Below are 69,463 nucleotides of genomic sequence, written 5' to 3'. Positions count from 1 at the left end.
GAGGCCACGGTGGGAGATCTGGACCTCACTGCACAGAGGAGCGATGTTCACACGTTCCTTTCCTTCATCGGAAAGCTCAGGAGTACCAGTGATCTCCCCAGGGCAGGGTGGTTGTGCAGTGACCAAAAGAAAAGTGCAGAGATCAGACTGAGCTGGGGGCTTTGACCTGAGAGGCGGAAGACAAGAAAGAAGTGATTTTTGGTGGGAGAAAACCTGAAGCAACAGGTTTTCTTCCTCACCAGGGCAGTAATTAAATCCTCCTCTGTCCCCTTCCAGCACTATTTCAGGCTCAGCCTGCTTTGAGCTAAGCTGGATGGAGAGAAAACCCTAGGTCAGCAGTTCCCAATCTTGGGGTTGAAACCCCATTTGGGGATCACAAGGACAAAAAATGGGGTTGCAAAGACACTCAGCAGTGTCAACCAATTATAATGAAAATTGCAGAAAAAAGCAGGAAATGGTGGGTTCCCCTTGCAGGCTGGCAGGGTTCCAGCCTGCAAGGGGCAGCTTGGGGCTGGGGGAAGTGGGAAGAGGGCAATAAGACAGGGGGGCACCACGTGCATGTACGCATGCACATGTGCATGTGGTGGACAGGCAGCAAGGAGAGCAGTTCCTGCAGCTCCCTCCAGGTAAGTCTACGGGAGTAGCTTGAGGCTCCTATGGTGATGGAGGGAGGAAGGGAGGGAATGGGGCAGAGCTGGGGCACCACCCAGATGGGCCAGTGCATGGGGCCAGGGGCTGTGGCGGGGATGCGGGACCTGGCTGGGGGGAGCAGGATGGAGCCATGGACAGCTCTTCTGGGGGGTGGCAGGGGCAGCTGGCTCTCCGTCGCTGCACCAACTCCTGGGGAGGGAGGCATGGAGATTTGTGTGCGGGGTGGGGGTGGATGCAGGCTGCTTGCTGCAGGCTTGGGGCTCCCTGCCCTGCTGTCCTCCCCTTGGGGCCTCTGCAACCCAGCAGATGGGACCCGGTGCAGGAGGGCAGAGCATGGCAAGGAGGCTCAGTGCTGCTGCCAGGAGCCCCATGCCAGCTGCACCACCATGGCGAGGAGCCTCCTGCCTGCCCGGCAGCAGTGGGTCAGCACAACTCTGCACTGTCACTGCTGCCGGGTGGGCAGGGGACACCTTGCCATGGTGGTGCGGCTGGCGTGGAGCTCCTTTTAGCGGCACCGAGCCTCCCTGCCCTCCCGTGCCAGGTCCTACATCCTGAGCTATGGACATCCCTGGGCGAAGGGCAGTAGGGTGGGGAGCCCTGAGCCCGCGGCGGGCAGCCTGCACCCTCCTTGCTCCATAGGCTCCGCTCTGGCCATGCCACCTGCAGGGGGACAGGTTGTTGATTTTGTCTGCATCATTTTGGGATTGCAAAAGATTTCCAGTGTTTAAATGGGGTCATGCTGAGGAAAAGGTTGGGAAGCACTGCCCTACATACAGGAAGACTCCAGCAGCTAAGGGCTGGGAAGCTCAGCCTTGTTAGTGGGGAGCATGCAAAGGTCTGTCTCTCGAGTCACTACTCAGACAGAAAGGGGAAGGGCACCATACAGCCTGCCTCTGCCAACAGCATTGTTAGTGACCCAAGCTGGCAGTGTTGCCTTTGGAGGAGAGCCTGGTTGCCTTGGGGCTCTGGCACTATCAGCCCAGAGGCCCTGTTGACAGCCATGCACATGGATGTGATGGAGCAGGTGAAGGGAAAAACACAGCAAGGCTGGCATTACTGCATGTGTCCCCTCATCATATAGCCTAGGCAGCACTCCACAGTGGGCCAGGGCTTCCTACTGGTGCAAATCAGTATAGCTACACCCATTGTCTATGTTGGTTTACACCATCTAAGAGTCTGGCCCAGCTGATTGCTTGTTTCCCTTCTGAGTGGGGGTAAGGCATGAACCGGGGAGAGCCTGGTTTCTGATTCAGAGTGAGGTTTGCTGCTCTCTTGTGTTCGCTGGAGTATAAAGAAAGAAACAAGTTTCTAAACCTCTGCTACTGGGCTTCCCTCTCATCTTCATCTAAGGAAATGCAGGTACAGCCAGAGGCAGAGCCCTAGAGTCCTGCTCCTCTGCTGTAATCGTGCTAATCCTTAACCACTGCTTTGCAAGAAGCACCCAGGTGCTGCTAGTGGGTCATTAGCTCCAGGATCGCTGTATGCTTGCTCTTCTGGTGGTCCAGCACTGGCCATTATAGCGGGCTTGTCTACACAAGATGCTTACTGAGCATTAGCCTAATAACACTGCGCAGTAGCATGTCACAGCACAAACTGTGCTCATAGCCTACTGCGCAGTGTTATCAGGCAAGTGTGCAGTAAGCATCACTAAATAACCATGTGCCAGTGCTACTGCGCAGTAACTCTAGGTACTGCACATTTAGTTAGTACTTTATTAAGGAAGAAATAAACTCAATGTGCATTAATGAACGTGTAGATGTGCCCAGTGTGTCCCGTTAATCCATGGCTGAGTTGGGTTGGTTCTGATCTTCTCCACCCACCCCAAAGAAGAGCCTCTGGGCATGTCTTTGTGTTTGAGGGAAGTGGAGGTTGGCAGGCCCCAGTGCCTCAGCAGCCTCTTAAATAACTCAAATCAACGCTAGCCAATTTTCCCCACGATACTTTCTCAAAGATAGGAACTGGTGAAACGCTGCATGTAATCCCTAGAACAGGTTCGTCCAGGGTAGGTGAAAGGCAGTCCCTTAGCTCTTTACATAATCACCGCATGCCAGAGCAAATCAACGTGTTTTAACAGGAGCTAAGTAAACTCAGGAGGTGAAAGGACGTCTGCAAAAGGAAACGTTGTGTGCAATGATCTCGCTCTTGCTCATGGAGCCGCGTCCCTCCCAAATCTGTCTCAGGTCTGCGCCTCACGGGAACTCATGTCATGGGAAAGCAGAGGAGGAACAAGCTCCTCAGCAAGGGGGGCGTAAACAGGAACGCAAGACTTGCCACAAAGATCAGACTCATGTGCCTCGAGACCATTGTTTGCCTCCGACTGTGGCCACGACCAGCTGCTTCAGAAGATGTAAAAATCCTGCCCCCGGGGCTAACCTATTCCCCAAGGGATTTTTCCTTATAGCCCTCGGTCTGGGACAGACATTGCATAAACCAGTTTGACCCAAATCAGTGAAGTCTGATACTACATTCAGCCAGGTTTATCACAAACCCATTTCAGCCATTTTCAAACCAGTTTATATGCACTGAATATCTGTTCTGTTACAGGTTTAAACCAGTTTCTGATCACTTAAACTGGTTTATGTGTAATGTCTATCCCTAGCTAAGTAGTCCAAGGTTGGTTTATGCTCTGAAGGAGGAGAGATTTGAGGCTTCTCAAACTTTTTGCTGTTCAGTTAATCCCTGTATTGTTATCGCTGCCAGCACCCAGGCCTCCCTCTGAAGTCCATTAAGCACCTGGATTCAGTGAGCTTTTGGGGCAATGAGCTCAATGGGCAACATGTTTCCCTGGGTGAGGAAGCAGCTCCAACTGGGATCAAAGAGAAGATCCCAGTCTGGTTGTCGGTACTGACTCACCTTTTCTGCCACAGACTTGCTGGGATCTTTTTGAAGTGCCTCAACTCGTCCTTCACATCGCTGCCCGCTGTGTAGCACAGAGACAGCACTTCTGGGGATGCTGCAGAGCACCCAGCAAGCCATAGCTGTGCTGTGCTTGGGCACTGCAATGATGATGACCATTGCAATTTAACCCCTTCCCCCAGTGGATCTCAAAACCCTTAGCAAAGGAGGTCTGTAGCATTGTTCCCCTTTTACAGGTGGGGAAACTGAGGCACAGAACCAGAACGCATGGGTTTTCTGAGACTCCCTTGAGCGCTCTCTCTCCTGGGCAATGAAGGCCACATGCATTGGGAAGCAGCTTCTAGCACAAGACAGCACTGCTTGCAGGATGTGGTCTGTGGGCAGCAGGAGCCCTTTGCACTTTGGCAGCCTCCTCCTGGTATCTGCAGAACTACTGCCCTCCCCCACCGCTTAATTAATCACCCTTGATGTCACATGCTGGGAAACTGGTGTGCCCTTCATACATAAAACATGGGAGACAGAGACAGCAGAGGGCCCTCATTCTGCCATTGTCTGTAACATTCAAACAGCTCCTGCGACACACCAAGAGTGTGCCCCCCTCCCCCTTTTTTTTAAAATAACATAAAAATCAATGTAACACGTTGCCAGGGCTGCGGCTCCGCGTGATTCCCATATTAATGCCTTGTTCATAACAAAGCCAGGCTCGTACCTGCATCTCCATGGCTTTCCGCCTCTCATCACCTTACACATCTCTCCGCAGGGCATCCAGGTGCTAATTGTACATGAAGGAATTACAGCCTTGTGCTCTGTACAGAAGCGGTGTTGCTTGCTTGGGCTCCCTAGGTTTCTTCCATGCAAAAGTCACAAACTTCTTCTGCTCTAGGGAATCCTTCAGCTTTCTGCCATGGGCATCTAGATTAGAAAGGAAACATGGTCTTGGTTAGCCTGGTGGCATTCACTGCCATGTGATGGTTTAGAGGACAGGAGCCTGACAGGGCTCGCAAGGACTGGGCTAGGTTATGGGTCTACACGTGCATTTACGCTGGCTTAAATTTACTGCATAGTAAGCTACTGTGCAGTAAGCAAGAATAGGGCAGTGTCTACACGTGCAGGTATAAAAACACATTAAAGGTGTACACAGACTGACTTGGGACTAAAGTTACTCCCAAGTCAGTCCACACACACATGGTGTTACTGAGCAGCAGTAAGGCGTCTACACATGCGTTACTGCACAGTAACTAATTGGGCATACATTTGATACCTGCATGATGCAGGTAGCAAATTTAGCCTCAAGCTGGTGGAAGTTACCATATTTACTGCGCAGTGTGGGCATGCACGTGTAGATGCACGCCCGTACTGTGCAGTAATTTCGGCTAATGTGCACATGTAGAAGGGCAAAGATCTAGCAGTGAGGACTGAAAGACTTTGAGAGTTTTGAACAAGATTCTGCTTTGCAGCATAGACCAACCTCTAACCAGCGGGAGTTCAGGACAGAGGTTCTGGGACCAAGTCATCACATCACTATGAGTTACAGGGTCTTTTTTGTCCCCCCTTTTAGTGCCTTCCTTTGCAGGAGCTAGAGTCCACCAATGTCAGAGGCAGGAAGCAGGAACAGAAACACCACAGGGCTGATCCATTATCATATGAATCCTTGTTGTGCCTAGATCAGGGGAGGGCAATTATTAGGGCCTGCAGGCCACATAGGGAGTTTTGCTGAGCTGTCACGGGCTGGGTCAGCAGCCCCCCACCCCCGCCCTCATGCAGCAGCTCACAAAAACTCCCTGTGTGGCCTGTGGGCAGGTGGGGAGTGGTGTTTGGGAGCGGGGAGGCTGGTGAGGCTGGGATCACGGGGCATGGTTGCAGGGCAGTAACAGCATGGGCTGGGGCAAAGCTGCGATCCACTGCCTGCATGCCTCTGCCTGCAGAACTCATGCCCATTGCAGGGGTGTGTGGGGAGCACATTGTGGCTCTGCCCCCGGGCCCACATTGTTACCACCCCACGATCCCAGGGTCTCTACAGCCACTCCTGTTTCACTCCTGGACACTGCTCCCCACCCACCTGCAACCCCATCCCAGCCCCCTGGTTGAGGGTCCTGCCCTCAATGGTTGGTGGACAGGGTAGTGTGCCCAGGTAGCAGGGCTGGGTCCAGCAGTGGTGGCAGCTGGAAGGAGATACTGGTGCCATGGGGCTGCCAGGAAACAGAGTCCAGCTGCTGCGCCGCCCCAATCCTGCTGCATGCCTGGGGGTGGTGGGACTGGCAGCACATGCCATGGGCCAGGCTGCCCCTGGTACCTGGGCTGGGTGAGACTGAGGGACCTGCCATGAGCTGGGCAAAATCCCTTGATGGGCTGGATCTTGCCCATAGGTCATATTTTGCCCACCCCGGCCTAGATGCCCTAGTAGAGACAAGGACCATCGTGCTAGGTACTGTATGTACGTAGTAACAGACAATCCATGCTCCAAAGAGCTCACAGTTTCATGACTAGGCTGGACAGACAGAGGTGGGGGGAAACAGGGGCACAGAGATGGAGGCAACTTTCCCATAGTCACACAGCAACCAGGTCCCTGTTCATCTCTGGGCTTCAGTGGGTTACAGATAGGCCCCACCAGCTCTTTGCTAAATGCCTTTGCTTCCAGTGCTTTCTTTTCTTTTTTTCCAAATTGGAAATTGCTAGCACCTAATCGCTCGCCACATGGTCTTAGAGGGACACAGGCCAAGTGGACCTGGAGCACAGAGAGGGTGAAATTAGAGCGATATGGTTTTCCATTTCAAAGGGCTCAGCCAACCCCTCCCTATTCCAGCATGTGCCCATTGCAAATGCTGGATCTGAACATGATGATAACCTTCAGTCTAAACCAGGCAGCAGCTATTAATTCAGTTCCAAATGCTGATTACAATAAATTCATTCATATTAATGCAGCAGTGACAGTATGCTGGAAACCATCATCATCCTTTTTAAATTGCAATAAAATCTCTGCAGTCTTTAGGTTTTCCAGGTTTCCCTGGTTTTATGCTGTTTGACTCCAGTTATTAAACTGGTCCTCTTGAGGAAATGAAGGGAAATAAGTACCTTTAGAGGAAGCTATCCAGCATTGGAGAGCTCTTTTAATGTAGCAGGCCAAGGCAGAGCAAAATCTCAACTGGAAATGAGATGTATGTTTTCACAGTCAGGGGAATTATCCACCAAGACAGCTGGCCCATGAACATGGTGGGTTCATGCATCTGTTGGACTGTTTAAGTCCATGTTGGATGACTTTCTCAAGTATATGCTCTGATTCCTCTTCAAAATGTTGGAACAGATGCAGGGTTTATGATGGTCTGTGTTATGAAGGAAGTCATTAAAACAGTGCTCCCCCACCCATGTCTTGCGGGAAACATGTCCACAGGGCCCTCTCATGGTGTTCAAGGCCACAATAAATTGAAAAGTTAAACTCTGAGGCTGACAGGGAGAATGAAACCCGATGGTGCTCACAATGTGCAGCAAACATTCATGCTGTACTAGGCATTATAACAGAAGGCAATTTATAAAAGCTGGACATGTACAAGTCCATGGGGCTGGATGTGATGCATCCAGGGGTGCCGAGGGAGTTGGCCAATGTGGTTGCAGAACCGCTAGCCATTATCTTTGAAAACTTGTGGTGGCTGGGAGATGATTGGAGAAGGTCAAATATAGTGCCCATCCTTAAGAAAGGGAAGAAGGAAGATCCAGGGACCTACAGACCGGTCAGCCTCACCTCAGTCCCTGGAAAAATCATGGAGCAGCTCCTCAAGAAATCCATTTCTAAGCACTTAGAGGAAGAGAAGGTGATTAGGAACAGTCAGCATGGAGTCACCAGGGGCAAGTCATGCCTGACCCACCTGTCTTCTTTGACGAGATGACTGGCTCTTTAGATGCAGGGAGAGCAGTGGGCATGATATAACTTGACTTTAGGAAGGATTTTGTTGTGGCCTCCCACAATGTTCTAGTAAGCAAGCTAAGGAAGTACGAGTTGGATGAATGGACTGTAAAGTGGATAGAAAACTAGCTGGATCATCAGGCTCAGAGGGTAGTAATCAATGACACAATGTCTAGCTGGCAGCCAGGATCAAGTGGAGTGCCCCAGGGGTTGGTCCCGGATTGGTTCAATATCTTCATCAGTGACCTGGAAGATGGGATGGAGTGCACCCTCAGCAAGTTTGCAGATAACACCAGGCTGGGGGGAGCAGTAGATATGCTGGAGAGTAGGGCTAGGATTCAGAGAGACCTAGATAAATTGGAGGGTTGGACCAAAAGAAATCTCATGAGGTTCAACAAAGACAAGTACAAAGTCCTGCATTAGGACAGAACAATCCCATGCACCGGGACAGGCTGGGGACCTACTGGCTAAGCAGTAGGTCTGCAGAAAAGGACCTGGGGGTAACAGTGGACAATAAGCTGGATATGAACCAACAGTGTGCCCTTGTTGCACAGAAGATTAAGGGCATATGGGGCTGCATTAGTAGGAGCATTGCAAGCATACTGAGGGAAGTGATTTTCCCCTCTATTCAGCACTGGTGAGGCCACATCTGGAGTTACTGTGTCCAGTTTTGGGTCCCCCACAACAGAAAGGATGTGGAGAAATTGGAGAGAGTCCAGCGGAGGGCAACAAAAATGGTTAGGAAGCTGGAGCTCATGACTTTTGAGGAGAGGCTGAGGGAACTGGGCTTATTTAGTCTGGAGAAGAGAAGACTGAGAGGGGATTTAATAGCAGCCTTTAACTCCCTGACGGGTGGATCCAAAGAGGATGGAGCTGGACTGTTCTCAGCGGTGACAGATGGCAGAAGAAGGAGCAATGGGCTCAAGTTGCAGCAAGGGAAGTTTAGGTTAGATAAGAGGAAAAACTGTCTCACCAGATAGGTAGTAAGGAATTGGAACAGGCTACCCAGAGAGGTTGTGGACTTTCTGTCCTGGGAGGTTTTTAAGACCCAGGGAGACAAAGCCTTGGCTGGGATGATCTAGTTGGGGCTGCTCCTGCTTTGAGCAGGGGGTTGGACTAGGTGTGACCTCCTGAGGTCCCTTCCAACCCTCATTTTCTCCGATTCTCTGATTCCACCCAATACACATGGTGGAACTGGAGCATGAGTTTATGAAGCTTTTCATGAGGCTGCTGAGTTTCACGCATGCTTCAGGAAGGGGGATTCTTGGCGAGATCTAAAACTTGAAGAGTGATAGGAACACCGGCCTGCAGCCAGCGAGTAATGAATTGCAAAATGATTACAAGAAAGACAGCACAAAGGGAGAGAAGAAGTGATCCGTGACAGCTGAGACCAATTTCAACACAGCCCCTGCGGAGAAGAGGCATGTGAAAAGAGATGAGTCATTTTGCAGCGGGAGGTCAATCATCTCCTCTTTGGTCAGCATGGAGACCACCTCCACTCGCTGCTAGCCCCTTTGCCCAGAAAGGGCAGTGTCTCTGCACACATTCACCCTAAAAACCCCTATTGATGCCATCAGTAAGCTCTGAGCACATGTGCAGACCACACTGCAGAGATTAATCCCTGGGAAAGGTAGAATTCTGCCTTGATTTCTTTCTGACTTGCCAGGGCAATATGCCTGCTGCCGCTCAGTTGGTGAAACAACCGCTGGTCCACAGCAAACACTAGTTAACGTGCTGTAAAGAACAATCCTGAATTAGCCAAGAGCTGACCAGAGTGTCCTAACAAGCCTTGTCCATGTCTAGCATTCTCTGGAGACCCATGGCTAATCAATATATTTAGCAGAAACTATGGGATCATAGGCTCAGAAATGGAAGACTCCATTTAGGTCACCCAAAACCCCCCATTCACATGCTCCAGGAGAGAACGTCCCAGCTTCAAATGTGAAATGCTTAGTTAGCTGCATTTGGGCCACGAAGAAGGGGCATGAGCCCTTGAGGGCATTCATAAAGGAAAGAAATCATTGCAGTGCTACAAAATAAAGTCGTAGTTAGCTTGGCTTCATAGACCTCAGTGGTGATGAGCACAGGCGCTCAAATCAGAGCCTGCCCCACACGCCGCTTGCAAGGGAAGGGGGTACTAGAAGCCAGATTCAAATCAAATCCATCTAGAAAACCACTCTTGGCCCAAAGCGGCCCGAGCTAGTGGAATCAATCATCAGAACAACTTCTTGGGGGGAAGCAGTCAATTCTCTGTCCCTTGGAGGCTTTAGATCAAGGTTGGGGTGTCTTTCTAAACAGGCCCTCCCGTGTGATACAAGAGGTCAGACAGGATCATTGCAGAAGACCTTTTCCAGCGCCAAAACCCAGGGCTGAAATCCTGGACTTGCTGAAGTTAATGAGAATTCTGCATTGGATCTGACTGGGCTGGGGTTTCAAGCTCTGAATCCATTGGGCAGCACCCATCCTGATCTGTGTTTCCAGTCACAAATATGGAGATGCCTGGTAAAGGAAGCTAGCTTCATAATAATTATCGAATAAGCTTTTTGGGCCTGTGGCAAAGCTAGCATTCACTTTCATGGGAATCAAGGTGGGAAACAAGGTGACCCACATAACAGGAGTGTCATTTCCAGGAAGATTTGCATTACTTGGGGAAAATCACGCCCAATCTGCACCTACATCTTTTCCATCGGGCTTAAGCAGCACTTTGCTTGGGTTGATCTCTTTGCAGACCTGAATGACCCGCTCTGAGATCTGACCTTTTCTGGAAATGACACTCCTGCTGTGTCAGTCACCTTGTTTCCCATCTTGATTCCCATGGGAGTGAACACTAGCTTTGCCACAAGCCCTAAAAGCTTAGTAGATCATTATTATTAAGCAAGCTTCCTTTACACAGCACCTCCATTATTTATGACTGGAAATAGAGATCAGGATGGGCATTGCCCAATATTATACTACTCATAAGAATTCAGTGTGGCTATGAGTATTGCTGGGCTTGTGAGCTCTATCTTTGTAGCTCTTGTCCATTTTAGCTTAATTTTATTTTTTTAATATCCTTGTTTTAAACCATTTCACACCCCATCAAGTCCTCCGGCTGTACAAACTCCCACATTAGCATTTGTTTGCACTTGTTTTGTCATTTCAGATTGCAAAAACAAACACGCCATGAAGCTCCCAATTAGTTTTTTACGGCATTATTAATTAGTATCCCTAAAAATAAAGCCTGGCATGAAAACCGGGAAGATAACTGTGCTCAAAACTGCCAAGCTGCCACCCTAAAACCCAGCAGAATCCCACATCCTCCTAGCAAAGGAATTGCTGTCAGATTCTTTACCGTGCTGGAGATGCGGCACTCGCAAACAGATGGCAGAATCCAAGGGCCTCTGGAGCTGGTGGCAGATTGCAGGGACAATTCAAGCCAAGTGTAACTGGGTCAAATCTAGGTCATTTCTGCATCGCTTTCGCTCCTGAAATTCATTTTTATCTCTACGTGAATTGTGTGTTCCCAGCACAGGGAGAAAAGTGCAGTTCCTGACGTAAGATGGTTCCAGTTTAAGACGTGATATAGCAGGTGGAAGATGACAAAGGTGAGATAGGGCAGGGGAGGAAAGAGTGGGTCTACAGAGTAGGGACAACTTCCTGCATACTGGGGCCAAGGGTTTTTTGGAGGAATCTGTGATTTCAAGGGCCCAGCTGGAAGCACTTTAAAAGGACGTGATATTCAGAGAATCCCCATCCTCTGAAAACCTTTGGTGGCACCTTGAGTTGGGCACCCAAAAACAGAGATATCACCAAATCATCTCTAAGATCCTCGCTCTCTTCCCTCCGCAGTGAGACTTCATTTCCTCTCCTTTCCTTTTCTGTTTTAGGAACACCAGAAGGGCAGGGCTCACTACAGAAAAGAGGTCCGGCCAGATCCTCAGCATAGATCAGCAAAGAGAAATTCAGCAACGAAGAGAGGAACAAAACCAATGTGGGTTGAATACCACTGCAATTCGTTTATGCATCCGCCCTACTTGCTGGCTCCGTGCTGTTTGTGCGAATGGCTTTTATCATGACTGATGAGAGTGGGCTGCTGCTTCCAGGCATTTTGTTGTTACAACAAACCTGCCGTGAGACGAGGAGCTATTTGACATACCACCTGTGGACGGTTAGGGGGCATGTTCCAAATAGGTTCTGTGCTCTGATTTTCCAAAGAGGTCACAACCAAACACAGGTGATCAAGCAGGGCCAGATTAACCCGTTAGTGGGCCCTAGGCAAACAAACTTGAGACCCCCTTCTCCACCCTGGTGCTGCTGCCCATGGGGAGCAGGGCTCAGAGCCTCTGCGAGGAAGCAGTCATGATGCCGACAAGGCCAGTGGAGGGGAGGGGAAGGGAAGGGAAGGGAGGTGGATGGGCCATTCATGCTACCGCCGCGGAGACCCCACCGCTCAGGGCCTAGTTTGCCTCGGTATCCAGGTTGTAGCCTTATTGGTCTAGAGGAAAAAGCAATCAGGACTCATGGTAGAGGTGATATCTTTTATTAAACCAACTAGATTTTTGCAAAAAAAAAAAAAAAAGCCTTCATTGCAAGCTTTCAGGCACAAACATCCTTCTTCAGGCATCGGAGAAAAGATTGTAAAAGTTTTCCTGGGTAGAAATGAAAGTTCCTATTTCATAGGCGAGTCGAAGGTGTGGCCGAATCTCCTGTCTGGACCAGTTAATTTTCTATGCAGGTTAGGCTCAGAGAAAAGTTGGAATAGTCTGTTTACCTCAAAGTTGTTTGGTGGGAAGCAGGATGTAGTCGCATTTCCTTCTGGTTATGATGTTTCATATTTCACAGAGGGGTATATAGCTGGAATGCTCTTCTGGGCAGGCGTTTCTTATGTGGAGAGGTGTCTCTGAGCTCTGCGGTGAGGCTCTGTGATGCAGATTTTGCACCATCTTCTGTTCATGAAGAAACCCCCAAACTCCCTCATAGGATAAGAGACAGGTACAGAGAACGTCAAGCGTAAACCAAGAAGGAGAGCTGTACAAAGATGTATCAGCAGTCCCTATTGCAGTCAACTATGAGATGCTATTTTATCAGCTGCTTTGAGTTACATATCAAGCACCAAAACCTAATGCTTCTTGAAGTCAATGGAAAGACTCTGCAGGAAGGACTTGATATGACGGATGTATTTATAAATAGTTTATAAAAAGAATTGCTAAATGATCCATAGGTAGTTGAATAAATGGTTCATCAAGAGTTATAGACTTCAGAAGTTCAATAGGATGCTTACAGATGGGTCTTTGAACTGCTCAGCCCTCTTCCACCAATGTGCTTAAACCATCACCTATCACCCATGTCTGCCGCACGCCTACAACACGTGCCACACTTTGATTAACCCCTTTCAGACTACTGATTGGAACTGCCCAGGAAATGGAAAACATTTGTGGGGGGAAGTTTTTAAAAAAATTGTTTTGCCATTGAAAAGATAGATGTCTGCAAGACTCTGAATGGTTCTGCTATTTGTCAGTGTATGTGTCACATCCAAGTGTGATCTTGGTTTCAGTGAGCACTGGATGGAGCCCTTAGAGAGCTTATTCTGCCAAGCCTGTAACTGCATTGCTATCTTTTCTTCAAAGCTGACTTTACTGTGAAATCCTGCAAGATGCAGAATGGCACTTTGGTGAGTACAGGGGCACTGAGGCCACTGGAAAGGTAAATGAGTTGATGACACCTGCACTGCAGATCCTGAATGCAGGTAGGGCAAACTTCTCCAGTCACCAGCACTTCCTAGGGGTGCGACCATCCTCCCTATATCAAGTGGACAGTCCTGAATGTAGTCTGTCCTGAGGAGGTTATATTAACAACCTGGTTCTTCTCCTGGGTGGAATGAGACCAGCTATTAGTCACGTTCTCTACTGGCTTGCTAGGGAGCCCCTTGGTCTGGTGCTGGGTGGCAAGCTCCCGGCACCTCTTGGCAACCAGGTAGGATATCTCACAGAGGTTGAGGACAATGCACAGGGTAGCGGTGGCCACCATGAAGTAGGTGAAGAGTTTCTTCTCGGTGGGCCTTGCGATGAAGCAGTCGACCACATGAGGGCAAGGTGGCACAGAGCATTCCATGACTCGAGGCATGTCGAAGTTGGTGTAGAGCCGGTGGAAGATGTAGAGGAAAGCTGCATCTGTGGAAGCCTTGAAGACCAGGCTGAGCAGGTAAGTCCACCACAGGCCTCCCCGCTTCTTGCCTGGGTTGAGATGGAGCTGCTGGCTGTTCTTCCCTGCTCCTGTCTTCCTACGCTTCTGCTTCCGGCCTTCCCGGTAAGCCACGTGCATGGTCACCAGGAGGGAAGGGCAGGTGACGAAGATGAGCTGCAGGGCCCAGAGGCGGATGTGTGAGATGGGGAAGAAATGGTCATAGCAGACATTGGTGCAGCCGGGCTGGAGAGTGTTGCACTCAAAGTCCCGCTGGTCATCAGCCCACACCTGCTCCGCCGCTACCACGTAGACCAGGAAGCGGAAGACAAAGACCACAGAGAGCCAGATGCGCCCCAGGGCTGTGGAGTACTTGTTCACCCCACTCAGGAGGTCCTGCAGTGAGGACCAGTTCATCCTGTCCTCTGCGGGGAGTGGAGCAGGAGCTGGAAGGGAGGCAATGACAGTGGAGTGAGCTGGACTGAGTCAGGACTTGAGGGCTACACCGTAGCTCAAGCTATGCATGCACAGAAGGGAATAAGGCCCCCCAGACCTCAGTGTGGCCTACACATACCCAAGGAGTCTGGTGCTTTAGCTAGTGGAGAAGTAAGAGCCTTGGCTTCTTTTCCCCACAACAACTCTCTGGCCAGCCCAACCAAGCTAGTACAGGGAGAAGACCTGCTAGTGATTTATTATTACCTGTACAGACCGGAAGTAATGTGCTACCTTACCCAGAGCGAGTGAGAGACAGTGCTTCAGAGGCGAGTCTCAAGTGACAAAGCCACCAATCCTCCTGTTGTGCTGAAGCATCTGACTCCCCCTTGCTCAGGGCTGTGTCCAAAAAGCATGATTTGCTTTTGATTTGTGGCTCTGGCACTAGAAACCCTACTCTCTCTTGACCTCAGCTACCATCCAGCAGAGATCAATGCCAATGCTATACCTTCCCTTGTGCTCACCTGCTCATCAGAGCCATAAGAGAGGATTAAGATGAAGCCCAAGGACACTGGAAAGCTAGTGATGGGGTCAGGGCTCAGGACCTCTCTATCTGGCACTTGGTGCTCTAGGATGGCAGTCGCCCTTGCCCAAACCCAGTTGCACAACCTATGTTCCAGGAAGGCCCTAATATATCTGACTCCAGCCTGGAACAACAACACACTTCTGCTGAGTGGGAATGGGTGGTGCATTGGCCTGGGCTGGGTGTCTGAATGGGGCTGTATCACACCCTCAGTCTGTGTGAATTGCACTAATTTCCCTACGCTGGGTTTCACATGGTCTGTGATTATTAGCTGGATCCTCCCAACTCATGCAGCCATCCTCAAAGTATGTTGAGCACAATGGGTGCAGTTGTCTTTGAAGAGGAGAACATGAAATGCCAGGCAGTGTTGCCTCTGGGCATGAAGGCCTCATAAATGCAAGAGACTTGATCTGACTCGACACTTCACATCATAAGGTGATATATGAAATTCTTTCCCTAATTCTCTTAAAGAGACAGGGAAAGGGATCAGAAGATAAGTTCCTTTCTCTGTCTCTGTTCATCTAAAGGCCAAGGTTTTCCTTGGTTTTGGGTGCCCAACTTGAGGTGCATTCAAGGGTCTTGACTTTCAGAAAGTCATTGCAAAATGAACTTTGCAAAAGCATCTCCATCCAGACACCTGAAAAAAAGATGGAGGTACCTCAGATGACTTGTTGTTAAGAATAATCTTGGGCTCAGACTGTAATGGGAACCCATTTTCTTCTCTTGCAATCCTGTTAGCAGTGGAGAAATGGCTATAGGAGCTTTGCAAGTATATGGAGAAAATAATCACATTCTCTAAATAAAGAGAAACTAATAATAAATTGAACTTCATGTTCAATGTTAATGGCACTTATGAGTACATTTACGATGAAATTACTGTTAATTATTCATTCTAGCTAATGTTCAGTTACAGCTGATGGCCTCAGGAATTACAGCACAGCCTGAATCACTGAAGAACACAACATATTACTGCAATAAAGTAGGATCATATTTTGCCATTTAGCCTTATTGTTTAATCAATGCTTCATTTTTTTTCCCTCTGCAAGGGGTGGTTATATTTTGTTAGTGTGTTTTCATAGGGCTCCTTTGATAGATTCCTTAGTCCATTGGTTTACCACTGGCCTCAAGCTATAAAACCTTTCCTCACCTGAGTAGCCCTTGCTGAGATGACTAGTCCCATTGGCTGCTCAGGAGTGCAAGAAGAAGGACACGCAGGAAGCAGCTTCAATTGTCCTTCCTCCTGCAGCACCCTTGTGTTGAATAAGTATGCTACTTGGCAAGTAGACCATTGATGGCAAGGTGCCATTCAATATAAGAGTGAGGGAATGTGGCCCTGCATGCACTTGATAAATGAATGAAAGTGGTAGTTAATGGGTTCCTATTATAGAACCCATTGTAATGGAGAATGGGTTCCTAGTATAATCTGAGCCCATGATTTTTCTAAACAACTTGACTGTATAAACCATGTACGTGTGAGTAGGGGAGTATGAGCTAGCAGCACGTTGGGAGGTGGGAGTGGGGTTCATTTCCCCCATGCACTGTTCTATACTCGTCAGCCGACCCAGGCTCTTTTCTGTCCCCCCGCACCCCTTTGGGCTGTCTTCTTAGGGACAATAAGGTCTTCTTTGAAGGACACTCTCTCTCATTCTGTATACATCCCATACCTAGGGATGGCTCAGGGGTTGGCTGGTGCATTAAGTGGATCTGTTTCCATAAAGAAGAATGGGCAGACATCTCTTTCCTCCTGGTTGAGAGGAGAGAGATACTGAGCCCAGACTGGACTTCAGTCCGGGCTCTCACCTAGTAAAAGGGAGACATGACCCAAACCAGTCTCTCCAGTACTCCCTGTAAGGGTCCTAATCCCTGGGCTGCAGAGTCCATCCCTATGTGGCCCAATATTTATTTGTACAATATTCAATATTTGTACAAAAAGGATCAATGCCCATCAGAGAGACTGAGAGCCCTGTCTAGTATCTGAGTGGCAAGGGCCCTGTCCACAAGACACGCACCCAGCCCACAAGAAACTCAGCTCCAACATGCTTGATGAGTGCTCCTCACCACCACTGAGCTCTTGACCCAGGCTGGGTCTAGCTTTAATTCTTCATGGGAAATAGAGGAAGGTCTCACTGTCATACTCAGGCCAAGTGGCAACTGTTTGAAATCACTACAGGGGTGTAGGTTGTAGCTGTGTTGGTCTAAGGACATAGGAAGACAAGGTTCTTAGGGAAAATCTGATATTCTTTATTAGACCAACTCAAATAGTTGGGAAAAAAAATCTCTTAACCCTTTCCTGCCCTGCTCTAGACACACCTAGAGCAACAGAGAACAGATATTGGCTGGTGATTTTGGCAACACAATACATAATAGTATTACACTGCAAGGAGGCTGACTGCATTTGGAGTTTGATCTCTTTGCACCGACTTACGGACATCTATTTCCATCCAGTGACTATACTGTGCTGGCTTTCACTCCTGACACCTGATGAAAAAATGCCTTGCATACAAAAACTTGTTTAACTCTATCCCAACTATGCAGCTGGTTAAATAAAAGATACCACTGTAAGAGATCTTTGCCTCTTGCACCCACTTCTCAACATTTGTTGGGTGTTAGTGAGAAAACAGAAGCAAATATGGAGCTAGCAGAGGACACGGACAGTTGGCAACCAAATCTTCAAGAAAAATGGACAAAAAACCCCATAGTCGTACTGTCCAGAAGTTGAAGTGTGAGGCATGGACTATATCTTTATATATATTTGTACAGCTGATCACAGTGCTTGGGACAGGGGCTCTGGAGCCTTGTTATATGGTAATTTTGGGAGGCTCCTGGAGCTCTTAACACCTGGATTATCAGCACATTAACACCTGAAACTAGTTTTAACCATTCATTAGGCAACAAAAAGTTATGTTATTCCAGCGCAGGATTATCTCTGATCTCTGTTACCCACTTTGTGTTACACTAAGGTGAGGACACTCTAGGCTACACCTGTGTGAACACCCCACCCTCCCCTCCTCCCCGATCAGGCCCACTGCCCCCCTTGCCCTCCCAACCCCCAGATCCCTGCTCACCGCCCCCTTGCCACACCCCACTTATTTGGGGAGCCCTGCAGTGGTGGGGGCTGGCAGGTTAACCCTTCCTTGCCTGTTCCCCTGGGACAGACAGTGTGGGCAGCCACAAGCAAAGGGTGGTGGGGAAAATGAGGGAGCCAGGGGCAGGGGGGAAGCCTGTTATGGGAGGGGAGGGGGATTTTTACCTTTCGGTCCTCTAGGCCCCTGCTGGTCTGAGCATGTGCCTGCTCCAAAATCAAGCTAGCGCTAACACCCATCGACATGCGTGTGGCTCACAGCATAAGGCATAAAAAATACATATACCCAGACCCACCGCAGCCCACGTAGCCGCTTGAGGATAAATTCTAGGCTGGTTTGTAGAAGTTGAAGTTTTATAACCCTGCATGAGCAGCCCCTTCAAATACAACTCCATCCTCCACCAACAGCATTGCACATCACCCAAGAAAGCCCTTTCTCCCCTCTACATAACCTGATCTCTTACCTGCCTCTTACCTGATACCACTGAAGCTATTCCATGGCAGGAGGGAGAGAGTCCTCTCTGCTTTTGTTGAGGGTATTACTGGTGATGACCTGGTGAGGTTTCCACCTGCTGGGTGTGCCGGCCTTTTGCCAATAAGCTCAGCAGCTCTTTTTAGAGACTTTTTTCTTCCTCCTAAAGCCTAGAGTCATAGAAAAAACATTAATGTGACATTATCACTGAGCATTATGGCTCATATCCAGCTCTGAGTGAACTCCATGGGAGGTTTGCCATTAAACGCATTGACAGAAGGATTCAGGCTTCCATGGGTAGCGAGATGCTACACAAGGCATGTTGGCAAAGCGATGACACTTTGCCCTTCTGAAGCACACATGCCAGGGTCCAATCCAACTCTGGCAGGTTGGTGTTGCCTCCATTTTGCAGACACGCTACAGGAAGGAAGGAGGAACTGAACCAGTATCTTGTAGCATGGCTATTGTGGTTCGCAGTTGGATGTATGGGTGGGTTTCTGGACATCCCTAAGGCTATTATGGGTGGTGTTGGGGCACAGATCCATGGCTGTGTAGCACAGACAGAACCAAGTACCCCACAGATAATATTACTTTATAGGAGTAAAGTCATTGATAAAAGGAAATTAGTTCCCACTCCTCCAGCTTTTCCTCCAACCACTCCCAGCTGCCAAGGCTAATGAAAGGCATGTAGCTATAGGGATACTGCTTTGATAAGGCTTTCCTTCTGGTTTCCAGCAGGTTTTTTCCATGCAATTTCCTTTTTAATTATATCTAGAAAATTGTGGTCTGGAATTAGTACAAAGCAGGCTACTCCCAAGTCACATCCAGGAGACAAGGAATTGCCAGACCAGGTGGGACCTGAGGTCCATCCTGCCTCTCTCAGTACCCAGGACCAGACGCTTCACTGGAAGATGCAGAAGGGATGTGTTTCCAAAGATGACGTAGCTCTTCCTGAGAAAATGGGATTGATACCACTCACCTCAGCAAACAAGCTTCAGTGAAGCCCAAATGGCTTATCTGAGGTGCGCCCAAAGTACTTGTGATAAAATCCTGTTTTCAGACATGGGGTTTTATTGATTTAAAGATGAAACAGAAAAAGAAGACATGCGCCAGTTCTTTAAATAGATGCTTTTATTAGTGGTAAGGATCAATTGGCAATGGACACATATGGGGCCAGACCAGCAGCGAGCATAACTTAGGATTGGTCCATTGACTTCAGTGCAGTTATACTGATTTACACCAGCTAAAGACTTGACCCTTAACATCTAGCATACATGTTGGCTTTATATATATCTTACATATATATAAGAATACATGCTGGCTTTATATATATCTTACATCCACAGCAGCTAGGTTTGCAACCACCATCAGTGCAACATATTCTACATTAGCTCCGAGGAAGAATGAGAGTAACGTTCAACCCCCTATGTACAGATCGTCCCTGAAATGCAGCAGTTTTCTAGGGTGGAAAACAGCAGCTGTCATGAGCTAGTGATTTTAAATCTGTTTTCCTTCGAGAAGGGGAAAGAGAAGAGTCTGAGCAGTTAGGTCAGCAAATCACAGTTACTGGAGTGGATATGCAGTGTATATTGTTACTAGGCAATTACTCGGAAAGATGCTACCAAAAGAGGTTACCACAGAAAGGACTGGGTGGAGGATCCCATACCAGAAGGTTGGACTAAACGGTCACGGCTGATTTTTAAAGGGCAGGTCCCTTTCACAGGTGACAGGAGAATGGGTTTCCCATCACCAAGTGCCCATGTCACCAGGCTGTGAATCCAAGGCACTGCAGTCTATTAAGAATTTCCCCCCCTGCAGATGGTAAAACATGGCATTATTTCCATCTTCCCACTGGGCTCAGAGAGAAAATACCCCCGTGGCATGAACCTCCCCCCTCCCCAGGAGCATTCCTGGGCTAGGTCAGGTTTCTCCAGCTTCATCCCACCATTTTCCATTGCATCTTTGAGATATATAAGAGAAGTGCCCACCCCAGCTGGAAAACCTGCCTTGTTCCTGCTGCCTTCTCAGATGCTTTCCCTTTGCCCGTTGTTGAGGCTTTTACAGTGAGGATGGGCAGATGACACAGCAGGGCACAATCCTGTTGGAAAGCTCAGCAGAAGAACTGCCCAACTGCACCATACCAGGGATTCAACTAGTCTGTTGTCCTGTCAAAAAAACAGCTTGCACCGAGTGATTTATAGGAAGGTGCAAAGAACCATGTCATTTCCTAGGTCTAAACCCCATAGCTCTGGCCTCTTTTGCTCTACCACATACCTCCCCCCTTAACTCCTGCTCCTGATTTCCCCCAGACCCACACAGTGTGGGTGGAGGACCCAAAGTTGCTTATACCCAGGCACGTAATAAGAGCAGCTGCTGTTCCCTGGGTTGATTGCAGAGCCAGGTCTGAGCTTAATCAGGACTTCTTGACCCTGCTGTCCAAGCTAATGAAATCTAAAGTCACCACCAGCAAGGAGGCACTGGTTTCCACCAAGGGCCATGAAGAGCATGCCTCCCATCAGTTGTCCATCCCTATGTGAATCCCAGACCTCCTTTAGGAAACAGCATCTGTTCCCTTCTGGGAGCTGGTAGGGATTGCAGCAATGGGTAGCTTGTAATCAGTCCCATGGAAAATCTGCCTGCCCATCTCGAGACCGCTTTGCTCGCCATGGGCATAGCAACAGTCCTTGTCAAGCAGTCTCTCATCCCTCTTGCTGCCTTTTCTCGTAGACAGCTTCTCCCTGCACCTTTTCCCCACAAGGTAGCAGGCCTCTATGAGGCTGAGCAGGATGCACACGCAGGCTGTGATCACCATGAAGAAGGTGAAGATATTCTTCTCGGTAGGTCTGGAGATGTAGCAGTCCACGATGTTGGGGCAGGGGGGGATCTCACACCTCACCACGCTGGGCAGGGTATAGTTCTTGTAGAATCGGTAGAAGATGTAGAGGAAGACCACATCCACGGTGGCCTTGAAGATGAGGCTGAACAGGTAGGTCCACCACAGGCCTCCCCGCTTCTTGCCGGGGTTAGCATAGAGCCGCAGTTTGCCCTGCCCCTCTGCCTGCCGGTGCTTCTGGTCCTGGGCTTTGCGATAGGCCACGTGCATGATGACCAGCAGGGATGGGCAGGTGACCAGGATGAGCTGCAAGGCCCAGAGGCGGATGTGGGAGACAGGGAAGAAGTGGTCGAAGCAGACGTTTCTGCAGCCTGGCTGGCGCGTGTTGCAGTCAAAGTCGCTGTGGTCATCGCTCCACACCCGCTCGGCTGCCACTATATAGACCATCACCCGGAAGATGAAGACCAGGGAGAGCCAGATGCGGCCAAAGACAGTGGAGTACTTGTTCACCCCACTCAGGAGCCCTTCAAATACGCTCCAGTTCATGGTCCCTGGCTCCTGTTACCTGGGCCTGGAAAAAAAAAAGGAAGAATGAGGTGCAACCAACACAGACCCACTGGCTGAGCTGCAATCCAGGAGTTCATGTTCTTGCTTTAATCACTTGACTCCCCTCCCATAATGAGAAATAGGACTCTGGAGTTTGGGCTCCAGCCCTTCACCCAAGCGCTCTCCCAGAGCTGTGACTACAGCCTAAAAGATTCCCATCCTCTCCAGTTCTAACCACTGGACCCTACTCCCTTCATTACTGGGAAGACTAGCCAAGCAGTGCCAACTCCCAGTCCCCCTTTCCCACTTCTCCAGCTCCTAAAATGCACTCCCTCTTGGTGCTAAAATTGGACCCCAGTGTGTAGGCCACATCCCAGATAGGCAGAATATGCTATGAGACACTATTAGCCATAGCTGTAGTCCAGACCAGGAGTCTTGCAGAAGTCAGGGAACAAGGTAATCCTGGGAAGGATATCAGACAGGCCAGCAGTGCTTATTTTAACAAAGAGTCTCAATTCTGTCTCCAGCAAAGACTGGAGAGCCTCAAGTCCTCAAAGCAGGGCTCATGGTTAGTGTGATTCAAACAGTATGTGGGCCTTGAGCTGGCTCTCAGCCCCAGGCTAGGCTTTCCCTTGGGGCTTGCTGTGTTTAGGATGTCCAGTAAAAGTTTACTGGCACTTAATGGGTCAGAGGACCCTTTCCTACAGTCTCTTAAGCTGCTGTGAGCAAGTCTGGGAAGGTACGAATAGCAGGCATACTTATGTGAAGTCTGCACTTCAAGTACTCAGTATGAATCTCTCTCTCTCTCACACACACACACACACATACTTCTGAGTTGGGAAAGCAAGTTGAGGAGGTCTAATTTAGCACAGGAACTGAGGCAGGGACTCCTGGTGCTCCCCTCAGAGAGCATCTTCCCTTAAGGGCCTCTTTTTGACATGCAAAGACAGGGTGAGTTAGGAAAGGAGGCTCGTTCTCATGAGTCCCAAGGTCCGGGCAGGCAGTTCTGCGGTCGCTGAGCAAGGTTTACCCAATTCACCGCAGTTTCTGCCTTAGCCCCGAGGATGAATGATGCACAGGTAGTGGAGATGCCACAACTTCCCTTGCTGGGAAGCTGGAGTGACTTCTTTCCGGACTTTGACTCCCTCCCGGGTGTGGCAAGGAGGTCAGGGTTGTGGCTGTCTGGACCAGAGCACAAAGATGTGGGCATAACAAGCTGGGTGAGATTCTGGCCACAACCCTTTGTTCTGGGTTCAAAGGAAACCTGCAGTCAGAGGGCATACAGATGGAGAGGGGCATTCACATCAAAAGCTTTATGGCACTGCTGCCGACCAGCTCAGAGCCCCAGCTGTACACCAAGACCCCACTGGGATAGACACCATACACACATGTACTGACGGGTCTTCAGGCTGGAGTGCCACCACCTCGTAGAGGAAGGGCCAGTGCAGAAGGCTTAACATCTGCATTAACCTGACCATAGAGGTACCTGGCTCAGTGCTGGAATGGGTGTAAATCAGTATAGATCCAGTGGAGTCAGCAGAGCTGGGTTGATTTAAGACAGCAGAAGAATTGGATTATATTACCCTTGAGATGGGAATCCCAACTGCTCCCTGGTTCAGATATCTCGAGGCTTCCTCCCGTCGTTAATTTTCCCACATTCCTCTCTCCAGCCACTCCTCTCCTTAGCAAGGTATTTGTTATTCATCTGCCTTGCGTTGCCAGGCACGGCCTAGGGAGACAGCCAAGACAAGAAGCTCAGGGATGAATCAGTGCGTTGGTGGTGCTGAGGCCCATTCCCTTCCCTGGAATCTGACCTTTGCCCCATGAATCGGGATGTCTCCCATACCATGGTCCCTCTGCCCCCACAGCCTGGGCAGCTCCAGGGTTGGAGAAACTCCAAATGCTGCAAGGGAGGGCTCATTTCTCAGGCCTGACAAGCCAGAAAGAGAGAGAGATTCATAGATTCATAGAGGTTAGAGGCTGGAAGGGAGAGACAGTTTGCACATGTAAGGCACCAGACTGCACATCTTGGCCTGGAAACCAAATAGGAGAGCTGGAGTGTGACTACAGATGGCTGCTGTGCCACCAAGATGGGTGCGTGTGAATACAGATGCCTGCTGTGCAACCAAGATGGATGCGTGGCCTGTTTAGAGCCAGGAGAGTGGGGCTGGGAGACCTGGCATCATCCCCAGGGACAGCTCAAATCATGAGGCTGAGGGGAAGCAGCACTCGGTTATATATTGAGTGACTAGATGTGGCAGTCTGGAGGCCTGGGCTCTATCCCAGCTTTCATCCAGACTCACTCTGGGTCTTGGACAAGTCACTGGACTGCCATGCCTCAGTTTCCCCATCAGCAAAATAGGCATAGTGCCCTCCTTTGTCAGGTCCACATGTCAGAGGTGCTGTGCAAATACAAACTCGTCGGTAATCTGTTACTGTGCCATTTGCACACATGCACATGCACCCTGGACCTTGACAGGCATCTTCAACATCCACACACATTGCATACCACAGTGTGCACTGACATGCACAGACACATGAGTATGCCCTGCACACACTCAGCTGGAGTGATTTTGCTCCCCTTCAAGTGTAGATCTAGAGTGCCTCTATCTAACTACCTAGAGAGGCAGATGCGGTCACCAGACCATACCCCCTGCCACATCTTTGTTTCCTTGCACACTCCTGGTGCCAGCCTGAGAAGCTTTGCCTTCTCACTGATGCACTGTGGGGTCAGTCTGAAGCTAAAGCTCCCTTTCTCTCCCTGTGCCCGACCCAAAGTCCCCATCCCCAGAGATCAGACATCAGCAAAGACATGTAAGGCATTTTCAAACTCAGCAGCCCACGATGATTCCCCTCTCCATCTCCAAGGAAGCTCTTCTTCCTTCTGACAACCTTCCTTACCTACTGGGGTCACCTCTGTAGAGCTCCGTCCGTCCGTAAGGGGCTTCTTGGTATTGGCTTTCTCTTTCTGCAGCAGAAAACTTGTTTGCCGGAGTGGGAGGCAGACAAGGAAGCATGATTCACGCTTGCACGCTCATGAGCTAGGAGGAGTTTCCAGTGGGAACCCCTCTTGGGGAGGGACGAAAGCTTCAGGTTGGTTTTCAAGCTGCTTATTGGCTTCCAGCTTGTAGGTGTCCTAGAAGCATCCTAATAGCCTGCCTTGAGGTAGCTGCATGTGTGGGACATATTGGTATCAACAGGCTTGGTCCCAGCTGGTCTCAGCGATGCAAACAGTGCAAGACATGGAGCCAGCAATGGCATGTACTATACCCACCTCCTGCCAGCCCTAAAGAGGGCTCCACTACTGCCAGAGCTTGCTGCCATGCCTCTGTTACAGGTCCCATTTCCATGCCTGGCTGCTAAGGATGGTCTGAGCCTGCCATTTCACCCCAGAGCTCAGCAGCTGCACCCACTGTTCCTGGCCAACACCTATTCATCCCGGATGATGCAGCCTGCTGCACAACAAGGTTTGTTCGGATTGTGTTCAGGTGCCTTGGGGCTCCGGTACCTGCAGAAGAAGGTGGCATAGGGAGAGCACATGGTTCTTCTGGCCCTTATCAGGACCTACCACCAGTGGGGAAGGAAGCCCTCCAGTGCCGGAGAAGTCTGTCATTGTAAAGCTGACAAACACTGTCCCCAGGGCCATGCCAGGCTGATGGTCAGGAAGCAGAGGCCATCCTATTCTACACTGCATGATCTGTAAGGCAGCCAAAGGCTTTACTATTGCACATTAGAGTCAAACTGAGCCCTCTTTACCCCAGTTCCACTTTCAGTCTCCAGCCCCGCAGAACAACCATCCTGCAGCTTACAAGAGGTAGCCCAGGCTCCAATCCCTCACGTTATCCTTCTGTGGGTCAGCACAGCCATGAACAGAGAACACAGGGAATCAATACCTTTCACCAGGCTCTAGGACCCTGCCCCTGCTGCTTCCAATATGGTGTGTAGGGGTTGGGGGATCCCCAGGAAGGGGGGGGGGGTTAGATGCACCAAGTGCAGAGGAGAGAGATCAAACCAGCTCACCAGTGTCACATGGAGGAGGGTAGACACCTCCAGGGATGGGTAAGGAGAGAAAGAGGAGTTCATCTCTGAGCCCACAACATGCCCCTCGCTCTCAGTCATTCTGGGACACAGATCATAGAATCATAGAAAATCATACAAAATTAGGATTGAAAGGACCTTGGGAGGTCATCTAGTCCAACCCCCTGCTCAAAGCAGGACCAGCCCCAACTAGATCATCCCAGCCAAGGCTTTGTTAAGCTGGGCCTTAAAAACCTCCAAGGATGGAGATTCATAGATTCATAGATGCCACCACCTCTCTGGGTAACCCATTTCAGTGCTTCACCACCCTCCTAGTTAGGAAGTTTTTCTTAATATCCAGCTTAAACCTCCCTTGCTGCAACTTGAGCCCATTGCTCCTTGTTCTGTCATCTGCCACCGCTGAGAGCAGTTTAGCTCCATCCTCTTTGGAGCCACCCTTCAGGGAGTTAAAGGCTGCTTTAAGATGACATGAGTTTGAGCAGTCTCAGCCCAAACGGCAGAGCCATTCCCCTAATTTTGGCCCCAAAAGCAGAGGAGCCAAGGGGAGAGTGGGCCAAAGCTAAGAATTACTCCTCTTGTTCTTATGGGGCTTCCTCCCGGCGGGGGCTGAGCCACTCTGGCAAGCAATGACATGGCAGGAGCTTGTGCCAACATTTTGGCCTATGTAGACCAATGGGCAGGGCAACAGGGGGAAGCTTGAGAGGTCCATCCTTTTACAGGCTCCCCCAGGTGCCTGATGGCCTTGAAGGGGCCCTGTGGCTTGCTAGGAAAGAAGTCATGAGTCTGTTTGCTCGGTCTTTCTGGCTCAGGCCAGGTTAATGCCTCTACCAAGCTCCTTTTGGATCCTCTGCCGCTGCAGCCATTGCATGAATTTTCCCTCCCCACCTTTTAATGAGGGGGTGGAAGTTAATTATTTCTCAGGGCATTCATTAACAACCTCTCCAGCCACGTCTCACTCCCCTCGTGACCACCTGGCATTCATCTGCTTCCTGGCGCTCTGCATTTTCTCCCTTGCAGAGCAATATAATCAGGTAGGGAAAGCAAGGGGATGACTCGAGGAAGGAGCAGCTGGACTTGAACCTGAGGGCTGCTCCAGTGCTGGACGCTAGGTGGCACCCCCGTACAGCACAGACGTGGCGCTGGGCACTGTTGTGTAGCCGGTGCCACATATCCGATCTGTTTCTTGGTTCTCTGTTTGATTCGACTATCCCAGGGAAAGGGAAAAGGGGAAGGCTTTTAAGAGCCTCTTGTGCATTCCCTTCCCCTTCTGCCTCACCAGTGCAGGAGGTTCCCCCTCACGGCATTTCTAAAGCAAGAGATGCTCCTAGATCTCCCAATTCTTGTTCTACAAGTCGGCACACCTTCCCCTTGCTAGCACAGCCCGCAGGCTCTCTCTGTTCTCTGGGCCGCTCTTTACTGCAATCCTTATATAAGATCCATCATGCTGCTCGGGCTCCCCAAGCATTCGCAGGTCTAGCAACGAGGGGCTAGATTTTTTCCAAGAAGCTCAGAAGCTTTTGGGGTCCCTGCCCATGTGGGCCACAGCCATGTGTTAAGTGCATTTAAAAGCTGGGTCTTTATTTAGGAGTCTAAGAGGGAGATGCAAGGGTTGGGGGGATGTGTTTGGTGGGACATCTTGACCCTAAGCACTTTTGACAATCTGCTTTAACCAGCTGTGACTCATCTCTGCCAGCCCTGAAATGCAGCAGCTTCTGGGGTGAAATGCACTGGCTGTTTAACAGCGACACGCCTCAGTATCACACAGATGTACGGGGAGTAAACATGGAACAACAAACTCATGTGGCAGACTGGATGTTTTTTTCAGGAAGAGGGACCATTCCCCCAACTAATTTGCATTTTTGACCTAAATCACCTGGAACAAAAGCTAGACCAGATGCATGGGGAACCTGTTGCCCAAGCCCCTTGAATTCAGACAAACATAAAACCTGCATTTGATTCCCCGTTTCACAGTCGCATACCTGGGTGCACTGAACTCAGAGGGGGAGATCATTGCAGGTCTCTACTTGGCATCCTTAAGCCCTTCTTAATACATTCAGTTTACAGCCTGGAGCACCAAGGCAGACCTGATGGAGAGAGACAGAAGAAAAGAATAATGCCAAAATATCATGGAAATGAATATGAACAATCCATATTTTTTCCCATTATGATGTCATCCCAAAGGATGCTAAAAAAACACTTTTCCTACAATGAGGTCAAGGGCCGCGATCCTTCCTGGGAGAGACCTGACCCACTTCAACCAAACTTTTAAGACTCTGGCGCCAACAAAAATGCAACCAGTTCTGGGGTGGAGCCAGACATTGCCAAACGCACTTTGTATAACAGCGCAGGGAGAGAAGCGCTGTAGGAATTATGATAATATGGAGTAATTAAGCTGACTAATCGTCTTGATAACCAGGTGCTCTGCGCGGGGAGGGAGAGCCCAGGTAGCGCTCGAGTCATTTGAGTAGCAAATACAGCTTTCATTTGCAATCCCACCGGGTTTTAGAAAATGCTGAGAAACAAATCGAAGCAGCTGTAAAGTAAATTACCATTGTTTGGTGATGGCTCTGGGGAAGAGCTCGGCAAGCAAACAAGCCCATTTGTCCTCATTACTGCCACGGGAGCAGGGGTGCGGCTTCATCCGAGGAATCTGGAAGCGCCCGAAGGCAAGAGCAGACCGGGCCTCATGCTCAGCACTGAATCGGCAGGGGTCTCCGACCCACACCCCCCACCCGAGGCTGTTCCAAGCAGTCTTATTTCAAATAGCTGGTTACATCTGCAGCTCTCCATTTAAAGTGCCCACTTTGCAGTCACCATGCAGAAGGCCAATCTACTTCGGCCCTATGAAAGGGGTGGGCAAGGCATTGAGGGAGCCAGGCCTGATGTGGTTTCTCTAGCCCTGGGTTTAACCTGGGCTGTCAAGTGTCAGAGGATCATAGGAAAGCAGGGCTGGAAGGGACCTTAAAGTGTCATCTAGTCCAGCCCTCTGCTCAAGACAGGATCATCCCTGACCTTGATGAGAGGGGAATCCTGCCTTGTCTCTCAAGTTTCTTCTATGGAAGCCCTTTTTCCAGGATCCGCTGTGTTCAGCTGGGATGGGAAGTCTGCAAGGCATTGGCAGCACCCACTGAAGTCACCAATGCCAATGGTGCCAATGGGCACCAACAGGCTGCCCCTATGGTCTGCCAGCCTCCAGGTTTAAATAAGGCCACTGGGACCAGCAGAGGACTGCAGCCACTTCTATGGAAAGCTATAGGGCTGCTGGCCAGCTGGCCTGGTCTTCACTCCAACACCGTTCCAACCTGCAGCTGTTTGTGTGGCAGGCTTCAGTGCAACCCCGCAGAGAAATACAGGCCCCAGGGAATCCGACTTGCCCGAGTCTCCACCATTTCCCAGAGAGGCTCCCTATCCAATAGCTAAAAAAGCCAGCTTGGGAAGGCTGCAGCCAGTGCACACGTCAACGCTAATACAGCCCCCTCCTGGACCCTTTTGCACACACACACCTTGCCTGCATCCCTGGCATGGGTAAAGCAAGCCTGGCCTTGGCATGGCTGGCAAGGGGAGTGCTAAGAGGGGAGGCACAGTGGTGGTGGGGTCCCTGTCACCGGCCAAAGCCAGAGGAGTAACGTGCTGGTACCTCTGAATGATTTGATGTCTTGGGGGAGAAGAGGGATAACACTCCCGGTCCAGCTAGACAAGCTGGCAAATGCACCTACCAAACCAATGCAAACCTGGGGCAGAGGAGAGGCCGTGACAGTACCCGCATATGGGGCATGACTGAGGCTGGTCACAGAGGAGAGAAACAAAGAAGAAATCCCAGGATTATGCAGGCTGAGATACGGCCGCACGACACCTGCCTGCGGGGATCCTTCTCCCTGAGACAAGCCCGCGTGCTGAGAGACACTGCCTGCTGCTTTCCTTTCTTCTCCTTCTCCTTCCATCCCTCTCTGCCCGCATCTTGCCGCTGCCTGACAGCTGGGCCGGCGTCAGGGAGCTGAGCTGTCAGGGATGATGGACACTTCTTATCAGCGCACGACTCCAGGTGGAATACACCTTCCACCTCTCAGCAGATGTGTCTGACAGCCAGGTATGCGCTTCATGGGCCAAGAAGTGCTCCCTTGGGGAGCTGGGGGATGGATGTAGGGGGGCTGCCAACACCCCCCTTTGAGACTCCTATCCACCCCCAGCTGGAAGACACAGGGAGCAGAAGCAGGCGACCGCACTGCTTCCCTTTCATGTCCTGCTGGCTGCGATTGTCATAAATGAACCCGGAGCAGAGCTCAGCCCCGGGCTGTCTGTCAAACACTCTGCAGAATACCCAAATAAGATTGAGCGAGAGAAAGCAAAGCCCAGGTGCCGCTCTGCCATCCCTTCTCCCTCCTGAGCAGCAGACAGGGTTGAAAACCAACCGGCAAAAGCCAGAGCAGATGGTCCCGCGTCTGTTTGGCAGGCAAGAGCTCGCGGCTGCCCACTCTGCCTTCAGAGGAGGAGGCAAGAGGATTTCAAGAGGCTGGTGGAGACCCTGTCACAGGCTGGAGTCCCCCTGCCCCTTTCCCACACCACTTGTGGGTAGAGGCATCAAGGCATTGATTTCCCTGCAATGGCCAAATACTGTGGAAACTGCGCTGCTGTCACTTAGCTGGGCTGCAGCAAAGAGCCGGAGTTTTTGGAGTTTGTTTCATCCATCTCCAGCCACTGCACCCTCTGATGCAGCCCCCCAAGACCCAAGACTCTGGGTCTTTGTTCAGGTCCCCAGAAGCCCATTTCCAGAGGACTGGGGCGGCGACGCATTTTGCAGCTCAGTGGCTGGAGGGTGTACTTGCCCAGCTCTCTTCCAGCTGGTGGAAAAGGCAGTGAAAGCTCTTCTTTGTCCAGACGATGCTAAGTACACCTGGCTCGATGGATTTCTCCAATTCATTGTTGGTTCCAGGAAGTCCAAATGGGCGCAATAATATTCAGCACCATAGAGCAGGGGGGTTTCACTGTGTCCTCAGTGTCCCTGGATGGTCACCAGTATTTTTAGTGGAGGCCCCCTTGAGTCAATGTGGTCTCCAGTCGGGGTCCCCACTAAATAGGATTTGGGGGAGGAGGCGGGGGTATCAGAAAAGAGGCATTCCCAGACCAAGGGACCATCTACGCCAGGACCTTGTCTCCAGCAGTGCCCACAGCCAGTTGTTTCAGAGAAAGAAGCAAGAACACAGAAGCGGGCGGTTAGGAGATAACTTGCCCATGAAGTGAGTGCTCTTCTGTAAGTCCAAGGCTGGTGCAGATAGGAGGCAAAATTCCCTGTCACTTTGGTGTTTTCTGGGCACTCACCTTTGTCTGCAGTGGAGTTGCCTTTGGAGTCCCTGACCTTCCTGGGTGGACACTGGGCCTACCAGGAAAAACCAGTCACCTTTACAAGCTGCCATCCCCTTTCTCTGTGACCCAGGGGGCTCAATTCCCTGCCTTTTTGGACCAGCACAAAGTGCAGTTAAAAAGGCAAGTCGACTTGAGAACATTTTAAATTCACTTTGCACCTCTGCAAAGGACAACATGAGGGGTCAGGCCACAGGGACTTAGGGACCCCCAGATCCCCAGCTGGTGAAAATCTGATGGAGCTAAGCTGATCTACACCAGCTACCAATCTGATCCCACTGACTGCAGCACACACTGCTGGCTTATCCTGCGTTAGCAGAGGACCTGGTCTGGATGCTCATGAATTAAATAGCTACACTAGAGTGGGACCTTCATATCCATGCACTGTTGTTTGCTGTTGCTCACTACCTGGGTAGATCTCAGCAGTGATCTGCACAGACTTCATACCTGTTGAGAAACCTGGGCTGCGCTGTTCCACAACACTGAATCAGGCAGGACAACTGGAAATAAATGGGAGCCTTGTAATTTCTATACACACCCATGAGCCATCCCATTAATTCCCAGAACCACTCCTTTCACTGCTGCCATGAGAACCCAGAGGGAGGTGTATTAATGGCATCGCTTTATCTTCCAGTAACAAGCCCCATTAGCACATTTTCACTACAGCATGAAATATTAATAACGCTTTGCATTTATATAGCATCATCCATCCAAGAATCGCCGAGCCAGCTCCTGACAGGACTCAAACAAGACTCCCCAATCCCCAAGGAGGCAAGGAAATACGATTATCCTCAGTTTACCAATGGGTATGTTGAGGCACTGACTGACTGAGGCACTCCATCAAAGTTATATAGACAGGATGCCTCTGTAGGAAGCCAAGATAAGGTGTTATGGCCTGATTTACCTTGTATGGTCAGTCATGCCTCTGCCATGTAGGGATAAAGGGCTATCTGGTCAGGATGGAAAGAGTCAGTTCCCAGCCAGCATGTGTCATCTCAGCTCTATTGGTTTCACTCAACCTATCGACAGAGCATGATGTGGCCCTCATGGGAGGTTTACAAATCAAGGAGACACCCTCTATTCACACCAGCTGTAAAACTCACTTGGGACCGTCTGCATTTCCTTTGTAGTGATGGAAATGGTAACGTGAGGTGCAAGGTAGCCCCATTGTTGCATTTTGTAGGCTTATGAAGGACCTGGAAGGATAGTTCAGTGGTTTGGGTAGCAATTAAGGGCATGCCCATTCAATGGGATGCCCCATATTAGCAGCGAACTAGAGTCTACATGATGCAAGGCAGTGCTATGCACAGATATCCAAGCCAGCCCAGAATGGGTGCCATGTAGCTGTGTCTGTGCACCACTGTGCTTGTGCTAATGCAAAGCAGAGTGAATTAACCTGGGCAGAGCATCATGCAGACGCAGCGGCTATATGGATTGCAGGATCTGAGTTTGTCCCTCTGCCTGGCATTGCACAGGGCTGTGCAGACCTACCACTTGTTCGGAGCTAGCAGGGATCTTTGCACAGTGTCTCACCATGCCAGCTCGCCCTCCAAACCAGGCTCACTGATTTTGACCTGCTGCAAAGGATAGACCAAAGCCTCTTCCAGTACTGAGACCTTGATAACATTTCTCTTGCTGCTGAGAGGCACTGGGATGGCAAACAAGCCTATTGCTGCTGGGGCCTGGAACAGCTTGTATCTGTTCTGGAAAACATTTGCTTTCCAAAGGGAGAGGAGGTGTGCTTCTACAAAGCTCCAGATTCCTTTCTCCTTCGCTTAGGTTCTCCTGGGGTACCAGCCGACACAGCTGCCCAGGGATCTATTTCTCCTCTGCCCATCGCTTTGCTATTGAGCCTTCGAGGGCACTGGTCCCAGGCAGTGGATGAAGCGACGGCTGCCAGAGAACAGATCACAACGGGCACATATCTGCTGCTGCTCTGGCTGTCCACGTCCACGTCCCCAGGAATTTGGTAACAGCCAGGGGAAGCTGCCAAGAGAGAAATAGGTTTGGCTTCTGTTGCGGCCAGCATTTGACAGCAGTTAATTACAACAGTCAAAAGGAGATGGAAGCACCTCTGCAAAGTAGGCCAGGGCACCGAGTTACATTATGCAGGTTTTTAAAGCACCCCACAAACTCTGGATTGGGGTTCGTAGGAGCCCCACTCCATCCTTTGCAGGTGGGGCACAGAAAGCTGCCTAAGGGATCTGTACAGATCGTCAGAGCCAAGCTCTTCAAATCACAAGGCCAACCCTTCTCCCTGAGCTGGGTGTTCACAGCTGGCAGCAACTGAGAAAAAATCACATCTACCTGGCAGCAGGTGGGAAGCGGTAGCGGCCAACTCTGAACCACTTTCACAAGCTAAAAGGCCCAGGAACTCTTGCAGGCCCTTTTGCTCCTCCGGCAGATGCTCACATGAGTCACCCCACTGATTTCAAGGGGAGCCGAGCACCCGCTGTTGGTGGGGAAACCGCCATCTGGCCCCGATAGTGTTTGCGAAGTGCTTTGACAGGCTGGTGTGACAGCTGCCATGGAAACATGAGATGCTGTTAGAGCCACTTTCATATTCTTTTAAACAAGTTGGAGATGGACACGGATGTCCTTTCCTTTTCACAGTCAGACATGTTATTCATGGAAACATCTTTGCATCGTTCCTGAGATAATTAATTCACTTGAGGGAACACAGAAAGTCCTCGTTTCCGAGTGAGGGAAAGCCCAGGCCCCGGCCAAGTGGCATTGCAAGGCGTCTTAAAATCCCAGTGTCAACTGATTATATTATTCTGGATGCCCGGTGCTAGCTAAAACCAAATGCATTACTGCAAATAAATGCAAGCTTTCCACAGTGGACCCAGAAGCTTTACTTCTCAGCAACAGCGAGCTCACCCCAAAACACAGTGCTGAAAAAATGACCTTGGCTTCTCCATGGTACTTCATGCACTGGAGCTCCTTAAGCAGCAGCAGCTGTGACACTTATGTGACACCGCATAAGCCTGCTCATCTGTGCGCCCAGCAGTGGTTCCACCTCCTTTAGGAGCTAGGCCATCCTGCGGACAAAGCTAAAGCCGGATTTTCAGCTGGTATAACTCTATTGACTGTTGACTTCCCGGCTTGGATCTGACTTTGCTGAGTGCATCTAATGTCGTCTCGAATGTTGTCAAGTGGCCAGAGGTGACTTCAATGAACCAACAGAGATTTATACCACCGGAAAGTCAGATCCCAAGGGGCCTAATGAGATAGACCCGCACAGTTCAGAGGACACCTACAGGGCCAAATCCTAAAATCCTGCTTTCTTATCATGGATTACATGAGAGTTTTGCCTGACAACCAGAGGCCTGATCTAAAGCCCACTGAAGTCAGTGGAAAGACTCATGCTGATTTCAGCGCATTTCAATCAGACTTTGAGGTCTAATCTTCTGGACCCAGGAGAGAATATATATATTGCCCTTGCAGGGAACTGGATTGAGGCCCAAGCCAGCATTTCAGCTGGTGAACGGGAAGGAAGTTTCTTTTCTCTCTTGTGCTTCTCCTGCACTGGTTGCCTGACTTTCACTTGCCTGCCGTCACAGCCAAGTGTGCAGCAAAAAGCCTTGAAGAGGTGAGGCTGGTCCCTCAAAAGGAAGAAGGAAGGAAGCCCAGATCCTGCTAATTAGTGTTAGCCCACGGGGACGCCCACGGTGAAGAAGAGGGCGATTCCCTTATTGGGAATAGAAGATTCCCCGCTCTCTCCCACGCCTCGCTCGTAGCCTGTAATTACCTCTCCCCATTAACTGGAGCTGTGATCCACCCAAATGTCCTGCAGTTCCTCCTCAAAGCTGGGTTTAGCGTCTCAGCCCTCTCGCTGCCACATCTCGGCACAGAACTGCATCAGCAACCTGCCGAGCATGGCGGGCTTCACAAGGAGAAATCACTGGCTGCTTTGAATGACGGTGTCATCTCTTGCTTCATGCAACAGGGCTGATTTCTTCCTCTTCCACATCTGTATTGCATGTCCTCTGCCCTCCCCTGAAGGAAGTCACATGGATTTTTCACCCCTAGTGATGGTGCTAGATCAGACAACACGTTGGGACTCAATACGTGGTTTCTGAACATCATTGTTGTCCCAAGCTTGGTGAAAAATGCCTATGATAAGAAAGTGCCAGGTAGGCTGGCAGCTCACTGGGCATCTCTAAGGTACAGGTCTTTGCATTGGAGTGAAGGAGGTAGGTGCAGAATGGGGTCAAGCCATCTTTTCTGCTCCTACAAAATGGGATATAAAGCATCCCCTTTCGATGCACTAGCATTTCAGACTCACCTCCCAGTTGCCTTGAGTCTAGTGCTGCAGATGGGCAGCACTCCCCACTGGAAGTATGAAGCCTCAAGCAAGGGCCACAAGCCTCAGCTGAGATGATATTAGCACCAAGACATTTTGAAGCCCCAGTTCCCCTCCCAAGGGCTGAATCCCATAGAGCCAAGAGCCTCCAAAAGATGACCCAACTTCCAAAGGGTTACAAATCCAAGCAATGGAATGAGGAAAGCTTGGCAAAATACAGTGAAAGGGTAAGCAATGGGGCTGGAGGACCGAGGTTGCTTGAGGGGTTGTTCTACTGCCTTTCCCCCTTATTGTGCTACCCATCAACAATACCTCTATAAGTGCAGAGCCAGGGACCGCCGTCTTTGCAAGAGAGAGACGTTTCACGTGTTATCTGCTTTTCATACAGTCTCTAGGCAGATGCTAGAGGCTTTAAGCTGGGAGTTTTTCCAGACAGTCAGGAAGGAAAAAAAGAAAATAGAAATCCTAGAGAACTAGGGCTGGAAGGGCCCTCCAGAGGTCATCTAGTCCACCCCGCTGCCTGAGGCAGGATCATCCCTATCCCAGCCATCCTATAAAAATCCACACTCTAAAACTACCATAGACCCTGACATAACACAAGACATAACACCTTAACCTGCCACAGTTAAAGCAAGGGGACCATGGCAGTCAACTCCTGCTTCTGTAAAAGGTTTTTAATATACTCACAAGAGATCCTGGGTAGAAAGCCACACATCCTGCTACAGAGGAAGGCAAAACCCCCACAGTCAGTTCTAATCTGACCGTGGGGTAAAATTTCTTCCTGACCCCAATGATGGTGATCAGGTCGGACCCTAGTGAAGGGCAAGATCCTCTAGCCAGGAGCGTCCAGCTTTAAGTCCCAGCAGGAGCATTGGCTCAGTCCAGTCAAAATCCCCAGCCTTGGCTATAGCCAACTTCCAATGCCTCTGAGAAGGCTTTAAAAAAGCACGCTTAACACATGTAGCAGAAAAGGGGGATGGGGGAGTGGGATTCCCTCCCAGCCCCATGCAGGGGTATGTGGACAGGATTACAGGGTGTGGGGACAAGATCTGAGATAACTAGTACCACTGTTGCCACTTCTGGGGAGGAGGCCATTTGAGAGTGATGAAAAAGGACATGCTCCCTCTCTGTTATAGCCCAAGTCAGCCCAACCTCTGAGGCATCTTCAGGCACATCGGGCTGTGCTTTATTAGCCCATGAGGGATTTCAGGGCATTTGCATCAAGAGGCTGAAGAATTCAGCATCAAGGGCACCTTGCTGAAGTGGTATGGATAAAAAAAGGCCCCATTAGCCTCTGATGCAGGGTCCTATTCAGCATTTGTCAAGAGGAGATGAAGGTCTAAGCTTGCTTTTCCACCTCACAGAGGGTTCCCTTTCCCCTGTGGCTGATCTGCACCATGCTTTTGATTGACATCTGCTGAGACAGGCCTTGGATGCAACAGGAATCTCGATGAAGAGCCAAAGCCCCCTGCGAGTGCTGGCAAAGCCTGCCACTGCCAGTGCTGGAAGGAAGTTTGCTTCCAGGGCTCTGCGGAGCTGTCTCTTCCCAGCCAAAAGGGGTCTGCCGTCAGCTCTTCAAAAGGATCTGTCATGCCTCTGGGAGGATGTGGTCGCTCTCAGCTGAGGATCCCAGCTCAAAGGGGAGGGTCATTTTGCAGGTTCAGGTCCTTGAGGATGGAGGTTCAGGTCCTTTTGGACAAGCACCTAACTAGGGTCGTCTGACCCCAGCGCTCTTTCCTGTCTATGCAGGGGGTCGGACTCGATGACCTACTGAGGTCCCTTCCGATCCTAACAGCTATGAATCTACGATGAAATAAGTTAAACACACACACACACAGAGGATTACCTGATAGGGTTTGTGTCCTGGGGTGCAGCGATAGAGGCAGGGGCATTTGAGGTTCAGGCTGCAGGATGTTACCCCAAGGGAAGATGTCACTGCCAATAGCCAGGTTTACCCCCTCTTGGCCCTGTAGCTGCTGCATATTTACCGGTGTATATTCCCTGAATGCAAAGCCCTTCATCCGAACCCCCTCGCCTCTATTTGGGTGCCCTCCTTCACTGAACACCCAGGGTCAGTGCTTTGGTCACCCACCCTTAATTAGGCTGCTGTATACACACGTTTCCCCCAAATCAAGGCTGACCACGTACTGAGGCTGTCCTCTGAAAGCAATGGCTCATCAGTTTCTTCCAGGCTTTTAAAGGCTACTTCTGGAAGAGGCAGGCATCGACTCTCCTTCCTCCTGCAATGGTCGGCTGGCTGAGTGTCCCTGTTACTATAGCAAGGAGAGAGCAGAAAGGCCAAGGGAGCACTGCACAATGGCTGGCTGCCTTTGGCGGAGGTTATTTATTTAGTCCAATCACAAAGAACATTCTTGAAAGAAGGATTGTTTCATGTCTTGGCTTTGAAGAGCGACGTTTCTTTGCCCCCTATATGAACAGTGCCCTTTCGGCGTGGGCTGGCTCTCTTAGGCAGCCGGCAAAGACTCCATCAGTTCAGTCTACTTTGAAAGATGCAGAGAAAACCCAGCTCCCCACAGTGTCATGACTCATGGGCAAACCCTGAAGTTTTTACTTAGTTTTGCCTGAGGAGAAGCTACCTAGTGATGCCAGTTTGTTAAAGGCAAATCAAGCTAGAAAATGTCAGATTTTTCTGCTGAAAAATTGGCTTTTAAACCACCCACAAACAAAAACCCCCCAAAGTGTTTTTTACCCCCTCTCCCCGAAAGTGTACTAAAAACTGGAAAGTTTTCGACTGAAGGCAAGACTGTAGATTTGCTGGCCAAGAATCAAACCCCGAAAGCTTTTAACCCAAGTCTGAAACATCTGAGGAAAGCAAAAGCTTTCTTCCCAGATTCTCATATTTAGTCAGAAACCATCAGGATAAGAGTTTTAATAGGGCGCTTTTCAACCCACCCCAATAAACAGATCGATTCAATCCCCCGTGTCTGAACAGGCAGAGAAGAGGTTGCAGATTTAGAGAAGAAAGAGGATTTTTGGAGTTAAGTTAGTCTGGGACACAAGAGATCTGGGATCAATGCTTAGATCTATGCTAGATCCTTGCAGGCTGCTGGGTAGGTCATTTAGAGGTTGTCCCTGCTCTCAGGTATGTTTTGCCCACCGAACCACTTCACTTTCTTTCTGGGTTTGCTGTGTGGCATTAGGAGCAGATAGGCAGGGTGTGCTGGGTGGGAGTGCCAGGCATGCAGTGAAGACACGGCCTTAATCCCTTGCTGCCTCAGCTCACTACATATAAGCAGTATGTGATGTTCCCCCTCCTCCCTTTCTCAGTTTCATGCATTTAGATTACAAGCTCTTGGGGACAGGAGTCCTCTCTCACTGTATGTCTGAATGGCCTCTATCCCCATGGGGCCCTGATCTCACTTGGTTCCTGCAGTCACAGACCCATGGAAAAGTAGGGCTGAAAGGGACCTCCAGAGATCACCTAGTCCAACCCTCTGCTCAAGACAGGATCATCTCCATCCAAACTATCCCATACAAGTCCCTGTCGTACTCCTAAAACTGTACAACTGACCCTGCTGCACCACTACAAGGAGTATTGCCCCCTAACCCCCAAAGCACCTTAGCTTGCCACCGGTAAAGCAGGGGGACAAGGGCTGCCAGTGTCCTGCCACTGCAGGTTTTGCTAAAATCTACTTAAGAGATTCAAGGAAGAGCGCTATGCCCCCTGCTATAGAGGAAGGCAAACCCCCCACAGTCCATGCCAGGGTGGGCAAAATGCAGCCCGTGGGCCAGATGCAGCCCGCCAGGCCATTCTATCCGGCCCGCGGGGTCCCTAAAAATTTAGAAAATTAATATTTATCTGCCCCTGGCTGCCTGTCATGTGGCCCTTGATGGCTTGCCAAAAGTCAGTAAGTGGCCCTCCACCTGAAATAATTGCCCGCCCCTGGTCCATACCAATCTAACTGTGGGGTAAACTTCCTTCCTGATCCCAAAGAGGTTGCTTAATCTGACCCTGAGCAGAGGGGCAAAATCCACTAACCAGGAACCAACATTTATATGAAAATGCTGATTGTCTATGAAAAGAAGAAGAGGTACTAGCAATTCAGTCCAGTTAAGAAAACTGTCAACCCAAGGACAGCCTGGTTCTGACAGCACAAGAGCCTTGCTTGAAGCACAAGTGATACAGGCAGATGCCTGATGGGGAAAATGGGCTATTTTCAACCCGGAGGGGGCTTCTACTTATAACAACTGTCAGGTCCATAGCACTGAAGGATCTCAAAAGGGTTTTGCAGGCAGGTAGGCTGGGATCACTGTACCCCTCCCTGACGTGGCATGCAGATGGCATTTAGTAGGGTGCAACTGCATTAATAATGCCGGGCTAGTAGAGCCTTGGGGTGAAATGATCTTGCCAGTGTTACCCGGGAAGTCAAACAAGATGAGTTTAATGACCCCTTTTGGTCATGAAGATAATCACTTTATGGAGGCACATGATTTACTGGTGGACACAGTGACAAGCAAGTCGGGATCAGAAACAGGGAGCACTTCCTGATCATAACATTTGGGTCACCCATTCAGCAGATGGGAGCAGCTTCCTTTCTCCAAGGCAACACCACTGCCCATCCCAGGGTGGCAAGACTCTGACCCTCATGGCACCACCCCGAGCACCCACTGAAGCCCTGTGACTCACAGCATGAAAGACAAACATCAGGTAGTTAAAGCAATGAGCTGACAAACACATTTCACCCTAAGTAGTCACCTACTAATTGCAAACAACGTGTATGTTCATTAAAGATGACACACAGAGCTCCTTGTGGCTAATTGAAAAGTAGACAGCGATGAACAGGCTGGCTATTAAGGCCAATTAGTGGCATCACTCCATGGTTGTGTGGGACAGGAAGTGAAGGGCATGGCATCCATCCACCAGACATCCCTTGGGTTTTGGTGGGGACACCATGGCTAATTGCCTGCTCCTTGCCATGACCAGGAGCCGTTGGTACCTCACTACAGCAAGGTTCACCACACCAACCCCCTCTCTGTCCTGCACCACAGGGCACAGATCCCCTGGTCTCGGGGTCTCTGCTGGTCAGTCACCACTTCTCTTGCTCTCTGGAGAAGCAGTGCTTTAGTCCTCTGGTTAATGCACTCCTCAGTTTCATTCCTTGCAGGGCATGAACACCCCAAGCTAAGGGGCCATAAGGACCATGGGCCAAGTTTATCCAGCCAGCTCAGGTTTATCCACTCAAGGCTTGCTTCCAAGCAAACAGCTGTTAGGTCAGCGCCAGGACTCCTTCATCCCAACCAGCAAGTTGTCTTCAACTCCTGGCTGCAGCCAGGAAGCAGCTCAGCTCTGCTCCCTGACCAGCCTGCAACTGAGTTAAGCCTTCTCCTTGCATCTCCCATCTCCCCACCAACTAGAGGACAGCTGGAGGCAACACACCCTCCTTTACCTTTACCCTGTCCAGACCAGTTTTCTTTTCATCCACACCTGGATCCAGGGGGTCCTGGATCCTGGGCTATGTAACATGCCCCGGTTGCAGAGCTGGTGTAAGATGCCATTTGCCAATGCCCGTCTGACACAGGGTCTTAGTGTGCCAGCAGCCGGCATTAGCTGCCACCTCCCCTTTACAGAGCACAGGTGCCTTTAGCAGAAGAAGCAGGTCGCTACATTGGCTGGTGACGTGCTCTAACAAGCTGGCTTGCGCTAATGAAACAAGAGTAACAGGAAAGGTCTCAAGGCTTGTGGCTGGAAAATTACCATCCCAAAGGGCTTTAAAAATAAAAGCAGAGGCACAAAAAAATAGCAGCTACCAGCAAGTCACACAAAGTCCCATCATTGTCCCAGCTGTCCCAAGCACCACCACTGCCCAGAGCATAGAGCCGCCCTGGTCCACCTCTGTGCACTGCTGCCTGCACTGCTACAGCAAGGGCCCGTGTCGCACCACCGCAGCAGTGAGGAGGGAAGTGCTCGGCACCCCCTGCCCAGAGTGCCAAACTCCTAATTACCTCTCTTGTCCCTCATCCTTGTCCTGGAGAAACAGGCCTGCAACACCCGAGTAAGACAGGCTCTGTTAGCCTTGGGCACGCTGCCCCGTGCTGGAAGGAGTGCAGGCAGCTTTCTGTTCCAGTAAGGACTGGTGAGTCCGTTTGTCCATGCCACGCACCACCTTGCCCCCTGCTTGTGCACCGAGGGAGGGAGCTCCCAGGCACACGTGGCACAGCTGCCTTTGGTGTGGTACCAGCCTGGGGCTGCACCAGTCTGGGCTATCATCATTGTAGCAGTGGGGATCTGAATTTAGCAGGAGGAAGCTGCCTTTTCCCCTGAGCACAAATTAGGGGGAAAGCAGCTGGGGCCTGTCTGAGAACCTGATGCCTGGAGGGCGGATTTTAGAGGGAATTTTGGACAGATTTTTCTACTCTTAGTGCTCAGGTATCATTCTGTGGACAGATGCAGCCTTGAGCGCTGCTGCTATGGCAGCGATTTCAGACTTTCCCACCCCCTGAAAAAGAGCAGGGGGCCCACAGAGAGACCCCCCTGTTGTATTCCCAAAGGGCTGCCCTGAGCCCATAAGGCTGTCTGTAATTTCTCTTCCCAAGCCAGTTAGAGCAGTGCTCCCTTGGAAGTGGATATGAGAAAGTCTAAAATCCAATGAAAGGTGCAATGGAAAGAACACAGCTGTGCTAACAAGGGTGACGGCAATTAAACCAGTGCACTGCAGCCACAACAGGGTGAGTGGAAAGTGATAATTAAGAAGGGACTTGTTGCTCCATCGACCAAGGGGAACCATACAATGAAGGAGAAGGCAGCTGGGGGTCCTGTGGAAAGGCTTGGAGGAGAAGCTGACCCAGTTCTAGGAAAAAAAACGCAGGATAATAAAACTTTGCCCTCCAATGTGCCTTTCCTGGGAGGGTAGCAAGGAAGTCTGCCTTGCCAAAGCCTTCTGGAGGACTCCGCCAGTATTGTGATCTGACTCCGGTGGAGTTGTTCGGGCCTTAGGTGTTACCAGTCTTGTCAGGCTTCTCCAGTGCATGCTGTCAGTTGTCTGTGATGCCGTGCCCGTACCGAGCTTGTTATCCTAAGGAAGAGACTGCAGGCTTCAGTGCCTAGTAACAAAAGCTCCCCCAGGTTTGTTGTCTATGAACAAGCCTAGACACTAGCATCCACAGCCGGCTGGTACGTGGTGCTAGCCGAGTTATTTGCAGGTATGGTACGGGCATGAACTTAAGCCCGGTACAAAGTATTAAGGGCTCCCTTTTTATACGCTGGACTGAACAACTTTGTTTACAGCCTACACGTCCTGGATCTCACCAATTACTGAAACACCTTTAGGAGGCGTCATCCACATCCTACTTCTCACCAATTAGTGCACCCTTCCCACCAGATAGGGGACACCTGTGGCCGGGTCCCTCTGATAGTTCATTTGGTGTCCTGTCTCATCAATTCACTCCCTATCTGTTGGCCTTGGAGGCTCCTCTAACACTAACGAGCAACTTCCCCAGCACTTCTGTGCAAGCCTGATATGCAATGCCTTGTTCTGTGTTCGTTAGGGAATTACTTCAGTCCATGCTACGAGCAGGGCCTCTGTATGCACTGCATATGCACTGGCCGGTGGTTGTATTAATCCATGCTCTGGCATGGCCTACACCTTCTCGCTGCTGTGTTATGGCAGCCCCTATGGAAACCAGGGCTCTGTCGTGCTGGGAGCTGTACCTACTTGGAGTTAAGGGAGTCCCTGCCTCAGACAGCTTATCATTTAGATGGTGAGAGGAAACCTAGGCATAGAGAGGGAAAAGGACTTGCCCAAGGTCACCCAGTGAAGCAGCAGCCGTGCCAGAAATTGAACCCAGATCTCCTGGCTTTTCCCCTCCAACAGCATTTGCACAAAGGTCCAAGGGACAAACCCTGAGTGGGGACTTGGCTCCATCCAGAAGAGCCAGGCTGCAAACAGGACCCCAGAGGCTGGATCCATGCCACCAACATAACCCTGAGCACAGTGGGACCTCCCTTTAGTGCAGAGAGCAGACAGTAACTGCTTATTCCTCAGCAGACAATTAGGGCAGGGGTGTCTAACGATTAAAGCAGGAAGGGAGGAACCCTCCAGTCTGGTAAACACATCCAGGCAGGGGAAAAGAGCCCTGGTAATGGGGCCTCTGGATGGGGGTGCAAAGCTTGGGAGGGTGGCATTTCCTTTGCATCTTAGTTGTGCACTGGATGATCCCAGCTTAGAGCCCCGTGCCACCCTGCTTAGACGCCTACCTGCCTTTCAGACAATACACCTGCTCTCAAGAAAAAGACAAGGGACTTCTTGGTGACACTCAGGGTCCTTAAAGCCACTGCAGCTGCCCCAGCAGGTTTGAAGTCTCTGGAAAAGGCTCTTTGAGAATGCCACCCTGCCCAACAGACATGAGGAGCTGGCACAAGGTCTTTGGTCAGGAAATGTACTTAGCAGGGAGGCAGGGGATGGATCAGGAGTAGGTCTGTACACTGCACAGCCCAAATAGCAGCTATGGGAAGCAGTGGCAAGTTAGAGCAGCCCTGAGGCTGCTCTGTTTTACACAACGGTGTCCCAAATTCAGGCAGCCTAAAGATGGCTAACAGCCTTGAGACTCCCCTACTCCTGCCAGATCAGGATAAAGTCTCCTTGAGTTTTTCCTGGGCTCCCTATGGTTGGATCCCCTCCTGTTTGCCTCCTGGACACATCAGGAGAAAATCTGCCCCAGTCAGCATGGCAATAGCATCCCCAGCCCTTCCAGGAAGCTCTCACTTTATGGCTGCACAGACCTGCTTTGGTGTGTATGACCAGCCGGTGCAGGTCTCTGGGTTGCTGCGGACCCGGTTCATGTAGACAATGTGGTTTGTGGCAGATCTGCTTCTATCCAGAGGCTTTCATTTTTTTTTTTTAATTATTACAAGGCAAGTTTCAAGGACTTTGGATGAAAACAGTGACAAACTCTCTCTGGTAGCAACCATCTAACATAGCCATTAATCTGCTAATATTTATAATTGTGGCTGCAGGGAGTAACCTCATTTCTGCGGCAAGCTCAATCCATCACAGAATCAAACTGACTCTCCGAGATGTTTTGCTACTGCAGAAATAAATTTGAGTGGCCAATGGGAGCACAGTCCATGTCTGGGGTTAACGGGATCCTAAATCATCTCAGCCCGTGCCAGGGAAAGTGCCGGGCCCTTTGTCTTGCAGTGAGAAGGCAGCACAAGAAAGTGGCAGATCACAGAGAGTGGATGCTGGGGCAGGGGTGCCTGGGAAACTCATGTGGACTCAGGAGGCAGAGGAAGAGGGCATCATAGATGGGTCTTGTGGCCATTTCAGTGATGTTTCATGGCCCTGACCATGAAGCTCTGAGTCCCAGCAGAAACAAGAGCCTAACTCCCATAGCTTCTTTGAGCAATCACAACTCCAGTGCGGCCCCTGGGGTGACAGTGCTCAGCTGCGAGTTGGGAGACTGAGGGACCTATCCATAGCTCTGCCACAGGCCTACTGGGTGACCTTGGGCAAGTTGGTCCACCTGCCTCAGTTTCTCTGACTGTAGAACAGGTATAATAACTCTTGCCGGCTTCATGACGTGTCTTTAACTCTCCTGTTGGTGAACAAAGGCTCAGGAACAATATTGCTGCCCACAGGAGAAAGCAGGGGTCTCTTCTAGCATCCTAGGTCTAAAGGAGCGAGTTGGCAGCACAGAATCCAGCCATTTGGTCCACGTCCAGGCTGCTGAGGGTGCCACAAAGGAGCCCGTGGGAAGTGCAGGGATTATTTCTGCCAAATATTATATGCAACTTGCTTTGCTGCTGACCATGGCTACAGGGGAATGGGCAACCTGCAGTCAAAGTCTTTCTATGTCATTACCAACCTCCAAAGTCATCCCTGTCCCTTGGCAAGTTATATTATTTTGAAATTGCACCTAAATGCAAAAGAGGTTGTGGTCCTGACACTCTGACAATAAGACATGACTGCGTGTTTCCCAGCAAGTCCAACTCAGGCATGTCTTCTGGAGTGGGTGGGGGAAGCCCACTGTCCCCTGGCTTCGCTCAAAGGTTGAGAGCCACTACAGAGAGGGCTTTGAACCTGGGAGTCAGGGCTGGGCCCTCTCTAGGCTGCTAAAGAGGCCAAGAACTGAAGCTGGAAGCCGTAGGAGAAGGACTCAAACTCAGACCTTGGCCTATGGCTAGCATGTGGCCAATGCAGAGCTTGATGGCTTTGGGTAGGTTCAAACCTCTTCTGCAAGTGAAAGGGCGAGGAAAGGCCTGTTCATGGTCAGGGTTACGGCCTTCTTTGTCTGTCCATGCTTTCTCTCTCCCTTAAGACAAAAGGGACACTACAACATATTGGTTTAAAGCACAACCTTGGCCAAGGAAACTAGGTCCCACCGCTTTGTACCCCAGAGGGTTCGAGCCTCCTCTTGGCTGGGCCTAGAAGTTGGGGCTGGAGACAGAAGGCTAAAGACTGAGTGATGCCATCCTTTCCTAGCAATGCCTCCTGCACCAGGGCTTGACTGGGATAGAAAATAACCAAGCTTGTCCCTACCAGCTACCACCACCCTGGGTTCGACTGTGAGTAGTCGGCTGGAAAGCACTATTGCTCCTCTGAAGCCACCTTATAATAATACAAGTAAGAACCAACTCCTAAAAGCATGCCAGGACAGGGTTCAGTCCCTCTGGGATGCTGGAAAACAGGGGAGACATTTCCACAGCAGACGCTAGATGGCAGTGGAAGAACATCGGTGCCCAGAGGTGGGGGAGGACTTGAACTGCCCTTTCCCTCAGAACAGTCTGGCAAAGGAAGCCGGAAAACTCAGGATGACAGAGCAGAAAATGCCTCTGTTCAGGAAAGGGTCACGGTTGCAATTCATCTCTATGTAGCACCCTGCAATGTCGTGCACCCCTGGACTCCAGCTGCCTCGATGCCAGCTTCTCCCAGATGTGCACAGGGTATTTGGCAGGGTATTGCAGGAAAGAGTTTCCATTGCAGTAACCAGCAGTGTTTAGGACTCCTTGATTAGCCCGTAAAATAATGCTTCAACATGCCAATTCTTTCCAAGGGGGTTGCATGCTGGAGCATGGAAAGCCCTACCAGATGGGTCATTCATTGGATGCCTTCGAGCCCACCTCTGCACATGATCTGGGGAGTGCAACAGGTCCATAGGTATGTCTTTGAGGCTCGCCTTTCAGAAATCAGTCCTGAAGGTCAAGGGTTGTAGATTGTTATAGCTGTACGGGAGGGCCAGATCCAAAATGTGGCAGTTGCCTGTCAGCTAGGTTTGCCCTTATTGCATGATTTCTTCTGCCATTGCTCCATTGCTTCCCCATGTCCTCACACTGCAGGGCAGGGCACAGTGCTAGTCCATGGGAACAGCAGGGACTGCTACACCTATCAACATTGCTCGGGTGAGTCCCAGGGCCTTGTCCACTGATCGAGGTGTCCAGATGTCCTGGCTCAGCAGAGCAGGGTGAGCGGTGAGCGAGCTGATGTTGGAGCCACTTGACTCCCAAGGTGGGTGCCCAGATCATGAAGGGCTTTCCCCCGCATGTATCCCTGTGATGTGGCAGCAGCATGGTGTTTTCCAGCATCCCTGTGCTTAGACAGCATGTATCTTCTGAGGACAAGGGAGCTGGGATAGACAGGCTGACGTTTCCCTCCCAGCATGGTCCCTAAGGGCCTATAATCTTATGTGCCGTTGTCCTTCAACAATCACGAGTCCGCTGTCTGCTTCCCCAGCCAGCATCTCCAGCCTTATATTTTTTACCTCTGACTCCACAAAAGCTTAATTCCTTTGACATGAAGCATACATGCCCTCCGTGACACGTACAATCTGCCTTTATTTCCTTGCTTTCCTCCCCCTCTGCCCACACTCGCAGAGGACACCATCAACACTGTGTGAGGCCCTTGTCTAGATCTTAGGCAGGAGAGTATCACCAAGGCCCTCAAGTTTACTTGTAATTTTATCCTATCCTGCTGAAGTCTCTGACAAATGGAAATGCATTCATGGCTTTTAATGCACCTTCAGATTAAGTGCGGGGAGGGAAAGGAAGAGATGGTTCCACTCCCTTTTTGTTTTAACAGTTTTTTCAGGGACTCCAGCAGGGTAGAAGAGGACCATACTTATAGTCATTCCTTAGTACCACTTAGGTACCTAACAGGTAGAACAGGGTCTGTTTTTTGGTCTCTTAAAAATTGCACTGACACCTGCTGCCATTAACAAGAGACAAACAACAGGTAGTGGTCTTTTTTTTTTGGTTTGCTTTATACAGCACATTTTTAACTTGTGGAACTCATTTCCCAAGAGGTTGTGGAGGCAGATAGTATATCCAGGCACAAAAGAGATTAGACAAATTCATGGAGGACGGGTCCATTAAATAGAAAAGTTAGAGATGTATGCTCTGATGTCCCTAAAACCAATGCTGGTAGATGCCAGGGAGGTGTGACGGGGTATGGATCATTATAGGGGATGCCCCATACACATATGCTCCCACAAAAAGAGTATATGTATGGGATAGTCCCATCTACTGCTTGCCACTGTTGGTGACAGGATACTGGGCTAGATAAACCTTTGGCGTGACCCAGCATGGCACCATTTATCTCCTTATATTCACCATACATTTATCATGGTTTTGGTGGTAGAATCAGGGATAAATGACTCGTGCAATGCTTGTATCCACAAGTCACATTTGCAGAGCACCATTCTCTGTAGGATCTAGATGCTGGAGGCTTGAAGATAGCTTGGGTGATCCTTAAACATTTTAGATGAAGCAAGCCATTATGCCACTTGCTTCTGCAAAGCAGGGGATATAATCCTCTGATGAGAGGAGGCATCAGTGGATTCTACATGGAGGTCTGGTCCTTCCCAGGGCCCCGGGGCCCTTGAGTGTAGCACAAAGAGAAGCAGATGAAGCAGCATTATCTGAGGAGGGAGCTATTGTCAAGCAGAGAACGGCTGCTGAATTCGCCTCCATGCAATCACCAACTATCTCTCATGCACTGTGCCTTGTGCAGCGCTTTGACTGAGATACCCTGAGAATAAAAAGGCATTGCATAAAAGCCAGCACCATTGCACTCAGGCTGGGTTTCCCTAGAGATATATATGCGCGTTGGCTTCCACTGCTTAATAGGGAGAATCAGAATTCCTTATGAAGCCACCGCTCTCCCAGGTTTGGCTCATTTTTAGTCAAGCCCACTGCCTACTCAGTAGTAACGGCTACTAGGAAGATGCCTTTTAGGCTGAGTTCAAAGCAGAAAGCTCTGTCGGACCCTTTATATGTCCTACCTCCACCAGAAAAATGCAAATGTCCAACATATGAAAAAGGCTGCAAGATTCTGCTTCTTCCCCATACACACAAGCTGCATGTGCTATTTTGGAGCTGTTAAGCAAAGGAAAAGGCCACCTGGATACCAGGGAAAACTTCCTAATTGTGAGCTGTGTTATACGGAGGAAGGGAAGCAGTGATGCTCCACTGCCTGAGTTATTTAAAGGCGGATGGTACAAAGCCCTGGATGCCCAGCTAAGGAATACTGCTGAACAGGCTGGAGGAAAGGGGAGGAGGGGGCGAATTCAATTCCATCCAAGAGATCTTGTCCACCTTGCATATCTGCTGTTAAAAAGGGAGAGGTCCCTATTTTCATATGATTTAAATAGGTTCAACACACACGTGTGTGTGTGCGCACACATACGCACACACCCTGTAGCTGCAGAAGGGGACGCAGGGTAGTACAATGGGGAGTCATGTCTTAATCCTGCCTTAGCCAGCAGTCACTGCAGACAAGTCATCTCCTCTGTCTGTGCCTTGGGGGTTAATATTGCCTCTTCTCCTATGGAAAGTGCTTGCAGAACTGATGAGCTGTCACCCCCCCCCCTGCCCCCCACAACCCCCAACATAAAATCTTTGCTTTGGTTTTATTCCTTCTAAACACCTGAAGAATAAGGGCCCTGTGTCAGCAAAGCCTCTCAGCCTGTGTTTAACATTAAACATCTATTCAAATCCACTTGTATTCAACAAAACACTTCAGCACATGCTTCGAAGTAAGCATTTGGTTAACTGTTTTGGTGAACTGGGATCAGAGGCTGTCAAGAAAATGCTAACAGTCCCTGAGCTACACTGTCCCTAGAAAATATGCTGAAATCCAACTATTAATTAGCACTATTTAAAAAAATTGGGGAGGGGGAAATCATTTAGCCAGTGCTTGCGCTCAGCAGGCTTCGTTCATTTTTATGGTTTGCGCTGTGACCCCGAATGCTGAGTCTGAACCAGAACCCTGTTACACAGGACGCTGTACATATGAGCAGATACCCTCCCAGCCCCACAAAGCTGGGCTGTGCAAATATTTTTTTTGTCACAAAAAACCATTGCACTAACCTTATTTAACGAAGTCCTGAAATTCCCCGGGCTCTGTATGATACATTCCACCCTCTTTCTGCCCCACAATTCCCATCATAGGTTTATTCAGTGATTTTTTTTTTCCCTGGGATGCTTTACTAATGGCATCTCGCTGATTATTCCTTAATGCAATAGAGAAGAGTAGCTTCCTCTTAAGGAGCAAATTGGAGCTTTCGTAAGCCAACGAGTTTCATCGTGAAGGTTTTGGAGTGCTTTGCATTACAGCGGCTTTGTCTCAGAACAAGGGGAGCAGTATTCATGCTTTATTCATAGCTGTTAGGGGCTGGAAGGGACCTTGGAGATCATTGGATCCAGCCCCCCCCCCACCTTAGGTAGGAAGACAACGGGTTAGGTGACCCCAGTGAGGTGATGGTCCAGTCTCCTCTTGAAAACCTCCAGGGTAGGTGACTGCAGCACCTCTGCAGGGAGTTTATTTCACAGCCTGGACACCCTGACTATGAAGGAGTTTTTTTCTGGTATTAAGCCTAAAGCGGTCCTGGTCTTCCCCAGGGGTGCCCTAGTGAACAGTTGTTCACCGAGCCCTGATGCACTCCTCTGATATAGCGGTAAGCCACTATCAAGTCCCCTCTCAATCTTCTCTTCTTTAGGCTAAAGAGGCCCAAGTCCCTCAGCCTTTTCTCGTATGTCTTGCCTTGCAAGCCCTGATCATATGGGTGGCTCTTTTCTGGACCCTCTCGAGTTTTTCCATGTCCTTATTGAAGTGCGGTGCCCAAAACTGGGCGCAGTACTGCAGCTGTGGTCTCACCAGTGCGGAGTACAGCAGGAGGATCACTTCCTTAGTTTTACATGAGATGCATCGGTTGATGCATGCCAGCATATTGTTTGCCCTGCTGACCACCGCCTCGCACTGACAGCTCATATTCATACAATGGTCAGTCATTAGCCCTAGGTCCCTTTTGGCCGTGGTGCAAGTCAAGCTGTCACCACCGAGCCTGTATGTATTTTGAGGGTTGTTTGCCCCCAGATGGAGTACCTTACACTTGGAAGTGTTAAGCTTCATCTGGTTCTGGTCTGCCCAACTCTCGAGCCTGTCCAGGTCCGCCTGTATCTGCAACCCATCTTTTAATGTGACCACAATGCCCCATAACTTGGTGTTGTCCCCAAACTTGGCCAGCCTGCTTTTCACCCCCGCATCCAAATCATTGATAAAGATGTTGAAAAGCACCGGTCCAAGCACGGACCCCTGAGGGACACCACTGGTCACTTTGTGCCAGGACGGCACGAGAAGTCTCTGGGTCCTACCTTGTAGCCAGTTTCCCACCCACTGAACCGTTGAGTGGCTCAGCCTTCAATCTTCCAGGTTTCCTATGAGGATATCGTGGGATTCTAGATCAAAAGCCTTTTGGAAGTCTAGGTATATAACGACGACCTCGTCTCCCATGTCCAGGTGGGGAGACACCTGGTCGTAGAAGGAGATGAGTGCATGTTGACAACCACCCTCTGAAAGATCACAGGGGTAGCTTAGAAAGGCCATGGGATTCCTTTCCATGTACACACCTGCTTCTTTGCCACTCAGATATCCCACTGTGCTCACCCCTGATGTGCCCGCACACACAGGCACGCCTACTGCTTCACATTCAGCAGGTTGATGCTATTATACCCACTCTGCAGATGGGGAAGCCAAGGCACAAGACACTACATGACTCTCCAGGGGTGATGGGTCTAAGCCAGCTTACACTAAGTCCCATTTGTCCTCCCTTACACCACACACGCACGTGCTCCCAAGCACACTGGAGTGTCCACACCATCCGTCTCAGGCTCCCATGCACACACCAGAGACGCCTGTGTTGGAGAATACTCCTCCTCCTGAATGCCTGAGGTCAGCTGGAGGTTGCCAGCCCAACACCTGACAGGATCTGCTCTGGAGCTTATCCTTGCCCATGCTCAGTGCATAGATCATGTCCTAATCAATCCTCACTTTTACAGTTCCAGTCCCACAGGCATTTCGAGGCTTTAATCGATGGCCTCCGACACAAAGGAATGCAGCTAAAGAATTAACTCTTGGGGAGCTTGCTTTGCTTCAGTAATCCTTCTTGCTGCCAGCCCATCACAGGGAATGGCTAGGTAGGAAAGAAGCCAGGGGGCAAAAGGAGAGGCCAAATAACTGGGACTTTCCACCAAGTGCTGCCAGAAGAGACTCAGGAGGAGGCACTCTTTCCACCACTGGGCTAGGCACAGCCATGCCAGGCATGACTGGATCATCTGGCCACAAAAAGCTTGCTTTAAAAGAGATGCCCACCTTGCAACTCCAGGGCCCCATTTGGGACCCCTCTTTGCCTTCTGGTGCAATCTAGATGGCAGACTGGAGTTAACAGGTCAGCCCTCTGCACGCGGTGAAGATGGACAGACGGACTACTGGAATTGCAGAGACACAACCCTGCCGTCTCATTTCCTGCCCAGGTGTTGTCATGTGTGAGCCAGTAAAGAGGGCACATCATGTTGAAAGGCAAGACACTGTCCCGGAGTGGTTGTGTGGCACGTGGCATCTCCATTTGATGGTCAGCACACCCTCCATCGTCCCAAGCATCAGACCCACAGGTCTCAGCTTCCAAGATACAGCTGACAAAGAGGAACGGCAGACGGGGGAAACAGCTCTGAAATACCCTTGTATGTCACTGCCTGCTTTTGAGTGGCAAATGTCTTCCACTGCCAGCAGGTGCCAGTCTCCCAGGAAGCAGCCGGTTGGCACAAGCCTATCCATGGATCAGGCTGGAGCACCTGATTTCCAGAGCTAACAACCCACAACTCAGTGCATTCACCAACAGGTCCCAAGTCAGCCCGTCACCACGGCCATGCTGCAACCAAATGCACTACCAACAGTGCCGTCACCTGGCCTGAAATGTTATTTAAGCTGAGGACTGTTTACTGAGCAGGCCTCTGCCGGGGACAAGCTCTGCATCCCAAAGTCTGAATTTAACCACAGGCCAGTGTTTGCAGTGACAGACTCCAAATAGCTCTGGGGAGTGACAGTAATGCCGCCTTTCCATAGAGACTAGCTCGGCATGCTGGGTAGATGGATGAGCCTGTCAAATCCACATGGCTGGGAGGGAACGGCACATGCCGGCGGTCCCCTTACGCCTATAAATATCACTGTTGGTTTTCATTCCACACACGTGCGCTGCACACGCACCCCCTTGCCGGGCCGATGGAAGCAGCACGTCTGCCTCCGCCACCCCATCCTCCATCGGTGTCGCTGCTCCTCACCTCGCCGGTGCCTCGGGAGCCTTGCCGGCCGAAGGCAGCTCCTGTCACCATGCTGGCAGCTAATGAAAACAGCCGTGCACCTAAACCCCTTGCATCTGGGTTGAATAACTGCACATGTCCAGGGATTTTGTAAGCCCTGGAGGTGGACAGAGAAAGGAGACGTGTCTTTCATGCCTGTGTCCCCCCCACCAGCTCTGCCTGCTCCCCTCATGCCCCTTTTGCCCAGAAGTGACAACACCTTGAAGAAGTCTTGCTGGGGGTCACTGGGGTCCCCTTCAGCCATCCTTGCATCCATTAACCTGGACCTCACGCTGCCTCCCCATTTCATACCCCCTGCACGTATCTATCCATCTATCTGTTCCATATTCCCTGGATCAATCACTCTCTCATGATCAACCTACCATGAGCTATTTATCTATCTGTCTATCCACATCTCTACATCTCTCTCTCTCTTTCTCACTGCCTGGACATTAACACACACATGGTGTTTATTATCTGCCTGGCTGTGCCACCCAAAGGCTCTGTGCAGATTGGGGTACAGGGTGCCTGGAGCTGCAGGGGCCCGCGGGAAGAGGCAGAGACGTTGCCATCTGAATGACAGCCCCTGGCTGGGGGGCACGAGCTACAGAGCAAAAGCAAAAGACCACAGGCACACCGTCAGTTTTCTCATGCATTCCCACTTAATTAATGGACGTGCGATTGTGGTTTCATGCTTACCTTCAGGCTCACCTTGCCTGCTGTTCTTTCTGGGCTGCAACACTGCTTTTCTCCTCTTCAGTCAAATAGGAGTCGTTGCTAGCTGTAATTGTAGCTGCTGTGCTTTGCCCCTTCCCTTGTGATGGGGACTGACATCTCCATTTGACTTTCCAGGACAGCATTTATCTTGGTGGGGTGAGAGAAAGGAAGCACTTTAGTTATCTAGATTCGGTAGCCTAATGGATACAGGTCCTGGTCTTTTCTGACAGGGACTGTAGGCTCCAGTTGCACCTGGGCTGAGGAGGTTTTCTATGCTGCTAGCTCTGGCATATTGCTTTCTTCTTGAGGGATTTCTTTGCTCAAGGAACACCTGCAAACATAAGAGACCGGACTTGATGGCCCAGATGATGCCTTCCGGTCCGATGTGCCTGGTCTGAACCCAGTGCTAGGGACCAGGGTAAAAACCTGAAGCCAGCTTTGCTAGTGACTTTGGGCTGGTCTCCCGCACCTCTCCCAAGTGTGCCCCCCATGCTCTGCCAAAAGCAGCTCGCAAGAGGCAGCAAGCTGCATCCCAGGCTAAGTTCACCAAGCTGCTTCCCCAAGGGTCCTGGCATGGGTGACCTGAGGAGCCATCCATCTCCCAGGATGTCACTACCAGGCATGCACCTGCTCTGCACTGCAGCTGGCTTCCTGGGTTACTTTTCCTTTGACTTACAGTCCTGTGGCTCTCATCTCCAGCAGAGAAGGGCCCTCTGTGACTCCCTTGCTTGTGACAAGGTGTTAGAGAGAAGCCCTGGCAAGCAGGTTCAAGCTCTTAAATGCTCTTGTCCCAGTCGCTGCCGCTCCATATACATGAGCTCAGGGCCCATGACTGTTTGCAGAAGCTGGATCAGAAGGATGTCCTGCTCTTTTGCATTCCTCTCATCATCAGCCAGCTTCCTGCTAGGCTTTGCTCAAGGGGACGGGGTCTTCTCGTCTGCATTTTTCCAAATCAACTTCTGGCTCCTACTAAGCCAAGCTGATCCCTGTGTTTTGTCTCCTGCACCGTGCCTTGCCCAGACAGGCACACAGCCACATGGCCCTTCACTGCCTCTCATCCCAAACCGAGTCAGAACATGCCTTGCCTCCAGAGCGGCCGCAGGCAGATGTCACAACATCGCTGGCAGAGCCTTCAGTCCCTGAGATGTTTCGAAGCACCGCTGTGTTCTGGAATAGAGACTGTTTCGACACGACACTACAGCACTACGCCTTTCCTCTCCACCTCTTCCAGGTAAGATCTGCTGCAATATTTTCAAACCCACCCTGTGATCTGTAGGGGATGCGGCTCTATCTTGTGCATCCCCATGAGCTGACTTAAGAAGCTGTAAACCTCCAAAACATTTGGAAAGCTGAAGCCAACTTCAAGAACGTGATTTTAATGGCTCCCCACTGTCACCCTGCCCCGGGGGGATGGAGGCCTACCCAGCTGAATGGAAATGTCCCCCGTGTCTGCCTGCCTCAGCCGGTCCTTCGCACCCTCTGCAGAAGCTTGCCCTATACTTAGGGACATGAATATCCTTGATATTACATCTAGCCATTGTTAAGACATGTCATGAGCAGGACAGGCAAAACATTGATTGTTCCTCTGCGCAGGCACATAGTGATCAGGAAGCAGCAGGTCAAATAGCTTTGGCCTAGTGTTTTGGATTCTCAGAAACCCCAGGCAGACCTCATGGCTTTGGCTGTGATCAAGCTGTATACTAAAGCTTCCTTTGCAACAATCATAGCCTGAGCCTCATTTTAACAACAAATGCAAGCGGAGATTGTTGTGTGACAGAGCTTTGTCCATGCCTCTGACTTGTGCCTCCCATGGGGAGACACACGCCCAATGCTTTGGGAAGTGCATGTCTAAACTTCAAGCAGCTGAAGTCCATGGACTTATTCCTGTGCTTAAAATTAAGGATGTGCTTATACCTGGCTGAAGTGCAGTACCGGTGCAGAGTGCAAGACTTGATAAATGTCTGGCCTGTTTTCTTGGCATTGCAAGTTTAAAAACTGCTGTCTTTCGAGAGGCAGCCACCACGGGCCAGAGAAGGGAGTTAGGAGCCTAGAACTCCTTTAAGATAAACTTTTGTGCTTAGTTTGATTCTCAGATGTGCACACGCACACACACACACACACACACACACACACACGCATGCAGCTCTGCTTTTGCATGGAGATGTTACTTCTGTTCATTCTTGCTTTGTCTTTCCCTCATTCTACATTAACAGTCATGGCAGCTGCAAGTGTCTCTGCACATCTGTAAAATAACGAACACAGCTGTCTGCTCTGAACACTGTCCATCAACCCAGCTAGAGTGGTATCAATTCTTGGCCTGCCATGGATTTTCTGTGCAGTTGATAAAAATAAATATCCAGGGAAACACAGACCTTTTGAATACTAAGGAGGTAAAACAGGGGATGCATCCTCAGAAGCAGTAACACAGTAGACTTTGACCAACAATACTACTTACTATATAATAGAACAAGATCCAGTGGGCACTTGGCAAAGCTTCTTTATGATGTACCTGGGCATCTACAGCTCCCTGCTTTCCTCCTAATTCTTCCTTCACAGGTGCTGCCCTGCTGTCTACTCACCTCCTCCGGAAAGTCTGTCGTCCTTTCCTGTTTCTTTAATGGACACAGGCCAGGAGTGAAAGCTGTCGAAGGCAAGGCAGTTCAGAAGGACTGAGCTCAGCAGCTATACCATAGACATACACAAAGCAGAGCGCTCCCCACTACCAAGAATTTGGCTTGTGCTGGAGTGTACCCTGTTTGCCAATCCCAGCCACCCTCTGTTATTTCAGTCCCAGACCACAGAGGTCTGCTGATGTCCCCAAATCCTGACCTGCAGCACTCCCTGTTCTTCTACCCCCAGGCTTTCCCTACACAACTGCTGATGCACTTCATCTCTGACCCTCAGGGCATTCATATGAGCAAAAAGGACAAAGCTAAGTGCCCCATACAGCTGGTAGGGATAAATCATACCAGCTTCTGTAGCCAACAACAGTGGAAGTCCACGCAACTAGGACGAGGTCTACTCCTTTTACGGATGGCTCTACCCGTCATGAGAAGTCACAAGTCGAGGTTGCATGCAGTAAGATGGAAGGATGACATCCCCTTGAGTTGGAGCTGGTTGGGAATTTTTCAACTACATGGGTTTCCATTGGAAAATGCCAGTCTACTGAGACCAAACCACTGATAGGAATATGCCAATTTTGATGAAAATGTATTGGGATGGGACTCCTGGATCTAGGATAGAATGGGTGGCGGGGAGGGGGGAGACTGGCAGTGGGTGAGAGACCCACCCCAGGTTAGCCAAGTGCCGTAAAGGTGTGTAAACACCCTTACATCAAGGCACGCGTGTGTCCATGTTGCAATTACCACACATTCAGACCATCCCTTCATCCCTTCATCCCTGATCCCACTCCCTTACCTTGAACGCCTGCATCCAGCCACTGCTTTTTTCTTTGGGTTTCTGCAAGGCCAGAGCAACACTTCAGCATCTCTCTATTAATCTAGCAGACTCCATAGCAGTCATTAGGCACCGGTGTGGGGATGTGCATCAAACACAATGGGACAAATGACAGTTAATGAAGTGAATATTTAGTCAATCCATCATTCTCCATCCCTGCTGAAAGGAACAGCTGATCTTGTCTTGCTCCGAGGACTGGCATTCTTCCTCTTGCTGCTGGGTGCTAAGAATCCCCCACACCCTAATTCACATGCCCTCCTCTGGGTATACCTGGGCAAGGGGGCAGCACTGAGATGATGGCGAGTAACAAAACCAGCAGAAGAAGGTTTAACAGGCTTTTACACAGGAGTTTTGCCACTGGAGCGAATCCCAGATTTACAGCTCTTCATAGCATGTCTCACCTCTCCCAAGAGCCGGCACGCTGTGAGCAAGAAGGATGAAAAGCCACAGGTTGCATGATCCAAAGAGCCATCCCATTGAGAGGACAGAGGCCCCGCTGCTCCTCTCTGCACCTCCTCACTGGCCTCCTCGGAGCGCAGGGGCCAGCCCCAAGGACGGGATTCCCTCTGCTCTTTGGATTATAGCTAGAAGGACGGACCTTTCCTTTTCATCAAGGAGCTGAAAGTGCTATATCAGCATTCATCAATTTGCCCCTACAATGGTCCTCAGAAATAGGTCAAGTATAATTAGGCTGATGGGTTAGACAGATCAGGGGAAGAAAGAGAGACTTATTCACAGCCACAGAGCTGGTGGTCAGTACCAGAGAGAGAACCCAGGAGTCCTGTCCTCTGCCCTAACCCCTAGATCGCAGTCCCTCCATGGCCAAGATTTCTGATGCCCACCCTCTGCATCTACTAGGTGACCACACGCATTCCCAGAGGAGCCCTGGTCTGCCATACCCTTTGATCTAGCACCAGAAAAAGGCAGGAGGCAGCTTTCTCTAGAGCTAGACCAGGCTGCTTGAAAGCAAAGGGGCTCAGTACAGAGATATGGGACCCTCTCACCTCATTTTCAGAAGAGCCCCACTCACATCTCCATGGACTTTTTTTCTCCCTCCCTCCCTGCAGCAATAGTCAGGGCTCAGATCCTGGGGGACACCTGACTTTCCAGCTGCTACATAAGATTCCTGCCGACTAGGTGACATAGGCTTAGCCACTCTTTTGGCTCCAGGGAACTTTCTGCCTGCTACAGATGGGTGCTATAGACCCATGCTAAGCAGATAAATACCTGGGGTGAGAGAGCTCCTGGTGCAGTGGGGCTCTTTGGAGGCACGTGTACCTGCTGTCTGCTCCAACAAGGCAGTTGGATTGGGCTAGATGATCCCTGTGACCTTTCCAAATTTAGACTCCATGACTATAGCCTGTAGCAGCATAGCAAGCCTTCTGACCCTGGAGAAGGTATGGGTGTTGCAATTTGCCCTGAGCTCTGATTCACACCAGCACCACAGCTCTGCTCTCTCAATACACCCATGCCAGCTGGCAGGCCAGTCTACAGGGAGTAACCTCACTGCTCAAATCCATCCCCCACACAGAGGTCACAGAGGAACTCAGGCCAGGACCACATCAGCAGGATCTTCCCAGGTCAGGCCCTCCATCAGGCCAGCTGCTTTCCTCTCCCCCATGCCAAGGGGCACCTGGCTTTGAGGAAGATCCATCCCTAGTGTTAGTGAGTGATCTGATGGTCCCGGTGACAGAATTGCCAGCGTGGCTTGCAGCGACAGGAGCTGCGGTGACACCCCTGCATGGATTCTGTCTGCAGCATTTTGCCAAGCTGTTTCGCGCTAGAGGAAAGGATGTAAGCAGAGGGGTCTGACCAGTTCAGCCCACCCCAAATTTTATTCTCCTGCCTTCCTACAGCTGTCATCGGCCGTCCCTCCAGCGTACCTGAACAGCTTGCATTACAATCTAGCTTAATATAAGGAAAACATGTCAATACCTAGAAGTCCATAATGACCAAAGGTACTTAGGCTCTTATTGCATATAGCAGCTCTCAAAGACCTCGGAGAGGTGCTGCCGACTCAGAAGGCAGAGCAGTCCCCTTCAGTCACCAGCACCGATTCTTGCTCCATCCGTAGAAGCTTCCTCCCCAAGGCTGGCATCCAAGGAGGGCTCAGTGCAAGCTGCAAGTCCCGACGTAGCTCAAGCTCAGCTCCCTTCAAATCAGATATCACCTCCTGCACTTTCTTTATAAGAAACATAGTGTCTCGTTCCTTCTCCCCGCTGCAACGACCTCAGGTCCTCGAACAAGGACCGCAGATCACGGCAGATGACAAGCACCACTCAGTCATGAAGCCACAGAGTCAATAAAACAGTTATGAACACACTGGACATTTCACAAAGGTCAAGTCATTGCTCTGCCTTCCTTTGGACTGCCCCGGCTGCGAAGGCTGCTATGCAGCCCTCCAGCATAGCCAGAGAGAGCTTATTCCACAGCCCGTATTTATGAGGACATTTATACACCAGGAAATGACATTTGGAGGAGACGTGAGTGTCTGTCTCTCCCCCGTTCACATTGCTCAGAGCCTTTCATTTCTCTCTAAAGAGCGGAGGTGAAAAAGGGGGACGGGCTCATCACAGCGCCTGTCTGACATTTGCGGATGATGGGAAAGCTCCCGTGGGGCTCCGGGAGAACGGATGGATGCGAGTGAGTAACAAGGAGAGAAAAATACCTTGGAAACAGGTGAGCCTCCCCTCATCCCCTACACCCTGTGTCCTGGCGTTACTGCTCCTGTGCGTGTTTCTCTGGAGCGGTCAGGTGCCTTTCTGAACTCTCCCATCCTCCCAAGACACGGGGAGCGGGTGGGCTGGGCTTTCTTCCAAGACACCCAGTTCTCCATGCTGGCATTCATGTCCGGGATGCAATAAGGGACAGCATCTCACTTGTTATTGCAATACTTCCTTTTCCAGCCTCAGTCAGAGTCAAGGAGGCAGCCGTTGGCTCCGCAGGGTCCCACATTAAACTCATACAGCTGCACGAGGGGAAAATTTGGCCCCAGGTCCGAAGCTGAGATTTCCAACTAGTTTCTTTCCCTGGGCCAAGTCAGTTGGTGTAAATGGATTCAGCAGACTGAACTGGTTGACATCAAAAGAAAGGCCAATGATTTTCAAGTACATGGGAAGCATGGCCAAGGCACTGGGGTAGGAGTCAGGAGATATAGGGACTCTTCTTGTCTCGGCAAGCAAACAGCTGTGTGATTTGGGCAAATCAATTCCCCTCCCTGTGCCTCATTTTCCCCACTCAACTCTCTTGTCTGTGAAGACTTCTGAGCAAGGACTCTTTGTTCCCAGCCTGGTATCCCAGGTACCCATATAACCTAGCACAACAGACCCCAGAGATGGCTAGGATCTCCGGGGGCTCTTAATAACACTGAACTAAACTTTCTGATCCCAAACTGTGCCTCTCAGGTCTCTCCAGGACCTTGCCCCACCATATCCAGTATGCTCATCCTTAGCTGGGAGGCATGAGGGGGCAGGAGAAGTGGGCATGCTTCCTGGGAACAGCTGGCCGGGCAAGATCTGAGAACGGCAGAAGGAAACACAAGAGCACAGAGTGATGGATATCTCCAGTTCCCAGCAGCCCTGCTTGGATGGACACGGGAGAATTCATGTCATATTATGCTCAGCTGAAAGCCTGCCTTTTCCTTTCGGTTTGATGATTAGAATCAAAATAAATAAAAAAGGAGGAAAAAAAAATAAAAGGAAGAAAAAAGTCCATTGCCAGTAATCTGGTCCCATGGGAGCACCCTCTTGACATGGGCTTGTCAAAGCCAGCACGTATCAGACAAGGCTCTCTCTCTGACGAGGGCAGCTTTGGTTCTCCATGAATGCGGCTGGCTGTCACAGCGCTCGGAAAGGAGTCTCTCCCGCAATAGTGTCTCCTTAAAAGAAACAAGCCTCAGCTTGTTTCTTCAGTGGTTTAGATACTGGCTGAGGGCAACAAGGTGACTTGCAGCAGCGAAGCAGAAAGCAGGACCTACGGCTCTAACCAGGAGCTGATGAGGTCTCCCACGTTAAATGAGGGTGTCTCTGGTCAATTCTTGCATGCAAGGCTGCTGGGGATTACATGGGAAGTAGAAGCAGTCAGAGCAGTTTATTTGGAACCAAAAATAAAATGAGTTTAGTCTTATATAAAAATCAGCTTGGGCATCCTTCACCAGCTGGACCTGTGCTTTTTTACCTTTCAACTCAAGGCAGCCCCTAGAAAATGCCAGCTTTTAGCTTTTACTCTTATTCTGACTACAAAAAGAACAGTAATTTATTCAAATACAAGACAGCCCTCCTGATTATTTGATTTGATATATAGCTGAGCTGTGACAGCAAGCTGGGGCATGGGGTGGAGTGGGGAGGTGGCAGGAGCTGCAGAGGGGAAGTGGGGGGTGGGAGGCAGGCAGCTGCTGTGGGTCTGACTCTGGCCCCAACCCATCTTATATTCAAGTAAATACGGTAATAGAGCAATGCTTCTGTTGCAAAGAACTCGGGAAGCCTACAACAGGACAGCAAGCTTTTGATGCTATGGATTCCTATTTGATATCTCTGGGTTTATCTTGCATGCTTGCACACCAAACAGTGCTCATATTGTGCAGCACCCTTGAAAGGATCTCACAGCACCCCAGGGTGCCGTTCCACTATGGTTGGGAATCACTGAACTAGACACATTCATTGCAAATACATTCATTGTCCGAAGATGTCTGATTATGGGCAAAATGATCCTGAGCTGTTTGCTTTAATGATTGATTACAGAAGGTCATATGGTGCCTTCTTGTGCTCCCTGCCTGGAAGACTGAAACTTGTTTAAACTAGAGAGTAATGAACCACCTAATTAGGCAAACTTGCCCTGTGAAGGGGATCGGCATGAGCCTGCCATGGGACAACGATGAGCCACCAATGCACTGGGGCAACACTCAAGGCGAGGAAGGGTTGGGGAGGGCATTTTCAGCAGAGAAGGCAGCAGTAATGAGGCTCTGGTGAGATCTCTCTGGATTTCCACATGCGATTCTGGTCACACATATGCAAGAAAGATGAATTCAAATAGGAGCAGGTGCAGAGAAGGACTAGGAGGACAATTAGGGAAATGGAGGGCCTGTCATATGAGAGGAGACTATAAAAGAGCTTGGCTTGTTTAGCCTAGAAAAACAAAGACCAAGAGGGGACATGATTGCTCTCTATAAATACATTGGGGGAATAAACAACACAGAGGGAAAAGAGCTTTTAAGCTGAAGAACAATGTTGGCACAAGAACAAATGAATACAAACTGGCCATGAATACATTTAGACTGGAAATTAGAAGGTTTCTAATCATCAGAGGAGTAAGGTTTTGGAAGAGCCTTCCAATAGTGGGAGTAGGGGGCAAGGAAGCTCCTGATGGTGAAGATGGATCTTGGTAAGCTGGTGAAAGGAGCCATATGACGGTGATGCCTGTGAGTGGACTCAATGATGTGGGAGGCCCGTCCCAGCACTATGTTCTCATAGGAGTCCGACCTGTGTAAATTTGAGCGACTGATCCATGGAGAGTGAGTAGGAAATGGATTAAGGCCCATTGTAACGTCTGAAACCCAGATGTTTCACTCAGTCACACATACCCCACAATTGCCTGAATATTCAGCACGGTCCAGCAAAAACAGCAGCGCATCTTTTCAGGGATTAACTTCCATATGTACAGTCAGGTCCTCTGATGGAGGAAAAGGAGCCCACCCCCAAGTTTACATCGGCCAAGAATGTGGCCACTGCTTGCAAAACTGGATTCCCCCTTCCCCAGAGTGGTGCAGTGCCGTGGAGCTCAGCACGCAGTAGACGCTGCTTCTCTGCCTGCTTTGGTACGAGGCCAAACGTTGCAGCAGAATGCAAGGAAAACTGTGCTGCTGGAAAGGATCATCATTTATTCAAGTGAAAATTGTGTTCCTGAATCCTCATACTCATAAAGCCCCCATGTCACTTTTCTTGAGAATCCACCTCCCCTTAGTTCCCTTGCAGCTTCAGATTGGATGCAGGAGTGATGAGATTTTCCTCTCTTTCTCTCTCTGACCCAGTGTGTTGGGCGCTAATTAACCAGGGAGTTTCCTTTAGTTTAGGCTGCTGTAAAAATTAAGCCCAACCTTCTTCCCTTCCACACCTAAGCTGCGGGGAGTGTGCAATAGAGTCAGCTGTTACCTCTCACTCTAAAGGCTGCTGCAATTCAGTAGCTAAAGGAGTGGCTCCCCAAGTATTATTATTTATATACTAGCCTGCAGAGCACTTTGGGAGCCCTTGACATTAAAGTGACATCGTACCAGGAATAACTCTTACCTGAGCTAAGTCAGATTTGAAAGGCAAGTCACCATCATTGGTGGCCACAGAATCGTTGCCCTGAGATGTTGGTTGTTTCCTAGCATTTCAATGCTACACCGGACGGCTTGGCAGGACAGTTTGGGATGGAAATTGCAGATTGCTCTGTTGAAACTGAAAGGCCACTTCATAAGGCAGAATACAACTGTTATTGGGAGACCAAGGCCATGTCTCCACTGCCTTTCTGGAGTCCCCTGTGGTTCAGTGGTAGAATCCTTGTCTGCCACGCAGAGGACCTGGGTTAAATTTCTGGACAGTTATACAACTACAGCCATGGAGGCACCAAACGTCTGGACTCGGTCTGGCCTTTGGATTCTGTCTCAATGGCCTAAAGTGGGGATGAAAGGTGTGTGCAGCCTCCACTCCTCTGTACTCCTGCCTAGGCATAGGCACTGAAGATCTGGGTGACCTCTCACTTGCACACCATGATCTGTAAGGATCAATGGTTGCCAAACCATCTGATTACTGCCTCTCTGCTGAGGCTGGTATCACTAGACAAAACAAGATCCAGTTATTCCTGCTCCAGGCTTGATCTGGTGATCAGGCTTAGCAGACAGCTTCCGGGATCAAGGAGCTCTGAGGACGTACCTCACCACTGCCCTTGGATGCTCTGACATGGGAGCCTAGCATTACAGAGTGCTCCTCTGCCCTGCTGAGGTACTGTTTCTTACTGAGTTGGAAGGAAGGTTGAGCCATACTTCAGTGGTTTACCCAGGAGGATTAATACTTGATAGTTAGGTCAACCATGTGGAAAGCTGGGACATCATCCCGGAAATCTGGGACACTGCTCCCCCTCCTTGTGCTCTCACCAGTCAGTAGGGGCAGGGCTGCTTGCCAGGTAAGTAGTGGTGCCTGCCTGCCTGCCCACCTGCAAGGTGCTCTGCACCAGCCTGACTCCCAGCCAGATTGCGCCCTAAACCCTTGTGCTTCTAGGATGCCCATTATAATTTGCAACAGCTGGCTGGGACCAGCTTCTGAAACCCAGGACTAGCCCAGCTAAAACGGGACATATGGTCACCCTACAGATAGCTCAAATCTCTCTGGCCTCCTAAGCCAGACCTCTTAGGAGAGGAGACGTAGTTTCAGCTTGCACAGTAAAGTTTCATTTACTCCAGACTTGTCTGAAAACACCACACGACTGGTAGTTACACCAGCACAACCAGAGCATGGGCAGGTGGTGGTGTCTTAACTGTTTTGTCAGAGGCCATTTCAGGCCTGTTCACTATTATCATTACTTGCTTGTGCTTGTTTTGTTTCCATTTCTGTTAGTACCCGCCTGTCAAGATACATCAGTCGGAAAATAAAACCTAGGTTAATGTTATCTCAGATCTAGCTGTCACCCACTCAAGGTTTTGTACTACATCAATTAAACCTCCAATCTTAAGCCTCCTTTTTATTTTTTTACCCCTAAGGCTGGAGTCATAACTCAGAGCTTTTAAGTGCTGGGACAATCTTGCTCTGTCTCTAAGCAATGTAATGAATTTTGTTATATTTTGCCGATGAGAAGCAAATGCAGCCTCAAATGAGTGGCACTGAGGGACTGGATAAATACAGGATTTCACCTGCTGCAGATGGCAGGTCCTATTCTACATGCTGTGTGTGCACATTCAAATTAGCGACGGCAAAGCCAGAGGAACCGCTAGACAGATGTGCGTGTGCGCGCACTAAGATGTCCAAAGTGGTTTGGAAGCCTCCACATTTGCATACCTAAATGGAGACACCCTTAAAAGGGGCTGCCTTTTCAGAGAGTATTTTCTAAAAATCTGGCCCAAAGGTGAGAGAACTAGGCCCTTGGGCAACATAAAGAACCATCCTATGAGGCAACCAGCAAGAACCCTTTAACATCAGTCAGCTCCATGCTTGTCTTGAACCAAACCCCAGTGTCTGAACAACATCAAGTCTAGAGGAGTTTTGGATCCAGTTGCAAAACCTCTGCTACTGCTACAATTCTCATTTGTCCCAGAGCAGGGAGATAAATCCAATGACCAGACTCCTGGCTCCAACAGACTGTTACTCAAAAAGGTGCCACACGAAACAACAAGGGGTAGCAGTGCTTCCATTCTTCATAACTGCGCTGCTATTGCGCCTTTATACCTTGGGAGCTTCAAAACACAGGCAGTTGTACCCAATAGCTCTGGACTATTGCACATAAAACATCCAACCAAGTTCAAATGAGACCAAGGGTTTAAGAGGAAGGTAATATGCTGCCTATTTATGTAGGGGACTTTGGGAGAGACTTTGACTGAACCATGGTGGGATTCCCCAGGACTAGGTTGGCCACAGTGCTGCTGGTCCAGATGAAAGTGCATTGGCAGAGCTGGGTGGGGGAAACTTCTACAATCTTTGCCTGAGCTGTCATGCATTTGCGATTCCCTTGTTTTCATGAGTGCTCAGCTCAGTGATGGAGAGAAAGGGAATTTAAAATAACTCCCATTTCCAGGAGGTTCCCTTGACAGACTCTCAGACATGCTCTTCTCCCTAGGCACCAGCTAATCCAATCCAGCCCTGGGCTTGAGGCTCTGTGAGTCAATGACAGGGGCTGGAATAGCCAGATGTGAGCAAGACACAAAGGATGAGCAAAATACACTGGGGGGGGGGGTGGCAACAAGCATTTGATGTGGGCCACAGGATACTGGGTTGTGTGTCCACCTGAAATGGCACAGCAATGGGCTGTGTCCTTTTGCTGAGCCAGGAAAGCTTGGTAGAGCACATACCAACTGGAGATGCTTCCTCAACCTGACAAAGGGTATACGCCCAAAAGCTTGCAAAGAAGAATTTTTCCAACTGTTTGAGTTGGTTTAATAAAAGAGATCAGATTTACTGAAAGAACCATGTCTGCCTATGTCCTTAGACCAACACAGCTACAACCTATACCTCTGAGTCAGAGAAATGCATTCGACAGAGGCTAATCATTCTCCAGCCCATTGCAGGAAGAAGAACAGGATCAAAACTCTCCTCCCTGCCTTTGAAGTCACTGACGGAGAGTCTGGAGTCCTGGCCTTGGATGCTTCTGGCTTTGGTGCTGTGCTACAGTCGTCTGTGGAGTGGCATGCCAATTATGGCTCGCAAAAAAAAGAGGGAAGAGGGGGCAGGGTTAGGGTTAGTGCCCTATGTCGGGGTGAGCATTAGAGCCAGCCGCCTTTCATCCCAAGCCCACAGCTAGCTGCTTGCCGTTCTCTATTCTTATCTCTTCTGATAAAGGCTAAGCGCTTTTTTCTCATGTAATGGAGACCTAGTGCTCTAGGAACAAGTGGTCAGCAGAGCCCCACCATCAAGGTCAGAGGACAGCTGGCCACAGAGAAATGAACTGGGAGGAGCTACACACCCAACTCCTTGACCTACATGAGAAGTCATGACCCCATAACGGAACCTCTCCTGCTCTTGTGCACAGCGCTGGGCCGCCAGTCAAGTTCAGGATGTTACGTCACCTAATCATAGAAGGAAATGAGATTGGTCAAGCAAGACCTTCCCGTAACAAACCTATGTTGGCTATCCCTCAGAAAGTTGTCTTCTGTTAGCCTGTCAGGAATGGTTTCTTTGATAATTTTTTCCAAAATTTTCCCAGGGCATTGAGATCAAACTGATTGGCCTGTAGATTCCTGGGTCTTCCTTCCTCCCTTTCTTGAAGACGGGCACCACATTAGCCTTCTTCTAGCCTTTAGGTACTTTGCCTGAGCACCATGAATTCTCAAATATCCTCTTCAGTGGCTGTGCTATGATGTCTGCCAGTTCCTTTACCACTCTTGGGTGCAACCTATCCAGACCAGCTGATTTATGGGGGTTTAGCCTCTCAAGATGCTCCCTCACAAGATCCACACCAATGGTGGGCATATATTCATCCTCACTCTGGTCATCCTGCATCATGTTAGGCAGGGGGGATAGTGCAGTAGGGGGTAATGCAGTAGGACATGCTTATTTATCTGAGTCCATGCCTAACTGTTGATGACCCAGCATGGCACTTAAGGCTAGGTGGAGGGGGAGTGAGGTAGGGCTGTGAATGTAAAGCCATGATTGCTCATTGTATTTTAAAATTTTGTACTGTTTTCCCAAGAAGGCTATTGACTTGGGCACCCTGGATAATTTGCTACTTGGATGCTTTCCTGTCCTAAATTGTAGCCCCATGGCATGAAGCAATAAAAGCCCATGGGCTGAAGTGGAAAATGGAAAAAGCTTTGCCACAAAAAAGCTTTGCAACTCATTGCCTTCTGCAATGGAGGATGATCAGCACATGCTGGGGCCACTTCCCTTAGCTAGTCAAGTCTTTCAGGGATTAGGCCTCCTGGGAACATGCACAACCAGGGACTGGAATCCACTGAACCACATCCTCTAGAAAGCAGTGATATTGGAGTCTTTGCCATGAGACCACACACCATTCAGGTTTTGCAAGAAAGACTCAAACCTGGCTGACAGTGAGTTCAGTCAATGGAACAAGAAGGAAATTGAAACCGCCCTGATCACTGCACAACTGAGTCAGCAGAAGAGGCCTGGGGACCAGGGATCCAGGAAGCAGTCAACAGGACTGTGCCAAACACCCTGGCCCTGTCAAATTCAAGGGACCCAATTGAGGAATCCTATGCTGATAAAACTCTCCCCATATACAAAGCAAAGGGGCAGCCACAAAATAAATGTTTGGCTCCCTAGCTCTAGCAGTCTATGGCTCCAAGGCACCACTCCAGGAGATGGGGACTGTGGCGGGCCAGTAGGGGGAGCTCCTGTGTTGAGCCTCCCACCTCACTATGCCCATCCACCTTCTGGACTCCACATGTCCCTCCAGGGGCACCTAAGCCCTGGCAGACCCCCTTTCGAGCCCCATCACAGAGTCCAGGGGTAACATGTGCTGCCACCACCCCGAGAAGGGACTGTCTGGGTCCTGTGTCCTCGGGGAAACACAGGCCTAATAGTCCTATGGGTACTCAACCCAATACAAGAACTTGGGGCACTTCCCCAAGTCGGGGGCCAAAAAGGATAGTCTCCCTTAGTCCGCAGACCCAAGGGGCCTCCTAGGCATAATTAGACCCACCCCACAATAAGTCTCCCACACTAGGTACAAAGGAGAACTTTATTGGTTACAGAGGGTAGGGTTAGAATAGGGTACAGGGTAGAGCAATATCAGAGAAATCCCATAGAGCAAACTCCTGTGGCTGGGCTAGCCTTTGATCTTGCATCTGAGTTACTGCAAGCTATATATCTAGTTAGATCTCAGGTAGCTTACTCACAGGTATCATCCAGAGGCTGTTGGAGATTCCCTCTGGAGGCAGGCAGTTCCTTGATCATGAGTTTTGAGAGAGAGAGCCAGTTTCAGATGGTACAGCTCTTCTTTGTTCCTGAGTATCCCTTATGGCTGCCGCCCCGTCTTCCTGGGCAGTCCTTAACTTATATAGCCCTTGTGACCTCATTTACCTGGTCCAATGGAGGCCAGCACCTGTTGGCTGTCAGCCAACCAATTTGAAATACATCATTAGTTGCTGGGCAGACTCTAGCCTACCAGGAAGGAAGCCCCTCACCCAGGTATGTGATGCCAGTCACATAGGCAGAGGGAGCAGGTTTCCCCCCTCCCTCAGGAATGTATCCAGCTCAGGTTACCTAAAGAGATAGGGTAAGGTGTGTCTCCTCTGCTGGGCCCATCCTTATTAAATTGTCCCAGAGCAAAGACTTTGGGGAGAGACAAAGGTGGCTTTCTGCCACAGGGACAGCTGGAGCTCCCCAAGTCTTTGTATGGTAGGAATAGATCAGAATCGGGCCTAAAAACCTCACAAACATGCAACCAATGCCTTCCTGTTACAAGATGTAGGACCCTGAGCTGGTATATGATTGAGGTAGCACCTCCACTTTTGGCCATGGCCTCTCTTCTGCCTTGGACAGTCACTTTGACCAGCTGTTCCTTGTCAGGTTGAGTTGTTTTTGCCATTCCTCCCATTTCATTTGAGTTTAGAAAACTCTCTCTGTGTCTTGGCATTGACACCAAACCTGCCCTAATGCTTCCTCTCTTTGTAGAGTCTGACAAACATATTATTTGTGCACAAGTGGGGCCCCAGGCACGTTCCTGCTCCTCTAGAAGCGGCCAACAGACCTCCCATTAGGTTTCAATGAGATGGATAGCACTTAACATCTCCTTGGTAGTTTCCTCTTTAAGGCAACAAGCTCAGCCCACAGTGACTTTCAGTTGGGA

At 50.0% G+C, this 69,463-nt stretch overlaps 2 protein-coding genes across 4 annotated transcripts; both read right to left on the bottom strand.

The window, feature by feature from the left end:
- Positions 1-13,183: 13,183 nt before the first annotated feature.
- Positions 13,184-13,981, bottom strand: GJB4 (gap junction protein beta 4). The gene has a single exon (XM_006269885.1). It carries the CDS (start codon positions 13,979-13,981, stop codon positions 13,184-13,186), a length of 798 nt encoding a protein of 265 aa, XP_006269947.1.
- Positions 13,982-19,246: 5,265 nt separating this feature from the next.
- On the bottom strand, positions 19,247-24,571 carry LOC102574920 (gap junction beta-5 protein). 3 transcript variants are annotated; one of them, XM_019488016.2, is made up of 4 exons: positions 24,414-24,570; positions 23,327-23,442; positions 23,096-23,241; positions 19,247-21,537 (listed from the first exon to the last, which is right to left on the bottom strand). In XM_019488016.2, exon 4 carries the CDS (start codon positions 21,510-21,512, stop codon positions 20,685-20,687), a length of 828 nt encoding a protein of 275 aa, XP_019343561.1. In that variant the 5' UTR covers positions 21,513-21,537; positions 23,096-23,241; positions 23,327-23,442; positions 24,414-24,570; the 3' UTR covers positions 19,247-20,684. The 3 variants fall into 3 exon arrangements, with proteins under 3 accessions (XP_019343561.1, XP_019343555.1, XP_006269931.1); XM_019488010.2 differs by lacking the exon at positions 23,327-23,442; XM_006269869.4 differs by lacking the exons at positions 23,096-23,241; positions 23,327-23,442 and having other exon boundaries at positions 24,414-24,571.
- Between the last annotated feature and the right edge of the window lie 44,892 nt (positions 24,572-69,463).

This window comes from Alligator mississippiensis, chromosome 6, assembly GCF_030867095.1.
Source record: "Alligator mississippiensis isolate rAllMis1 chromosome 6, rAllMis1, whole genome shotgun sequence".
In the NCBI taxonomy this organism is placed as follows: domain Eukaryota; kingdom Metazoa; phylum Chordata; order Crocodylia; family Alligatoridae; genus Alligator; species Alligator mississippiensis.
Note: the sequence above shows the minus strand (reverse complement) of the source record. Positions and strands in the feature narration are given on the sequence as shown.

Coding starts and splice junctions, on each gene's coding strand:
- GJB4 (XM_006269885.1), bottom strand. CDS start 13,981: ATGAACTGGTCCTCACTGCAGGACCTCCTGAGTGGGGTGAACAAGTAC.
- LOC102574920 (XM_006269869.4), bottom strand. CDS start 21,512: ATGAACTGGAGCGTATTTGAAGGGCTCCTGAGTGGGGTGAACAAGTAC.